This window comes from Vicia villosa, linkage group LG1 (genome assembly GCF_029867415.1).
Source record: "Vicia villosa cultivar HV-30 ecotype Madison, WI linkage group LG1, Vvil1.0, whole genome shotgun sequence".
Taxonomy (NCBI): domain Eukaryota; kingdom Viridiplantae; phylum Streptophyta; class Magnoliopsida; order Fabales; family Fabaceae; genus Vicia; species Vicia villosa.
Window position 1 is genome coordinate 141,592,251 of NC_081180.1, and position 72,089 is coordinate 141,664,339.

The 72,089-nt window shown below is 35.6% G+C and overlaps 1 protein-coding gene and 1 long non-coding RNA gene across 6 annotated transcripts; both read right to left on the reverse strand.

Annotated features, from left to right (window-relative positions):
- Window positions 1-24,725: 24,725 nt before the first annotated feature.
- LOC131618298 (uncharacterized) lies at window positions 24,726-28,100 on the reverse strand. Of its 5 annotated transcripts, none has more exons than XR_009288795.1 (7): window positions 27,957-28,100; window positions 27,502-27,573; window positions 27,095-27,385; window positions 26,328-26,414; window positions 25,981-26,140; window positions 25,279-25,741; window positions 24,733-25,181 (listed from the first exon to the last, which is right to left on the reverse strand). It is a non-coding gene; the product is annotated as an uncharacterized LOC131618298 (long non-coding RNA). The 5 variants fall into 5 exon arrangements; XR_009288797.1 differs by having other exon boundaries at window positions 24,736-25,181; window positions 27,248-27,385; XR_009288793.1 differs by having other exon boundaries at window positions 24,726-25,181; window positions 26,328-27,385.
- Window positions 28,101-41,711: 13,611 nt separating this feature from the next.
- LOC131618321 (ethylene-responsive transcription factor ERF096) lies at window positions 41,712-42,536 on the reverse strand. Its single transcript, XM_058889569.1, has one exon. The coding sequence runs from the start codon at window positions 42,479-42,481 to the stop codon at window positions 42,086-42,088; it is 396 nt and encodes a 131-aa protein (XP_058745552.1). The 5' UTR covers window positions 42,482-42,536; the 3' UTR covers window positions 41,712-42,085.
- Window positions 42,537-72,089: the final 29,553 nt, after the last annotated feature.

Here is a 72,089-nt window from a genome sequence, read left to right on the forward strand (position 1 = left end):
ACATTCTTCATCCCTTGCTAAGAACTTTTTCAAGTGATCTTCTTTAAGACAAATTTCTATCTACGCTAAGAACCTTTACAGGTGGTCTTCTCTAAAGACAAATTGCTACCATGTCGAAAAATCATTTCAGATAGTCTTCTTTAAGACAAACATTCACATCCATTCAAAAGACCTTTTCAGGTAATCTTACATAAGACATTACTTCGTTCCACTCATTACGTCAACAAAACATACGTATATGCATAAGCATTATCCACATTACAAAGCCAACATAAGCATAGTCATGGTGTAGGTGCAAGCATGGATTAAACAAGTTCAATAGGTTTAAGGAGATAAAATCTTGGGGTTGCATCGGCATTAGCATACATACATACACATTAGCATTAGCATATACAAAAAGCCCAATTTCTATTGGCAATCCAAATCATTACAAAGTCCAGTTCTCATACTGGAAAACCATCAAATCCAATTCTCGTTTGGTAGTCAGTTCCCGTCTGACTATTACATCAAAATTCAAATCACGCTACAAAAGCCTAATCTCCAACCCTCGTGTTATGATAGGTGTATTGTCCGACCACGTGTCGTGAGTTTCCAACCCTCGTGTTGTGAAAGGTGTATTTTCTCCGACCCTCGAGTCGTGAATCTCCAAACAGGTGAATCTCTTTCATGCAGGTATGTTTGCTAGAACTATAGCAAACGATTACTTTTATGCAGGTACGCTTGTCAGAACCATGGCAGGTAATTCCTTTGGTGCAGGTAAAATTTGTCCGAACCAGGGCAAATAACCCTGTTGGTGCAGGTAAATTTTGCGATAACCCTCGCAAATAACCCTATTGGTGCAGGTAAATTTTGCGATAACCCTCGCAAATAACCCTATTGGTGCAGGTAAATTTTGCGATAACCCTCGCAAATAACCATGTTGGTGCAGGTAAATTTTGCGATAACCCTCGCAAATAACCCTGTTGGTGCAGTCCTTTTCAGGAGCCTTTTCAAGCAGTCTTCTTTGAAGCGTATTCCATCCTTTCTAGGAGCTTTTTCAGGCACACAAGATTTTTAAACCGTTCTTCAATTGGGTTTATCACGTTAGTCCCTCGGCAGTGATATCTTCCAAAACATCATCAACAAACAATCAAAGGTGCTATCTTTCTTTTCAGAATTACTAACATACTTCGATTAACGTAACTAACAATCATGCATCATCCAACTAACATATCTCATTCATACATAATGCATATACATACATCGCTCTCATTTATTTTGAGAAGCTCGCTGTATCATGCATCTCATGCATCATAAACACTGCATAAAGACAAGGTTTCTTTTTTAGGCTATGCTACAATCGAAGCACCTGGTTCAAAAAAAAAGCATTTTTGCTTCACTCTGAAAAATGGTATTCACCTCAGATGGCATCTATAAGCCCATCTCCCACAGAATTCTTTCCCAACAAAGGCAAATTTCAGGGCATTTCAGTGTCCAATCATCTTCTACCTTTAGATCACGATAGGCAGACGTGCCTATCTAATTCTTCAGGTTTAAGAAGATTGAACAGGGGCAGCTGTCATACCCCAAAATTTGCCCGATCAGATCTACATCTTTTAATTCATCAAAGGTCAAAATTAGGAGTCATGGGGTTTGACATTCCTATTGTCAAACTCGCCCTCTTATAAAATATCCTGAGAAATAAATGGGGTGAAATTAACAGGAATCTTGGGTCCAAACATTTGGCCCATCTGTCTCAGGTTTGGATCATTTGTTTGGGGTATTTTTTATGAGTTTTTATTCTTCTAACAACTTAATTGGTGTGATGTTTATTATTAATTTATTAGGTTCATTGGCTGTTATCAAAATAATTAGGGGATTATTAATTATTAATTTTGGTATTATTATTAGAATTATTAATTAGTAATATTATTGATAATTGTTAAATGATGGGATAATAGGCCCATTGGGTGTATAAAACCCTAACCTAATACATTAATATAAATAGGTGCTATTTCTAACAATTAGGGGAGGCCAATTTTCCACTAACAATTTCTAACCTGCGAAATACCTACACCTTCCCTGGCCTATTTCACGTCCAAAAAAAACCTACACTGTAACTTTGTTGCAAGTTTTCACTTTAACCTTACACCATGTAAATGTCCATATGAATCAACCATCACTAAACTAGCCTTTGGTACTTGCTTCAGTATAACCACCTCCATATAACATAAACTCTCTTACCAAAATCATTAAACCACCGATAATCGCACAAAATATCACAAACCAAATTACAGAGTCAAAAAAAGGGTTGGATCGAAAGGATAAAAAGAAAGCAAATCGGAAAAGGACATCGAGAATGAATATCAACGCTTTCTAGAACAAACTCATCACCATTGCTCCTACAAACAACAACAGTCACGAGCTTACGTCGTACACCACCGAAAGAAACGCACAACAACATCGCCCCAGCCGCCGCGAACAGCCGCGCCATCCTGCTTCAGCCTGTCACCGGCTCCAATCCCGACCACCGCGAACAACCCCGTCGCGCCACCGTCAATAGACCATCGGTAACGCCTTCGCGCACCTGCCGCCGATCCACATCAAATCCGATTCACCACCATCGCCGACTCAGCCGACGTCGCGCAACATGCAAACACAACCTCCGATCCAGCTTTCATCAGTTTCGCACGCGTCTCGGATCATCATCATTATAAATCCTTTTTATTTTTGCTTGATTCAAGAGGGGAGAGTTTATTAGTGAGGTTGTTGTGGTTCTGAAAAAAACAATAGTGTGAAAACGATGATGAACAGGGTCACGCACGCTTCACTTTTGTTTTTTTAAGTTTGGTTCATTCGTTTTAATATATTTTGTGATTGAAATCATGTTTCTAACAAAAAAACAATTGTAGTGCGTTGGTTTGGGATAGAAACTGGGCATCAAAGGGACCTGGGTTCGACCCCCGGCGTCCCACATATATTTTTTAAACAAAACTGGATGCCAGATCCAGTATGCATAAGGCTGCGCATACCACCATGTACCCTTCATTCCGAGCCCTTGGATGATGCTATTTCCAAATCCGAAGGCCAGATGGCTGCCTCCCCATGGTGTACTTGCAATGGCTCCCCACACAGGAATAAAGTTAGGTTCTATTATATATATATATATATATATATATATATATATATATATATATATATATATATATATATATATATATATATATATATATATATATATATTTATACATTATTTAGATAATTAGATTAAGCTTAATATATGTGTGATATGTATATAATTTGATTTTTTTTAGAATTAGGTTAATAACATAATTAGGGTTAGGTTAATGATTAGGGTAGGACTATTTTCCCGATTATATCGATTATTTTTGATTTAATTTATTTAAGTAATTCTAATTATTATAATTACAAAATAACCTAGGAACCCTTATTAATGCATTAGGGTTCGCTCAATCCCATTGGCCCTTGGCCAAATATTAGGATTTAAATTATTATTCGTTTCGACTAAATTTATTGGTCGCGATGATTAATAATCGATTAATTTGATTAATCAAATCCTATAAAATTCAAATAAATTTATTTTGCTAAATGGTTTTAACCATCTTATTGGTTATGATGATTAGCATATTTCCCGTTATCAATTCGTTATTATTTGTAATCGAAACTATCGGTTATGAGGGGTAACGATAAATTAATAAATTAATAATTAAAATACTTTAATTTGATAAAAGTGATAATCGAATCAATCGATTAGAATTGCCAGCAATCCTTTACTAATCTGTTAACTATGGTGATCGAATCTATTGATCATTGCGGTTAATGGTGACATACTAAAATCAGGGTTGTACGCCCACTCTTAAAACACTTGTCTTTTTCAAACCACAAATTTCAAACTACGGATTTTCATCCTTATTCAAACTACAAAAGGCCATTCAAAAAGCTTCTAAAAACATTTCTAATCAAATTCAATTCTAATGGCGTACAACCCTTCCCGAACTACGTTGACTCTGATTCTCCATAAGGAGATACGTAGGCATTTGGCAACAAGGCGAGTCCCCCTTCCTCCAACTCTAATCATGTTCAATACAATTAGCCTTTTAACTCTATTTAATGTCTGTCATCTTTCTTTATCTTTTGCCACAAACCTTCATCTTTGTAATGTTAACCTTTAGGAAAGGGTTGAGGGTGCCTAACACCTTCCCTCGACCTGAATATAGTATCTTACCCTGATCTCTTAATTGCATAGGTTTCCTATTCGCCTTGGTAGAATAGGTGGCGACTCTAAATCTTTAATTTTTAGGCAGGTTGCTACAATAACATCGCATAACAGGTTCCCACCACAGGTTTCTCATCCTTCTTCGCTGTTTATTTCAGCACAAATGGATCTCGAGCAACCAGTTAAAAATCTACAGGCTCAGAATATCCGGTTCCAAGTTTTAATTCCGAACTTGGCCAAGGGGAAAGACGAGTTGAAAGACCTTGTTAAACCCATAAGAAAAAGGATCAGCGTATGCAGCAAAGTTTACTCCATTGCACATGCCATTGTCTCAAATTCTGCAACGACTGCTCAATCAGAACTTGATAACTCTATTACCTCCATATTTAGTTCCTGCCAATCCTGCTCTTGGTACAAGTACAACGCGAGATGTGCTTGTTATTCGAACAATCCTGATCATGATGTAAAGGATCGTAGACCATAGAAGCATAGGATTCAAGATTTAATTGACGACACGATCATTGATTGCAAATCACCTGAGGAATATCATATTACTGATGATGTGCACAATCAGAAAGGCCGTAATAAACAAAACCAATATGTTGGGGCAGTTCTAATCTCTACAACAGTTCCACAACAACAAAGGAAGCCAGACACTCCTAAGCGTCAAATCACTCATATCAATATGTCATTGGCTCAGGCATTACGACACTTGTTGAAGTCAGAATTGATTACTTTGAAGGACCCTCCGAGGAATCCTAGTACTTCCTCTTCTCGTTATAATCCTAATGCAAGGTGTGGATATCACTCTAATAGTCCTGGACATGACACTAATAACTGTTGGACACTAAAGAATAAGATCCAAGACATGATCGATGCTGGTGAAGTTGAGTTCAATCTTCCTAAGACTCCTGTGGTGATCACCGCTCCTATGCCTAATCACGATAAGACTGATTAATGTCTAGAAGGATGAACTTTTAATCATTAGACTTATTTTCATGCACAATTTCTATTCTGTTGGTTTAAACATTCGACTTATGATAGACATTGTCTGTTTTAATAATCATCATCAGTGCATTGCATATGTTTGTCTTGAATAAATTATTTCGCTATCACTCATTTTAAATTATGTCTTTATTTTGCATATTTTTGGTGATATTCAACTCCTGCTAAGTTGTAACCCTCTTGAGGGATGATGACGAAAACGATACCGCAACCTCATACAATATGCTTTTGAACAGACTATGCTGACGATGTACAGGCATTGTTTCGATTCCTAAACAGTGGAGATATAAGGATGTTAATCCCTCGTCAACCCCCTTTGAGCCTAAGAAGTAGAAGTTTATTTCTCATACAGATTAAAACCCTCATTCATAACCTGGGGCAGGGTAGTTACTCATGTTAACTCAATTATCTTAGATTTTGTCTACACGAATAATGATGGGCTCCCGCAACCATTAAGTCAGGCAGTCAATATCCACCAAAAAGAAAAAGCTGTTAAGTCAAAACCTATGAAGGAGACTTATCAAAAATCGAAACATCCCGCTGGCTGTAATCTCAAAATAAACAGTTCAGGCAAAAGTTAGGGATAACAAAGTCAAAAAAAAAGAGGTCACTAAAATTCCTCGACAAAAGGGAAAGAATTACAAAAACAAAAAAGGATGACTGCCTGTCCAAATAAACTCCCATTACTTAAACCATCATCAAATGTCAAATTTACGACTTCAAAGCTCTGAAATGCAAAGTTAACTGGGCATAAGATCGAAGAACATCACGAAGATTGGGATGGGTATAAATAAAATTTTGAGCCTTTATCCTTTGTTTCTTAAACCGTGAACCAAGCCACGTTACAACCCTTGAAAGTCCTAACTGAAGCATGGTTAGTTCGAAAGCATATTGCCACCAAAAGGTATCCTGACTCCTTAAGGTTTACCAAAAATGCTGAGTTGATATTTCGTCTTTTACAAACATCACGTTTTTATAAACATCACGCTTTTACATCTCCAGTTTTAATGTTTTTCAAAAACTCAAGATAGACATATGCATTGCATCTCATGAATTCATTATTAAACATATTCTGCTACATAGTTTCAAATGTTAGAAAAAGAAAGAATTTGCACAGGGTATGACTAATGACTCAAAGTTACCCCGACCGACAAAGATTACTCCAAGAAGCAATGTCTCTTACGTATACAAGGGGCATGGCACGTTTTGCCCAGTCAATCTGGGGCAATCAGGTCAAGATTCCAAGAATCTTTCAAACGCCAAACAGTCAAAGGCATACATCCCAAGTGGGTTTCAAACTATTTCCCGATCAATCTGGGGCAATCAAGTCAAGATTCCGAGAATCTCTCAAAGATGCCAAAACAATCAGGGGCATGCATCCAAGTAGATCTGAAGCTATTTCCAAATCAACATGGGACATTGTCCTAGGCCCATGATTACTAGGGGCATGTCACCCATAGTGCACATTTCACAAAGTCCTTGCGAGGCGAATCCTTCGAAAGTCCCCACTAGCAGGGGCAAATCAATGCAAGTCCAGTTTGACATCTTGTTCAATACACAGTGGTGTGTCCTAATCAATATAAGTCCAGGAATAGCAAGAGCTATAAATCACTGGGGGCAATATTCAAAGCATTCATGCCTTCCCACAGAGCCGGTTTCACAAGATCATATCCCCACAGAGTAATCATTAAGAAGATATATTCAACTGTTCTCGTCCTAACAAAGACTTAGTTCCTCAACGGAGTTTACATCTTTGACATTGTCGGTTCCCCGACACTTTTTCTCTTCCCCAAACAGGGTTATTCATCTCTCTTATCCCCGATCAGGGTACATCAAGATCAATCATTTAAATGGCTATCCCCAAGCAGAAATCATAAATCCCCAGCTGAGCATCTTCAAAACAAGATCAGACATCAAAATCACAACGATATGGAGATTTATTTTCTCAATTAAGAAAATCACTAATATACTCCATATACATCACATACCTATTCATACATTGCATACATTACTTCATGATAAACATACAGGTTTCTCATTTATTTTGAGAGACTCGTCATATAATACATGCATCATGGCATTGCATTAAGACTAGTTGTACCTATTTCAGAATACAGGTACAAACGGGTAAACAAAATCTCCAATCTTCAAAGATTTAATTCAGTTACTACGAACGGTACTGACACGGTTAACTCTCAAAGATCTAATTCTATCATCACGAACGGTGTAGACACGATCACCTCTCCAAGATCTAATTCAGTTACTACGAACGGTACTGACACAGTCAACTCTCAAAGATCTAATTCTATCATCACGAACGGTGTAGACACGATCATCCTTCCAAGATCTAATTCAGTTACTACGAACGGTGCTCACACGATCAACCTTCAAAAATCTAATTCCATCATCACGAACGATATAGACACGAACATCTCTCCAAGATCTAAGTCGTCCACCATGAACGGTGCTGACACAATCAAAGAAAGAGACAAAATTAATCATGACACTCAATTCAGAAAAGACCACGACAACTGAGTCACGATAATGGAATCACGACAACCGAGTCACGATAATGGAATCACGAAAACCGAGTCACGATAATGGAATCACGACAACTGAGTCACGATAATGGAATCACGACAACTGAGTCACGATAATGGAATCACGACAACTGAGTCCCGATAATGGAATCACGACAACTGAGTCCCGATAATGGAATCACGACAACTGAGTCACGATAATGAAATTACGACAACTGAGTCACGATAATGGAATCACGACAATTGAGTCACGATAATGGAATCACGACAACTGAGTCACGATACTGGAATCACGACAACTGAGTCATGGTAACGGAATCACGACAACTGAGTCACGATAATGGAATCATGACAACTGAGTCACGATAATGGAATCACGACAACTGAGTCACGCTAATGGAATCACGACAACTGAGTCACGGTAATGGAATCACGATAACTGAGTCACGGTAATGGAATCACGACAACTGAGTCACGATAATAGAATCAAGACAACTGAGTCACGATAAGGGAATCACGACAACTGAGTCACCATAATGGAATCACGACAGTGAAGTCACGACAATGGAGTCACGACGATTGAGTTACATATCTAATCCTGGTATTCAGTTCAGAAACGATCATGACAATTGAGTCAAGACAATGAATTTACAACAATAGAGTCACGACGATAGAGTCACGACAATCAATTCACTCATATGATCCAGACGCTCAGGGAAATCGAGCGATCAACTTAATTCTGACACCACAAATGCGGTCTAATGTACGACTCAGTCTGACGCACGTCAATACATCAACTGATGGCATCTGTAAGCCCATCTCCGACAAACGCCTTTCAATACTTCAAGCTCGGATATAGTCTGACGTACGACTTATTGTGACTTTCGTATTTATCCAGATCAGATGGCATCTTTAAGCCCGTCTCATACATCTTTTCCAACACTTGGACGGCATCTTTAAGCCCGTCTCAGGAAAAAGTCCCTGCTTCAGCCAGGGCAAATTCCTGGGTATTCTAGTGTTCAATCCTCTTCTACCTTCAGATTCCGACAGGCACACAAGTCAATCTACATCCTCAAGTATAAGAAGATTGAACAGGGGCAGCTGTCATACCCCAAAATTTACCCATCATATTTATTCATATTTCAGTCCATCTGACTTCCAAATGCTCAAAGATACACAAAAAGGAAGCATGCAGTCTCTCTCCTAAACAACAGCCTCTAAACTAGGGTTTTGTATTTCTCAAAGTGAAATCAAGTTCCAAGACCTCAAATGGATCCCGTGGCCTCTCATATGCTTCAAAGGGTCCTCATGCCAAGTTTCAAGCTCTGATTCATAAGATTGCTCAGTCAAAAGTTCAAATGGTCAACAATCGACTAGTTTGACCTAAAAGTCAACTGTGATCAAAATACAGTCAAAACTCCTGATTTTTTGTTAACAATCTTATTTATAAGTATCACTCACCATTTGATCAAGGATTGATCATGGTTCATCAAGAAAAGATTAGAAATCAACAAATTCAAGAGTTTCTAAATTAGGGTTTTTAAGGAGAAAGTCAACACAACTTTGACCAGCCATAACTTTCACATGGAGCATCAGAAATTTCCCATCCAAAGCTAATTTTTAAGGAAATTGAATTCTCTACAATTTTGTCTCTCACAAGCCAAGTCAAAAAATGCTTCATTTAAGAGATATGGATCAAAACAATATAGGTCCTTCTAAAAGTCAACAAAAACTCATCTTTTTGCAAAGAAGTGTACATGAACATGGAAACTTCAATGAAGATGAAACCAAAAGGAGTGTTTAGAGTACCCTTTGAGATTTATAAAATGGTCAAGAACATCTCCATAGGGTTAAAATGGAGAGAGATATGAAGTTCACAAGTTGGCTAAAATTCAAGAAAAGCTCGAAACCCTAATTGCATAATCTTGTGTTTTTGAACCAATGGGCTTAAGTTTTGGATTTCAAGCACATATATGATCCATAAAAGGGCCTACAAAACCATCTTTATATTTTTGGCATTTTTATTTCTATTTCTTTGAATTTTATTCATTTAAATTGCAAATAAATCAAGTAAAACACCAAAAATACAAATCAAATTGTGAGGCTTTGATTTGGATCATATAGAGGCCCAAGAAATCTATGGAGGATCAATTAATTTCGTTCTACATAATTTTTGGATTTTTTATTTTATTTGTTTTGATTATTATTCATTTAAAATCAAAATAAATTAAATAAATGCCAAAATTATGCATGGTTGTGAATTGCAAACGAGATATTCATCAAAATAATCTTAAAGGCCAAGGCATACATTATGGGAAAGATTGGAAGAGATATTTTTCAAAAAGGGAAATATTTCATGAAATATTTTCAATCAAATCTCAAAATTTCCAATCATTTGATTCTCACCTTTCTCATAGACCTAAATCCTCCTCTATATAAGGACAACAAGTCAGCAGCCGAGAGGACAAAAATTGGAAGGGAGGTGGCAAAGAAGCTAGGGTTTTTAAAGTAAAAAATTGCAAGGAAAGGTGTATGATCGTGTTTCATATTCCAGTAAGGATAAATCAAAACCAAGGCCTTGTTCGTTGTCTTTGAGGACTCAGGAGCTATTCCCATTCGTTATTCAAGCCTGCAAGTACCTGGAACGAACCATCCAAAATCTCCATTTGTTGGATCTTATGTAGGTCATACTCGACGTGGTACATGCGTGTGTTACGAACTGAATCTCCAGGTGCCATTGTTAGGGCACAAGCTTCTGGTTTCGTAAAACCCACACATACAGGTGTTATCAATCAAAACAAAATGCACCATTGAATTTTTGGACCTTGATTTAGTTGATATGGCTTGTCTTGTTATTGGTTTCTTGTTTATTTCGCAAGTTTGAATTATGGCCATGGAGAATAAAAAACTAGTGAAGAATCCGCAAGTATGGACGCAACAAAAAGCGCTGGTAATTCTGCAGGTATAGAGGTTGGAGGAGATGAATAGTATGGTTGAAACATGGACCATCACGCGTGGCGTTTTCCTGCATTGCTATTGGCCAGTCAACCAATAATCTCTCTCTCTCCAGGCGTGGCTTTCATTCATTCGCCAGTCAATACAGCGCAGGGGCCCACTTTTGACCTTTCCCTTTTAAATTCAAATCAAAATTGTTTTTACTATTTATTTATTTATGGTTAATTCAATGACAATTGAAACAACTGGCGCAGCTGGCAATGACAAGCTTTCCTCAATCCCACAAGCCTGTGTTCGAACCAGCCATGAGACATATTTTTTAAAGAAACAAACAACTTGCAGATCCCATGTCACTTGCTCATGCATCCTCACGATGTACCTTTAACGCATCACCATCAGATGTCCACCAGCGTATGATCAAACGTCCCTAAGCGTGTGTTCCACCATGGACCTCATTAGACCCTCCACATTAAATCGGCGCCAGGTTCTATTTATTCATTTATTCTAATTGTTTTCTCTTTCTTTTTTTTATTTTTCTTAAATAAGTCCTTTTTCTTTTCCCTTTTTTTAAAAACTAATATAGTTTTTTAACATAGTTTTAGTCTTATAGAATTCTTAAAAACTTTTTTTAACATTTTTAATTTAGATTTAGATTAGTGATATAATTTAATTTTAATTTAGGTTTAATTTAATCATGAATAATTTTATAGTAATTTAAATAATTTAATTTAGGATTAATTTTTAATTAGGTAAAAAAATTAGAATTGGTTTTTACTTTAATTAGGGTTAAGTTCTTATTTCAGGGTTTATAATTAGATTTAGCCTTAAAACTTGCCTTAAGGTAGGTGTTGTCCGTCAACTAGGATTTTACCCTTAGGTTTTTTTTAGCCATTAACTTTTAACGCTTAGGTTTGCCTTTTGTAATTAAACATTAATTTTCTTCAAACGCGCATTCTCTTCTCATCCCATATTCTATGATTGGCGCGTGGTTGTTTATTTAATTTCTCCTTTTTATTTAAATATGCCATTTATTTATTTAATTCTCGTCATTATTTAATTTCTGCTTTTATTTAATTTCTGCTTTTATTTAATTACGCCGTTTATTTTACTTTCTGTCATTTAAGATTCTAGAAAATGTGTATAGGTCGCTCATTCGTTTTAAATGTAATAGTAATTAGGGCCTTTTATTTTCTGCCTTTTAAATTCCGCCTTTATTTTTCTGCATTAACAGGTGTTTATTGTAATAGCGTAGGGACTTTTAATTTCTGTAAATTTAAACTGCGTGGTTAGTAATCTTAGAGAGTGCAAGCCTGTAACTAATTTAGGATCACTAATTTACAAGATAAATATCATCGAAGTTAACCACGTGATTGTTGCACCCACACACCTTTAGGGTAATCCCTCTTGTTGCCTTTGTTGCCTGTTGCCTTATGATTCTGTTGCCTCTAATTATACTAAATAATAGTCAAGTCCCTCGATTCCAAGGATACCTAACGCAATGTTGCCTTAAAGTTATCGAAACTCCCTCGAAGCTGCCTCGGTAAAATGTAATGATTGTCCCAATTGCTAAGGTATCCTCGCCGTTTGCCTAAAAAATTAATGACTATTATATCCTTCCCTTAGACTACCTGCCCTCTTTATGGCATAGGACAGTCTTATGGCGAACGATAATCTCGATGACCCTTCAACATCCAATTGAAAGACTTCCTGCCCTCTTATGGTATGGATAGACCCTTTCACCCAGAAAAGCTAAAAGAACAAATTTTAAAACTTAGGGTAGTTGCTACTAATTGCTTGCTCTAAATTCAAAATCTTTTTTCCACTTACTTTCAAAATCAAATTAAAAAAGACTACGCTTATTTACAAGCTAAAGTTCTTATTCAAATTTCTATTCGCACCTCATTTTTCAAACAATTCAAACATTTTGAAAACAAAGTGAGCTAAGCAATTAAGAGCCAATGGATAACCATGGATGCAAAGGGTGCCTTACACCTTCCCTTTGTATAACTTACCCCCTGAACTCAAAATCTTTTCAAAAGGTCTTTTTCTGTTCTTTTAGCCTTTCTATTAAATTGGATAAAATAAAAGTCGGTGGCGACTCTTGCTTACCGCGACATTTCAAATAAAGTCAATTCACCGTATTACACTGAGTATACAATACTGAAACTCTGGTAGTTGAAGAATCAATCAATATCAGATTTGATGATAAGCTTGGTCTTGAAAAGCCAAAGCAGTTTGAGAATTTTGCAGATATAGATATCTCTAACTCAGATCATGAAGAACCCAAGAGTAAAGGAGTATCAAAAGATCAAGTTGCACCTTTTTTAGAGAATCTAAGAATATCTGAAGAGCAAACACTCAGAAGATCTTCTAGACTCAACTCTTCTCATCTAAAAGATGTGATTATTGGAAAGAAAGATGATCCCATCAGAACTAGAGCATTCCTAAAGAACAATGTAGAATGTCAATTTGGTCTAGTGTCTTTGATTGAGCCAACTTCTGTTGATCAAGCTCTGGAAGATGCTGACTGGATAATTACCATGCAAGAAGAGTTAAATCAGTTTACAAGGAATGATGTTTGGGATCTGGTTCCAAGACCAAAAGGATTTAATATCATTGGAACAAAGTGGGTCTTCAGAAATAAGCTGAGTGAGAAAGGTGAAGTTGTCAGAAACAAAGCCAGACTGGTTGCTCAGGGCTATAGTCAGCAAGAAGGTATTGACTATACAGAAACCTTTGCACCAGTGGCCAGGTTAGAATCTATTTGTTTATTAATTTCATTTGCCACTCAGAACAACATCACTCTGTATCAGATGGATGTTAAGAGTGCCTTTTTAAATGGTTATATAGATGAAGAAGTATATGTCCATCAACCTCCTGGTTTTGAAGACTCTAAGTCTCCAGAACATGTTTTTTAAACTTAAGAAGTCATTATACGGACTGAAGCAAGCTCCCAGAGCTTGGTATGAAATATTAAGTTCTTTCCTTTTGGATTATGGTTTCACTAGAAGAAAAGTGGATACAACTCTCTTCTGTAAAACCTTTAAAAAGGATATTTTAATTTGTCAAATATATGTTGATGATATTATATTTGGAACATCTAATGCTACACTTGGAAAGGAGTTTGCTAGGTCTATGCAGGAAAAATTTGAGATGAGCATGATGGGAGAACTCAAGTACTTCCTAGGCATTCAGATCAATCAAACTTCTGAAGGAACTTATGTTCATCAGACTAAGTATGTGAAAGAGCTTCTAAAGAAGTTCAATCTGTCTGAAAGCAAAGAAGGCAAAGACTCCAATGCATCCAACGTGTGTATTAGGTAAGGATGAGGTAAGCAAGAAGGTAGATCAGAAGATCTACAAAGGTATTATAGGATCTCTTCTATATCTTACTGCTTCTAGGCCTGATATTTTATTCAGTGTATGCTTCTGTGCTAGATTCCAATCAGATCCTAGAGAATCTCACTTAACTGGTGTTAAGAGAATTCTGAGGTATGTGAAAGGTACTACTAATGTTGGTTTAGTCTACAGAAGATCTAAAGAATACAACTTAGTAGGATTTTGTGATGCTGATTACGCTGGAGATAGAGTTGAAAGGAAAAGTACGTTTGGAAGCTGTCAGTTTCTAGGTAGTCACCTGATCTCCTGGTATAACAAGAAGCAAGCTACAATTGCACTCTCAACTACAGAAGCAGAATATGTTGCTGCTGCTGGATGTAGTACACAGATGCTCTGGATGAAAAGTCAACTAGAAGACTATCAGATATATGAGAGTAACATTCCTATATTCTGTGATAATACTTCTGTTGTTTGTTTATCTAAGAATCCTATCTTACATTCTAAAGCTAAACATATTGAGATTAAACATCACTTCATTAGGGATTATGTTCAGAAGGGTGCTCTTTCTTTAAACTTTGTGGATACAGAACATCAGTGGGCTGATATCTTCATAAAACCCCTTGCTGAAGATAGGTTTAAGTTCATTCTGAAGAACATCAGTATGGATTTATGCCCAGAATGAAGGTATTGAGAAGATCTGATATATGGATTAGATTTGAAATGCTTATTTACTTCTTATCAGATGTTCTGGCTATGCTTGATCATTTAGATACTCTGATTCTGTTATTGCTAACGTTTCATATGTCTAAGTTGATCCAGAACTTTTGTTAGATCAAAACAGCTGTCACCAGCTATTCCAGATGACGACCACGTGTTCATTCTGAAGGGACAAGCATGTGTGCAGTTGATGAGACGCCGCCCTAGGTAACTGTGCAAATCTTTTCAAATTGCACGTTATCTCTCCTAACGTCATCAGCATTAAATGTGATTGATTCTATGCATTCTATAACTGTTCATTCTCAGAATTTCATTGCATTTTGTTTCAAATTCGTGCCTATATAAACGCATCTCACATTCATTTCATCTCTTTCCACTGATCTTCACTGTTCATCGTTTTATGCATTTTTTGCCTCTTCTTCTCTCTTTTCAAAAACCCTAAATTGAAACCCAGTAATCTCAAGTGTTCCTCAATGGCTTCTTCATCCAATTTTCAACGCAAGGCTTCATCCTCTAAACATCAAGAACAAGTTCAACAACAGAAATCTGTCTTCATTCCATTGAAGACTTGTTTGATTCCATATGATGATTTGGAAGTTCTCTGTGAATCTATGGTTGATTTTGAAAATCCGCAAGCACACGATTTCAACATCAAAACAGATATGTTGGTTCAAGGATGGGCAAACTATTTTGAACGTCTAATTGGACCGGTTTATCCTCTTTTGGTTAAGGAATTTTGGACTCATGCCATTGTTACTCCAACTGCTATCATCTCTTTCGTGCTAGGTCAAGAAGTTGTAATCTCTGAGAATCTCCAAGGTTTGGGTGGAATTATTGGTTCTCTCCCTGGAAGAACTGATTGAGACAAAGTTCATCCAGAGTTGTTTACTTCTGGAAAAGGCTCACCTCACTCTACAGATCTGAAGCCTCCGTACAGAATTTGGGCGAAGATCATTCTGGGATCCTTCAATCACAGAAAACCCACAAATTCTGCAACCTACGTCAGTCAAGATCAGCAGTTCCTTCTGTACTGCATTGGAAAGGGTATGAGAATAAACTTGCCTCAAGTTCTGTTCAATCATCTGTGTACTCATGTGACAGAATCAAGGGAGGCAGAACGTCTGAAGTATCCCAAAATTAAGAAGAATACCATTTCTATGGGAATATTGGTATCAGACATTCTGACTGAGAGTGGTCTGATTGATACTCTGAGAGCAGCTGGCTCCATTCAAGATCTGACTGTTGTTCATGAGAGTACTCTGACTGCTCAGTCTTTAAGAAGAATGCAGCTGATTAAAAAGGTGATCTCCACTCCGAAGGTGATTCTTGATATTCTGACTGGAAGAACTCTCGTTGCTGACTTCCCTGAGATGTTCAAGGAAGCACTATCAGAATCTGTTCAACTCTATCTGGAATCTTGTGTAAGAGACCAGTTAGAAGTTGACCCTGCATGGATTCGTGGAAGAACTCTTCCATCTTTGGATGAGTTAGAGAAAAATGATAAGAAGAAGAAACAGAAGAAGCTGAAGAGAAAGGTCACAGAAGAAGGTCCTGCTGTAAAGAAAGCCAAGAAGCAGCAGAAACCTTCAGGTATTGTTATCTCTGACTCTGTACCTGCTAATAGTTCTGAATACGTATCAACAGAGTCCCTCAAAGTACCTAGAACTTCTGAACATCTTCAGAAGCTCATAGATGAAATTGATAATGTAGACACCTCTAGTTTACATTCTACCTCTGACCTCCCACCTCAGAAAAGACCATCTTCTTCTGAAATTCCATCTTCTTCCACCACCTCTAAAAGAAACCGTCCACTTCATTCTGAACCAACCCTGAACCCCCAACCTCTAAATGTTATCTTTCCAACCATTCCATCTGAAAATATCTTTTCCTCTAATCAACCTCATTCAACCATCTCCATTTCTACAACAATCTCACCAATAAATGACCCTTCATCTACCTCCACAGTAGATTTATCATCCTCTATATCCTCTTCAACCACTTTTTCTTTGTTCTCTAGAGAACCTGGACCTTATTTTATTCTTAACCCAAACTCTCCTATCACCCGTCTCAAAATCAACCCTCCTAAACCATCTGTTGATATTCATTTTGAATTATTAAAGTATAAGGTACGGACAAGGTTAGATGCTCTGAAGGTTGCTCATGACTCCAAGTTGGATCATGTAGCTGCTGGAAAGCTTTGGAGAGCTTTTGGTGAGGAAATACAGGATGAATTTCTGGATCTCTAGAAAGATTGTTTGGCTGCTGCTCCTGGTCCTGCTGGACTCTTTTTGGAGTATGATGAAGGAAGTACTATCATCCAATCACCAACTGGAAGCCTCTAAAAGAGAAGCAGTTTGTTGATGAGTTACAAGAAGAAAATCCTCTGGAAATAGTTGTATGGAAGCCACATCCTTACAAGGTTATGACTGGAGATTTTCAATTATTGTTCAACTGGTTCAGGGAGAATCCTTTGGAAAAGGATCCTGATATGGTTTAACCAGAAGTTGAGTATCCTCCAGAACTTGAACCTCCTATTTTCAAAGGGCTTCCTACTGAAGAAACTCCTGCTGAGGAAAATAATGAAGATGCTCAAATGGTTGAAGCTGATGCTGCTCATCCTGTTATGGAAAACAGCTTTGATGCTTCTTCTGCTGGTCCTTCTAGCTCTGTTCTGCTGAACACTCTGAAGGAACTCCAACAGAATCATGCTACCTTGGCTAGTCGTCTGGACAAGCAAGATGACACCAATGTGGAGTTCAGAACTTGGATGAAGAACCAAGAAGAAACCTCCAAGAAGCAAGCTGAAGACACTTCTGAGATTAAGAACCTTCTGGCCGCCTTAGCTTCTAAGTTTAGCCAGTCGTAGTCTGTCTTATGTCTTAGTTGGTTTTTCTTTGTTTTTGCATCTGTTTGCTTGCATCTGCTTTTGTATTCTCTTCTTCTGATTATCAATGAAATATCTTTTTTCTTTCTTCACTCTATTGTGTCTTTCATCTGAATCTTTTATACTTTTTGATGTTATGACAAAAAGGGGGAGAAATGTGATAATTGAATTGATTTATAATATTAGTTGCTAGGCTTAAGTCTCAACATTCCTAACAATTATTTGCAAGTTTTCTGTCTTTGATAGTTTTTGCAGGAATGTGATATTCTGGACAAGCTCAATATGAGAAGCAAATACATGGGGAAAAGAAATTCTGAAGAAAAGCTCTTAAAAAATTGAAGCAAGCTTAATGCTCTGAAGCTTCAAGATCAGAAGCAAGCAATGCTTTGTTAAGCCTAAAGCTCTGATACAAGAAGTCTTAAGATCTGATAGCTCAGATACATAGAAGACTGAAGAAATAGAGCTCAGATACAAGTGATCTCAAAGAAAAATTCAAAGCTCTGAAGCTCTGAAGAGAAGCTCTGAATGTTCTAAAGTTCAAAGTTCAACGTGAAAGTCTCAACTGAAATGCAAAATACTCAGGGAAGTCTTTTATTTATAAATTCTTCTAGTATTAATTTCAGGGGGAGATTGTTAATATCAGGGGGAGACATATTCACACACTCTGAATTATATGCTTATGCTATATCTGTGTAATTTTCTTTGTTCATCTGATATTCTGGATACAAATTCATATCAATTTTGTATGTTTTTGTCATCATAAAAAAGGGGGAGATTGTTAGAACAATAAATGTTCTGATCAATATTCTTAGTTTTGATGATTACATTAAGTATAAATTTTGTATAAGACAATGTGGTACTCTAATCCTTTACGTTTTCCATTTCAGGAAAAGTATAAAAGAGTATGCACAAATCAGCATTCAGAAGCACTGACCCAGAAGTTTTGGATGGCTTCATCAGAACATGGTCTGGCAAGACATCAGAAGATGGTCCTGCAGAATCGGAACATGAACTGGAAAGCATCAGAAGATGGCAGTCAGAAGTACAAGCTCTGAAGCTCTGATAGTATCACACTCAAAGCTCTTCAAAGTCAGAAGACAGAAGATGCTCTGCACCAAAGCTGGAGACTCTGAAATTCAAACGTCTATTCAACACATTCTGAGTCCAAAAAGAAAGTTCAAGATGAAAGGCTATAACGTCAAATCTCTGACTAACAAAAGGAACGTTAGAAGCTGCAAAAGGCAAAGTCAGTAAAAGCAGCAAAAGCATGGCTCGAGGTAGTTGACAAAAGTGTTAAACATTAAATGCAGCGTTGTACTATTCACGCAAAGCATTAAATGCTCCCAACGGTCATTTCCTTTCAAGCGCCTATATATAGAAGTTCATTCAGAAGCAGCATGTGATACCCCAAAATTTTCCCATCATATTTCTCTTAATTCAAACTCATATTAAGGTACAAGGCTCAAAGACACCCCTTCTAAACAATGGTTCAAAGAACTAGGGTTTTTGTTTTTCTAAAGAAAATCAATGGATCAAAGGCTCCAATGCATTTCATATGGCTTATGATGTTTCAAACTATCTCCATGACAAAATTCAGGTTCTAATTCAAAGGATTGACCATTCAGTTGCTCAGAAAGTCAATAGTCGACTAGTTTGACCTAAAAGTCAACTGTGGTCAAAGTACAGTCAACCTTATTTTGAAGTATCATTCACCATTTGATCAAGGAATGATCATGGTTCATCAAGAAAAGATCAGAAATCAACAAATTCAAAAGTTTCTAAATTAGGGTTTTCATGGGAGAAGGTCAACTGAACTTTGACCAGCCATAACTCCTACATGGAACATCATAAATTTCCCATCCAAAGCTCTTTTTGAAGGAAATTAAATTCTCTACAACTTTGTCTCTCACATGCCAAGTCCAAAAAAGCTTCATTTGAGAGATATGACTCAAAACATTATAGGTCCTTTTGAAAATCAACCAAAAGTCATCTTTTTCAAAAGAGCATACAAGGAGCATGGAAAACTATTTTGACATGAGACCAAAGACATTGGTTAGAGGACTCTTCAAGGTTTCTAAAAAGTCCAATAACTTGAAAAAATATTGAAAGATGAGGAAATGGAAAGGTGCACAAGCTCACCTATTTTCAAGGGTATGCATGAAGAGAAAAGGTCCAAAACTCCAAATATTTCCAAATGGGCCTATATTCTTTTCAATCCTTATCTTAAGCCCATGCACGTCCAAAAAAAGTACCACCCCATATTTTATTATTTTTATTGATTATTTTATGGTTTTTATTCATTTAAATCATAATTTAATTATATAAAATAGTAAAATAAATGAGAAATATTATTTGCTTTGATTTTTAGTCAAGAAATCAATCAAATATATTCCCTTAATTGGCCAAATGATGATTGGAATAAGGAGAATCAAATATTGGACAAAAATAGAAACATTATGAACCATATTTCTCAATCAAATTTCCAAGATTACAATCAAAGATTTATGAAGATTCAATCTACTTTTGTTAACCTAAAACCTTTACTTATAAATTGAGAACAGTTACAGACCCCTAAAAAGAATTTTGGCAGCCATCATAACCCTAGGTGAACTTCAAAAAACTGTGGTATTCAAGGAAGGTGCAGACCAAGTTCCAAGCCAATTCAGATCTTACAAAGCATCTCAACGTGTTCTCTGGTGCGCATTGATCGATTCCAGCCATTCAAAAGCTATCAAAACTCTCTGAAGCGTAAAGACTCGTAATCCTGATCCCTTGCCTTTTAAATTCTTGATTTCGCATATTCATTCATCTTTAATAAGTTTTGATGATATATTCGTGATCATGATGATGTTTACAAGTTGTCTGGATTGTTTAATTTCGTTTTAGACACAGGTATACGAATCTTCCATTACTAGGGTTCGAAGCTCCCAAATTGGGGCTTCATGAAATAGGTAAAATTAATCGAAACTAGGGACATATCTGTCTTCACAGGAACGTGACGAGTCCGTCCATGGTCTTACATGTAGTTTATATTGCTTGTAAAGTATTTTTGAGTATGCAGGTGCGGTAGCTATGGACAAAATCCGTAGGAAAAAGGCTATAGCAACGTTTTGCCCGTGGGTAAAGCCTAAGGGGACGGTTGCAGCGAAGGAGATGATGGGGTGGCACCATCTGATTGGTCAGGTTCAAATGGGAAAGCGCGCGCTACTTTTCCAACAGCCAGAAGGATCTGGTGTGCCTAGTTCCACACGCGCATCATGCACCCTCAGATTCCATCCTTCAGATCGTGTTGTGTCCAGATCTAACGAGCCCAGACGCGCAGTTGTATCATGCTCCCTCAGCGCGTGCCACACAGGATCATTAGTTAAGTTTTCTATTTTTTTTCTTTTTAATTATATAACATATTGTTTATTTATTTATATTATTTATATATGGCTTTTAAAAAAATCCTTTTAATTATTTTTTTTTCTTAACAAAAATTATTCTTAAATTCTTTTTTTTATAAAAATATTAAAATAAAAAAACATTTTTTTTAATTATTATTAACCATATTGTTTAATTTAAATAGATTTAAATTATTTAAATTACTCAATTAATAATAAATGTTTTATTAATGAATAAAAAATACATATTAGGGTTAGGAGATTTAATCGAGTTTTTATTTTCGCCGATTTAATTAATTAGGTTAAAAACCAATAATTAATTAATTTGGCTTTTATTTATTTTATTAATCATAATTAACTTGTGCCCTAATCAGGGTTTACGAGGATCATTCCTACACTGAATTTTTTCCTTTTTTCTTTGTGTAGTTTTTTAGGGTTACAATCAGGGTTCGTCCGACTACGCGCCATATCAGATCAAAAAGCTAAGTCCCTGATTTTATTATTATTTTAAATATCATTTTATTTTTCCTCTTTTAATTAAAATAGGGTTAGTTTCAATCGCCAATGAATTGGTAATGCACTCACCTTTCTGTTTATTTTTCTTTTTCCAATTTTCAGGGTTAACCAACTGGTCAAAGCTTGAACATTCGGTAACCCTAAAAATCTTTCCCTTTTAATTATTCCCTTTTTATTATTACTTATGTCAAACTATTTGCTTTATTGAGGTTTTTATTTTATTGCTTTTTCTCCCCTTCCCCATGGTTTAGTATGTAACTGCTCCTGGACTGTATTGTGTGGCCTTGAAGGCACTTAACACTGCATTACATTATTACTGCGTGGTTAGTAATTTAGGGAGTGTAACCTCGAACTGAATTTAGAATAACTATTTACAAGATAATTATCTAAATTAATCACGTGATTGTGCACCCACACACCTTTTTTGGTAACCTCTCTTGTTGCCTGTTGCCTGTTGCCTTGCTGCCTTGTGTTTTTCAGTGCAGAATAGTCAAGTCCCTCGAATACGAGGACGCCTCAGCAATGTTGCCCTCAGCTCATTCAGATCATAAGTCCCAATGATGCTGCCTTCGATTCGCTAATATGATCTCGTCCCTCGAAGTTGCCTACGAAATGCTGAGGTGTCCTCTGGTTGCCTAATAATGATGGCTATTCTGATCTTTCCCTTATACTACCTGCCCTCTCTATGGCAGGGACAGTCTTATGGCAAACGATAATTGCGACGACCCTTCAACCTCCAAATAAAAGGACTTCCTACCCTCTTATGGTATGGATTGCCCTAAAAGGCTAAAAGAATCTTTTTACAAATATCAAGGTAATTTGCCCTTAATTGCTTGCTCTGGTTTAAATTCCCTTTTCTACTCTTTTTCTTAAAAAACTTCAAAAAGGCTACGCTCATTTACTAGCTAAAGTCCTTATTTTCTTCTACATTTCTAAACTTTTGAAAACTAAAGAGCAAAGCAATTAAGAGCCCATGGAAAACCATGGATGCAAAGGGTGCCTTACACCTTCCCTTTGTATAAATTACACCCATACTCAGTTTCTTTTTAAAAGGTTTTTTTGTTCTTTTAGCCTTTCATTAATTTGGATAAAATAAAAGTCGGAGGCGACTCTTGCTTACCGCAACATTTCAAATAAAGTCAATTCATCGTATTACAGAACTGGCGACTCTGCTGGGGATTTTTCGAATAAAAGAGGGGTTACCTTAAAAGCTTAGGATTCACTTAAATGTTTTCTATTGTTTGCTTTGTTTGCTTTATTTTTCAGGGCTGTTTTGGGAATTCAATGAAGGACGAATCCTACACCCGGATTCAAGTACACCTAAGATAGGAAGTGGCATAGTCATGGAGACCTCCTTCATGTATATGGAGGATTGGCCAATATGAGAGCTCACGCTTAAGTTAGGCCTCTATGGGTGTTTGCATGCTTCTCTTGTATGAGGGAGGTTCGTGCAGATATCCGTGGGTGAGTCGGAGCTTAAGGACATTTAGTTACCTTTAACCCATCTTGACTTTTAGGAACGTAGTGGGGGGACTACTCTTGATGTATGTTGAGAGCATAGTCGCTACCCGATACTACAGCTCAGATAGGTTCTTTCTCAAAGTATCATTGCATGGTATGTATGTATCATGTTCGAGGGTGCTTTAGGAGGGCTGACAATTCTGGGTAACTCGGTAGAAATCGTTGCTGATATTATCCTTATCCTTAGAAGTACCTTTGGGGAGGGGTAGTTACCTAATCAAACTCCATGCATGCTTTTAAACCTAAGGACATTTGTGTGACTTGCTTGTGTGTGCTACTAACCCTTCATTTCCTTGCAGGAACTATTTGTGGGACTTACTCGTCCTTATTACCTTATGCTTTACCTATTGCATTACATCCGCATAACATCATGACATCATGATATAGCATATTAACTAACCCTTTCAAGGATCTTAGGGATTTAGGGCGCACAATTTCAGGTGCTCTTATCAAGGACTGAATTCCTAATCAAGGGGCAAGAGGATTTACTTTCCGCTAGCCACATATCTTCCAATTCGAAGACATAGTACCTATCAAGGGGCAAGAGGATTTATTTTCCTCTGGTCGTATGCCTTCCAGTTCAGGGACACGATACCTATCAAGGAGCAAGAGGATTTATTTTCCTCTAGCCATGTACCTTCAAATTCAGAAGTATCCCGAATCAGAGGCGATGACCCACTCGATATGGTGAGCTTGATTCTTAAAGAAGGACGCTTAAAAATGAAAGCCAAGGTTCTTCAAACGAAGCTGTGACTGATTAAATTTCTAATGTTGCTAACTAAATTCCTTAAAGATCCTTGAAAACATTGCATCTGCATTCATAACATCGCATACCAGGTTTCTTACAACAGGTCTCTCATCCTTCCTCGCTGTTTATTTCAGCATCATGGATCTCGAGCAATCAGTCAAAAATCTTCAGGCTCAGAATAACCAGTTCCAAGAAATGATCCTTAACTTGGCAAAGGGGCAAGAAGAATTAAGGACACTTCTGATCAAGAAGGAGAAGAGTCAACATAAGCAGCAAGGTAGTTTAGATAATCGGACATCCAAACCTAAGCGATCATTTACTCTGTTACACATGCCGCTGTCTCAAGTTCTGCAACAACTGCTCAATCAGAACTTGATAACTCTATTGCCTCCATATTCATTTCCTACTAATCCCACTCCTGGGTATAAGTACCATGCGAGATGTGCATATCATTCGAATAGTCCTGGTCATGATACAGAAGATTGTTGGCAATTGAAGCACAAGATTCAAGACCTCATTGATGACAAGATCATTGACTTCAACTCACTTGAGAAGCCTTATATGGCTAATGCTGTGTACAATCTGAAAGGTCGTAATGAACGCAACTTACACTACAAGAAATTTGACATATACCAACGGCAAAAATCTGTTGGTAAAGGTCTAAAAACCGTTGGTAAAGATAGAAAAATCTATACCAACGGACGTTTGTTTCCGTCAACTATAATTTCCTATACCAACGGCAATTTTCCGTCCCAATATCTTATTCCAACGACAATTTTCTAGTGTTGGAAAAAATTTCGAGGCTATACCAACGGATAATTACACTTTATAATAACTTTATCTACAACGTATTTCCGTTGGTATAGAATAAAATTAGCCGTTGGTATATGTCTTTTTTATTTTACAAATATTTTTCCTTTCTAATAATCAATATTTTTTAATATTCAAATTTTGACAATACTTTCTATATGTACCACAAAATTTAAAACAATAGCAAAGAAATTTTCAATTATATTGTCAAAAAGTCTTACAAACATTAAAATAACAGTAATGTTATATAACAAATAATCACCAAAATATATGCTACGTCAAAAAAAAAACTTATCTAAGATAAAATCAATTTCTAGTCTTCCTCTCTGCCTTCTTCATCGGTGCATGGACTTCGAGAATTTGTATGGTTTGGGGAACTACAAGTAGTGCATGCATCTCCATCACACTTTCATCAGTATGCATCAAAATACCTTGTAAACAGAACCAAAGCCACCTTCGCTGATATTATTTTCTGCGTCAAAGTTTTTGGGAGCTGTTTTTTATTTTAAAGTGAACAATCCTGTTTGTAGATCTATACTCTGAAGCTCTAAAAAAAATGGAAATTTCAAAATGAATTATAAACAGAAGAATCTAAGAAACATTGCGGAACATTTGATACAATTAGAAATAGATGTAGAAGGTACCAGCATGAAGCTATCAACGACACTCTGTAACTCTGCTTCAATTTGACACTGAGATTGTAGATTGGACTCGAAAGATTGTAGATGAGATTCATCCGTGAATGCGTTGAAAATTGAGCCCGTGTCCCAGATCAAAGAGTTGGATACTTAGAGCGGAAAACCCAGATTTTTATCATATATAAGGCTGATGCTGTCGAAATTTGGTAAACCATAGTCGTCCAAGTCTCTAGTTCACCAACAGAATAAATGGACGGCACGATATGAATAGAAGACGCACTTTCTTGTGTGTAATGGAATCCAAAAATCTTTTAAGAAGCCAAAAGCTTGTTGGCACTTGATCCCTTAGTTCTCGGAGAGTAATGTGCATTAGTTAAGTGTGAATAACCTTCCATTAAGGAAGCTTCGTCTTCGAAGAGGTAAAATCGCCTTGGCTAAGTGTAGAAAGAACCGACAATTGAGCATCAGCCTGATGGAGGAAAATCAAATTTTGTAAAAATTAATAATAACTATGAATGGAATGAGAAAGTAACGGGCGATTAGAGAGATAAATGCCTTTTCAGTTTCAGACAACTTATCTACAGCGATATAATCGCATTCAGAGAGCAGTCTTGTCACTTGTCCCCTGCCATTGTGGCAGGTTTACAACCTAGAGGCAAAAAATATATACCTTCACAGGTATTTAAATACTACTAAATTAGTTCTTACAGGTCGCAACTTTGGTGGATCGAGATTGTGTAGTGTGAGAAAATCTTTAACGGTACGGATATTTTCACGACTCAAACGCCTGCAGAAAGCTCCGTCTAGCCTATCTTTACCTGTCTCCCAATTTCATCCAAAAGACTTGGAGGGTGGTGTTTCTTGTACACTGTAATGAAAAAATCAGATGTTAAAGTAAGTTTTCTTTTACTGTTTCAACAAGTGAGTTGAAAGGCTAAAAACAAAAAATACAAAATGAGATGAATAATCTGTAATTCATTCATTTGTGCCAATCGTGATAGCATCATCATGCATCTAAAAAAAGGGTAGTATAAGTTCATATTACAAATACTCACATACTCCTCTGTCTTTGCTTCTCTTATTCTACAATCCCCGTCTTTAAGATATAAAATCACTTCTCTTATTCTAAAATCCTCCTTAACCTGGAAAGATAAATGATCATATTATATACCAGTAAAAGAATTTCCATTGAGAGTTAATATGCAGTTTCAGATAAAGAAACTCATTATATATTCAAAACCTCTATGAAATGCACATAAACTAAAACCTATGAAATGCATGAAAATCTAAAACCTATAAATTATCCACGTAACCTAAAACTTATAAAGAAACTATGAAATACACATAACGTAAAACCTATAGTATATTATTCACGTGAACTGGATAGCAAACAGTGAAAACATTTAAACTTGCATAGAAACAAGAAAGTTCTTCATATATTTTCTTTCTCTTCATTTTATTTATAGAAAAGTGGCAAGCTTAGGAGTCCAGGATAATATCCCATTATTATGCAATGAAACATTTCCATACTCATATCACTATATATCTAATAATTCAACCCATTCAAAGGGTTTGATACAAATAATGAAGTAGAGTTTCATGTGTTTATCGGAATGGCATGCTTGAATCAAATTGTACGAGTGGTGTGATATTGCTTTATATGCAAACCTAGCAGATATTGATTTAATAATCTCATTATTTCTGATTTCTAACTCAGTGAAGATAACTTGAACACTGATCTAGATGTCAAAAACCAAAATATTTGAAAATATAAAAGAGCAACGAAGAACATCATTTGGAAATCTAGCCAAGAGAAATATACTCGCAGCAATTAAATCCCCAAATTGACTTGTGAATTTGGTGCCTACGCGGCTTTTGACAAGCCCTAGCATCTGACCTCCTACATTTTAATTCGTCAATAGCATTTGAATCATATGTCAATAAATCCAATGAATCATTGGTGTACTATTCTTACAAATTACTCAAGACTACTAGGAGTTAGTGAAGCAGACAGAATCACAACATTACTTCCCCAACTCAAAAATTATTTGGACAATCTATGTTAGGTTTCTCCTCCGCACAAAAAATGGACAATCTATGTTAGGTTTCTCCTCTGCACAAAAAATGGAATACAGAATTGACAGGGTTTAGTGCACTGAACGTTAGTAAATTACTGGGAGGGCATTTTAACAAAAAAGTACCAATCTTGAAATGAATAATAAAACTTACGATCTTGAACATCAATTGGCATTGCAATTTTGTCAATGGCAGCGATAGCATCCTCTAAAGCTTTGTTATCGGCTGCAAATTACAAAATTGTATAAGTTATTATACACAAATTTATACTATAAGAAAGAACCACTGATTACAACTGATATCTAGGTTTAAAAATATCCCAGGATTTTTCCAAAACAAAAACCAAATCCAGCAGTAGAGGAAATCCTTTTGAAGATACCAATAGAAATTTGAGCTTCACTGCACATTTCACAAATTTTACCAAACACAATCAAATGTAAATCCATATTCAAACTCAAAACACCGCAACAACACAGTTTCCATTAACAAACCACACCAGATTCAACAATTTCTTCAAGCATAACCCTAAATTACTAAAACCCTAAATTACACTACAGAGATGGCGATGCAGAAAACGAAACCGGATCGAAAAGAAGAACTAAGGTTACCTGAAGTTGGGGAGAGAATGTTTGGAGCGGCGACGGAAGGAGGTTAGGCTATAGGAAAAAAAATATTGTTTATCGAGAAATGAGTGAAGTGTTAAGAATGAGACTACACGTTCACTCATGTGTTAAGAATGAAGAGTTTTTTAATTTGTTATTAGAGAGGAAAAAAATTAAAAGAGTGAAAAATTGAGCGCTTTTGGTGAAATTTGGGCGCGTTTTATTTCGGACCCTATACCAACGGTAGGTTTTAATTCCGGTCTCTAATTATTATCTATTCCAACGCTATTTTTTACAGTCACTAAAAGTGTCGGTTGGTATATGGCAAATTTTTTGTAGTGTTATCTGTGGGGACAATTTTGACTCTACACCAGTTCTACAACAACGACACAAGCCAGACGCACCTAAGCGTCAGTTCACAAATATCGATATGTCACCAGCTCAGGCATTACAATACTTGCTGAAGTTAGAGTTGATTACTTTAAAGGATCCCCCTAAGAATCCCCGTACTTCCGCTCGCGGCTATAATCCCAATGCGAGATGTGCATACCACTCCGGTAGCCCTGGTCACGATACGAATAGTTGCTGGACGCTGAGGAACAAGATCCAAGACATGATCGGTGCTGGTGAAGTTGAATTCAAAAATCCAAAGATTCCTGTAGTGTTCACTACTCCCAGACCAAATCACGACAAGACTGATTAATGTCCAGAAGGATGAAATTTTTAATTATTAGACTTATTTTCATGTGCAATTTCTATTCTGTTTGTTTAAACATTCGACTTATGATAGACATTATCTATTTTAATAATCATCATCAGTGCATTGCATATGTTTGTCTTGAATAAATTACTTTGCTTTCACTTATTTAACTTGTGTCTTTACTTTTTATTTATGTTGTGATATTTAACTCTTGCTAAGCTGTAAGTATCTTGAGGGAGGATGACGAAAACGATACCGCAACCTCATACAGTATGCTTTTGAACGGACTATGTTGATGATGTACAAGCATTGTTTCAATTCCTAAATAGTGGAGATATAAGGATGTTAATCCCTCGTCAACCCCTTTGAGCCTAAGAAGTAGAAGTTTCTTTCTCATTCAAATTAAACCCTTAATCACAACCTGGGGCAGGGTAGTTACTCAGTTAACTCGATTGTACTAGCTGTCGTTTATACAAATAATGATGGGTTCCCGCAACCAGTAAGTCATGCAGTCAATATCCACTAGAAAGAAAGAAAAAAACGGTTAAGTCAAAACCTACGAAGGAGAATTGTCGAAAATCGAAATATCCCGCTGACTGTAATCCCAAAATAAATAGTTCGGGCAAAAGTTAGGGATAACAAAGTCAAAAAGAGGTCACTACAAATCCTCGACAAAAGAAAACATTTCAAAAGAGGTCACTACGAATCCTCGGCAAAAAGAAAGTATTACAACAAAGGATGACTGCCTTTCCAAATTAAGCCTCTGATACTTTAACCATCATCAAACATCAATGTTACAACTTCAAGCCTTGCTAAAAGCTTAAACACAGAATTAACTGAGCATAGGATCGAAGAACATCACGAAGATTAGGATGGGTACAAATAAATTTTGAGCCATTATCCTTTGTTTCTTAAAAACCGTGAACCAAGCCACGTTACAACCCTTGAAAGTCCTAATTGAAGCGTGGTTAGTTCGAAAGCATACTGTCACCAAAAGGGTATCCTGACTCCTTAAGATTTGCCATAAATGCTGAGTTGATATCCTGTTTTGACAAACATCATGTTTTTATAAACATCACGCTTTTACATCTCCTGTTTTAATGTTTTTCAAAAAACTCGAGACAGACATATGCATTGCATCTCATGAATTCATTATTAAACATATTCAGCTACATAATTTCAAGTGTTAGCATCAGAAAGAATCTGCACAGGGTATGACTAATGACTAAAAAGTCATCCTGACAGACGAAACCATCTCGGTAACAACATCTCTTATAACTGATTCAGTTCATTAGAAGTCAATGAATACAAGGGGCATGACATGCCTCGACCAGTCAATCTAAGGCAATCTGGTCAAGATTCAGAGAATCACTCAAACGTCAAACAATCAGGGGCATGCACCCAAGTGGGTCTGAAGCTACTTCCCGATCAGTCAGGGCAATCATACTAAGTACTAGGGGCATGTCGCCCATAGTACACATCTCATAAGGTCCTCTCGAGGCGAATCTCTTCAAATTCCCTAATAGCTGGGGCAAAGCCATGCAAGGCATGTTCAACCCTTCGATCAATACTCATTGGTGTTTTCCAATCAATACGAGTCCAGGAATGGCAAGTGCTATAATCACTGGGGGCAACGTTCAAGACATCCATATCTTCCCACAAAGCCGGTTTCACAGGATTATATCCCCACAGAGTAATCATTAAGAAGATATCTTCAAATACTCTCAACAAAAGACTTAGTCCCTCAACGGAGTTCACATCTATAACACGACTGGTTCTCCGATACCTTTCTTGTCTCCAAACAGAGTTATTCATCTCTCTTATCCCAAGTCAAGGTGCATCAAGAATCATTCATACAAATGGCTCTCATCCCCAAGCAGAAATCATAAATCCCCAAGTGTGTATCTTGGAAACAGGATCAGGCATCAGAGTCACAATGACCTGGAGATTTATTTTCTCAATCAAGATACTCCAAATAGCATAAATCATGTTCATACATCATATATCATAGTAAATTCATACATAACATACATACGCCTCATTGCATATGCATAACACTCCCATTCATGTCAAAAATAAACATTACAATACATGCATCACGACATTACATAAAATTAATACTGCTTTTTTCAGTCTATTCCTACAAACCAAATGAATAGTATCTTTTAGATATAGTGCAGAGATAATCAAGTCAACAATTTAATTCTGACGCTCATTCAAGACAGAGATTTAATTCTGACACTTAATTTTGGATATCTTCCAAAGATAGTTCAGAGATAATCAAGACCAAGATTTAATTCTGATACCTAGTTCCAGGTATTCTCCAGAGATAGTTCACAGATAATCAAGACAGAGATCTAATTCTGATACTTAGTTCCGGGTATTCTCCAGAGATAGTTCAGAAATGATCAAGACCAAGATTTAACTCTGATACTTAGTTCCGGGTATTCTCCAGAGATAGTTCAGAAATGATCAAGACCAAGATTTAATTCTGATACTTAGTTCCGGGTATTCTCCAGAGATAGTTCAGAAATGATCAAGACCAAGATTTAATTCTGATACTTAGTTCCGGGTATTCTCCATAAATAGTTCAGAGATAATCAAGCGACAAGAAATATAATTCTATCATCACGAACGGTGTAGACACGATCATCTCTCCAAAGTCTAATTCAGTTACTACGAACGGTACTGACATGACAAACTTTCAAAGTTCTAATTCAGATACTACGAACGGTGCTGACATGATCGACCTTCAAAGATCTAATTCTATCATCACGAACGGTGTAGACACGTTCATCTTTCCAAAGTCTAATTCAGTTACTACGAACAGTGCTGACACGACAAACTTTTAAAGATCTAAACCAGTTACTACGAACGGTGCTGACACGATCGACCTTCAAAGATCTAATTCCATCATCATGAACGGTGTAGTCACGATCAACTTTTCCAAAGTCTAATTCAGATACTACGAACGGAGCTGACACGACTAACATTCAACAACTACTTCTCAACACTTCAAGTTCAGGTATAGTCTGACGTATTTTCATTATGACTTTCAAAACTTATCAAGACAGATGGCATCTTAAAGCCCACTTCATGTCCCTAACATCTAGATGGCATCTTTAAGCCCATCTCCAACAAACACCTCTCAGGACTCCGAGCTCAGATAGAGTCTAACGTACGACTCATTTTGACTCTCATATCATCAAAACTAGATGGTACAAATTTTTGGGTACTTTAGTGTTCAATCCTCTTCCACCTTCAGATACCGATTGGCATACAAACCACTCTACATCTTCAGGTTTAAGAAAATTGAACAGGGGCAGCTGTCATACCCCAAAATTTTCCCATCATATTTCTCTTAATTCAAACTCATATCAAGGTTCAAGGCTCAAAGACACCCCTCTTAAACAATGGTTCAAAGAACTAGGGTTTTTGTTTTTCTGAAGAAAATCAATGGATCAAAGGCTCCAATGCATTTCATATGGCTTATGATGTTTCAAACTATCTCCATGACAAAATTCAGGTTCTAATTCAAAGGATTGACCATTCAATTGCTCAGAAAGTCAACAGTCGACTAGTTTGACCTAAAAGTCAACTATGGTCAAAGTACAGTCAAAACTCATGATTTTTGTCAACAACCTTATTTTGAAGTATCCTTCACCATTTCGTCAAGGATTGATCATGGTTCATCAAGAAAAGATCAGAAATCAACAAATTCAAAAGATCATAGGAGAAGGTCAACTGAACTTTGACCAGCCATAACTCCTACATGGAACATCAGAAATTTCCCATCCAAAGCTCATTTTGAAGGAAATTGAATTCTATACAGCTTTTTCACTCACATGCCAAGTCCAAAAATGCTTCATTTGAGAGATATGACTCAAAACATTATAGGTCCTTTTGAAAATCAACCAAAAGTCATCTTTTTCAAAAGAGCATACAAGGAGCATGGAAAACTATTTTGACATGAAACCAAAGACATTGGTTAGAGGGCTCTTCAAGGTTTCTAAAAAGTCCAAGAACTTGAAAAAATGTTGAAATATGAGGAAATGGCAAGCTGCACAAGCTCACCTATTTTCAAGGGTATGCATGAAGAGAAAAGGTCCAAAACTCCAAATATTTCCAAATGGGCCTATATTCTTTTCATCCAATCCTTATCTTAAGCCCATGCACGTCCAAAAAAAGTATCACCCCATATTTTATTATTTTTATTGATTATTTTATGGTTTTTATTCATTTAAATCATAATTTAATTATATAAAATAGTAAAATAAATGAGAAATATTATTTGCTTTGATTTTTAGTCAAGAAATCAATCAAATATATTCCCTTAATTGGCCAAATGATGATTGGAATAAGGAGAATCAAATATTGGACAAAAATAGAAACATTATGAATCATAATTCTCAATCAAATTTCCAAGATTACAATCAAAGATTCACGAAGATTCAATCTACTTTTGTTAACCAAAAACCTTTACTTATAAATTGAGAACAATTACAGACCCCTAAAAAGAATTTTGGCAGCCATCATAACCCTAGGTGAACTTCAAAAAACCGTGGTATTCAAGGAAGGTGCAGACCAAGTTCCGAGCCAATTCAGATCATACAAAGCATCTCAACGTGTTCTCTAGTGCGCATTGATCGATTCCAGCCATTCAAAAGCTATCAAAACTCTCTGAAGCGTAAAGACTCGTAATCCCGATCCCTTGCCTTTTAAATTATCGATTTTGCATATTCATGCATCTTTAATAAGTTTTGATGATATATTCGTGATCGTGATGATGTTTACAAGTTGTCTGGATTGTTTAATTTCGTTTTAGACACAGGTATACGAATCTTCCATTACTAGGGTTCGAAGCTCCCAAATTGGGGCTTCATGAAATAGGCAAAATTAATCGAAACTAGGGACATATCTGTGTTCACGGGAACGTGACGAGTCCGTCCATGGTCTTACATGTAGTTTATATTGCTTGTAGAGTATTTTTGAGTATGCAGGTGTTGTAGCTACGGACAAAATCCGTAGGTAAAGGCTATAGCAACGTTTTGCCCGTGGGTAAAGCCTAGGGGGACGGTTGCAGCGAAGGAGATGATGGGGTGGCACCATCTGATTTGTCAGGTTCAAATGGGAAAGCGCGCGCTCCTTTTCCAACAGCCAGAAGGATCCGGTGTGCCTAGTTCCACACGCGCATCATGCACCCACAGATTCCATCCTTCAGATCGTGTTGTGTCCAGATCTAACGAGCCCAGACCCGCAGGTGTATCATGCTCCCTCAGCGCGTGCCACACAAGATCATTAGCTAAGTTTTCTATTTTTTTTTCTTTTTAATTATATAACATATTGTTTTTTAATTTATATTATTTATATATGGCTTTTAAAAAAATCCTTTTAATTATTTTTTTTCTTAACAAAAATTATTCTTAAATTCTTTTTTTTATAAAAATATTAAAATAAAAAAAAACATTTATTTTAATTATTATTAACCATTTTGTTTAATTTAAATAGATTTAAATTATTTAAATTACTCAATTAATAATAAATGTTTTATTAATGAATAAAAAATACATATTAGGGTTAGGAGATTTAATCGAGTTTTTATTTTTGCCGATTTAATTAATTAGGTAAAAAACCAATAATTAATTAATTTGGCTTTTATTTATTTTATTAATCATAATTAACTTGTGCCCTAATCAGGGTTTACGAGGATCATTCCTACACTGAATTTTTTCCTTTTTTCTTTGTGCAGTTTTTCAGGGTTACCATCAGGGTTCGTCCGACTACGCGCCATATCAGATCAAAAAGCTAGGTCCCTGATTTTATTATTATTTTAAATATCATTTTATTTTGCCTCTTTTGATTAAAATAGGGTTAGTTTCAGGGTTAACCAATTGGTCAAAGCTCGAACGTTCGGTAACCCTAAAACTCGTTCCCTTTTTATTATTCCCTTTTTATTATTACTTATGTCAAACTATTTGCTTTATTGGGGTTTTAATTTTATTGCTTTTTCTCCCCTTCCCCATTGTTTATTATGTAACTGCTCCTGGACTGTATTGTGTGGCCTTGAAGGCACTTAACACTGCATTACATTATTACTGCGTGGTTAGTAATTTAGGGAGTGTAGCCTCGAACTGAATTTAGAATAACTATTTACAAGATAATTATCTGAATTAATCACGTGATTGTGCACCCACACACCTTTTTTAGTAACCTCTCTTATTGCATGTTGCCTGTTGCCTTGTTGCCTTGTGTTTTTCAGTGCAGAATAGTCAAGTCCCTCGAATACGAGGACGCCTCAGCAATGTTGCCCTCAGCTCATTCAGATCATAAGTCCCAATGATGCTGCCTTCGATTCGCTAATATGATGTCGTCCCTCGAAGTTGCCTACGAAATGCTGAGGTGTCCTCTGGTTGCCTAATAATGATGGCTATTGTGATCTTTCCCTTAGACTACCAGTCCTCTCTATGGCAGGGACAGTCTTATGGCGAATGATAATTGCGACGACCCTTCAACCTCCAAATAAAAGGACTTCCTACCCTCTTATGGTATAGATAGCCCTGAAAGGCTAAAAGAATCTTTTTACAAATATCAAGGTAATTTGCCCTTAATTGCTTGCTCTGGTTTAAATTCCTTTTTCTACTCTTTTTCTTAAAAAACTTCAAAAAGGCTACGCTCATTTACTAGCTAAAGTCCTTATTTTCTTCTTCTACATTTGTAAACTTTTGAAAACTAAAGAGCAAAGCAATTAAGAGCCCATGGAAAACCATGGATGCAAAGGGTGCCTTACACCTTCCCTTTGTATAAATTACCCCCCATACTCAGTTTCTTTTAAAAAGGTTTTTTTCTGTTCTTTTAGCCTTTCATTAATTTGGATAAAATAAAAGTCAGAGGCGACTCTTGCTTACCGCGACATTTCAAATAAAGTCAGTTCATCGTATTACACAGCATAAGAACTCTTGCGCAAACTTACAGAAACGCTGTCAAACTCAAAAGCAAAAAGAACTTCATCTTCAACCTCACAACTTTGTAATATTTTAGTGAGTGTTAAGAACTAGAACTTAAGAGAAATATCACTTTGTGTGACTATAGCTTTATTAGAAGCAATCTAAACTCTTGTAAACATTTATTTTTACATTGATTGTAAAAGGATTTCCTAGAGTGATCAAGTTGTGATCTGTACACTCTAGAAGACTTAGAGGGTATCTAAGTGGAAAACCATTGTAATCAGTCGGATTAGTGGATTAAACCCTCAGTTGAGGTAAATCACTCTAAAGGGGCGGACTAGAGTAGTTTGGTTAACAACGAACCAGGATACAAATCATTTTGTTGATTATTTTTATCTTCCAAATTTATGAGTTACACTTATTCAATCCCCTCTTTCTAAGTGTTTTTCTATCCTTCAAAGTTGAACATAATAATGTCTTTCCAATTAACTTGGTCAACAAATATTACTTTCAAAGAGGCCTCGACTGAGCGGTGGATCTTAAATTGACTTTCTTAAGATTTTTTGGGATTACTCAAATCCAAGTTTAGGATTTATCTCACCACAAGGGGGAATCAAGCCCTTTCCTTATACAACCCACAAAAGTAACAAGTATTCACATAGGCAGTTTATAATGACAATAATAGTAATAGTAATATATAACAAAGACAGGGTCAACCCTCATAGAAATAGTGAAGTTTCCCCAGCAGAGTCGCCATTTTTTTGTAGCAGTGAAATTTTGAGACTAGAGCCATTGATTGACTTAGCTTAGACATTTAGTAGAGTCACCACCGCGCTTTATTGTTTCCAAAGGAAATGAGAAAAAGAGAGAAATAAAACCCACAAAAGTTTTTAAAATCAAAACTAATAAACTTATCAGAGATCTTTGGTTCGGGGTTGGTTATGCAAGGGGAAGGTATTATCACCCCTCACATCTACGGTACTCCGTAGGAACCTCTTTGAAATATATACTATTGTTGTTATTATTATTATAAAATGCTTATCTATTTTTTTAAAATAGAGTGGGATGGTGAGAAAAGAAGATTTTAAAAGTGTGCTCGGCACGACATCGCATCATGTGCCTACATACCCCTTGGAAGTCAGAGCATTTATAGTTCCCCATAAAAGGAAAATAAAGAGCCAAGTAGAAAAATATATTTGGATGTTGAGATTTAACAATACACAACGGGTTTTTAAAATGTTAAGCTTTAACAATACTTAACAAGTTTTAAATGGTGTCAATCTTTAGCAATACAAGGCAAACGGTAACTAAAAAAGAGGTTGGTTGAGATTTAACAATAAAAAACCAATGGGTTTGAGTTTAAAAAGTTTGAGGTTTAACAATACAAAACCATTTTTAAAACAAAGGAGGAAGTGCTAAGCTTTAACAATACTAAGCACAACGTAAAAGAGTTGGAAAAGAGAGTGAGTACCTTGACAATTTTAGTCAATATCATTCCCATTCCTTTTGAGTTTATGCAACATCTTACAAAATCATACTGTGAATACAAGACTCTAAATGATTTAGTTTTGATGAAGACAAAGTTTAACACCAAGTGCTCATATCAAAAACTGTGGAGAAAAGCTTCCAAGTGCACATCACCAACTATAGGAATCAAGGAACTCATTCATGGAAGCTTGCATTATGATACTCAAGACTCTTGCCATTAAAGACCTAGCATGGATTGTGTTCACTAAAAGTAGAAACATGCATAAATATGATAAGTATAATGCTCAAAATATTCAAACTCATGCATACAAAAAATCCATGCATAACCAATACACAAATGCATTAACATAAAAAAATTTCATTTTGTGCCCAGTGTAACCGGTTACCGTAACCAGTTACGCTCATGATATTTCACTTTCTGCGCTACTGGAAAGTTGTTGGTGGAACGCTGTAATCGGTTACTGTAACCGATTACAGGCTCGTTTTTTCAATTTTTTTGGTTAACGGTACAATGTAACCAGTTACACCAATTCTCGTAACCGATTACACTGAACCAGTGGCATTGTTTGAACTTTTTAAAAGAGCCAAACGACCATATCTTTTTATACCTTGACCATTGCACCATTTCATGGTTACATACTATTTTAGAAGGGTGTTAAGATGTTATAAATACTCTCACTTTCAGATTTCATATTCACTTCTTCCATTTGCAAATATATAGACTTACTCTCTCAAATCTCATACCAAATGCTCTTTGATATTCAAACTTTCACATTGGTTTTTTCCTGCATTAATGTTCCATACATGTCCAGAAAAATTCATATCATTGATCATAAACATTGAGCACTATAATATCATTGATAATTGCTTGCTTGGAAGGGAAGATATTTCTTATAGATAGATACAATATTCATGTACTTTCTTACTTTAACAAATATTCAGATTTGTTGATTATTGTTGACTTGTCATTCAAGATTGTTGGAGACAAGGGTTGCTTAATTAAAGAGAGGATTGTTCTCTTAATCATTTGGTTTGATCAAGGAGAGGATTGTTCTCTTGATCATTTCTTAGTCAATCACAAGAGGATTGTTCTTGTGGATTGCATAGGCTTTTGTAAGTTGCTTACACTAGTAAAATCTCTTTCGTGTTTGAAAAGGGACTGGAGTACTCTCGGACTGTAAGGGGAACCAGGATATATCGCCGTGTCATTTATTTTTCTACATTTTACTCTTTCCGTAACTTCATAAACCAGAAAAATTATTCACATATCACCAAAAACCGATAATAGTTTTTAAGAACCTAATTCACCCCCTCTTAGGCGCACTTCGTACTTACAATTAGCATTAGAGCAGGTTATAGGTAACCTGTTCCTAAAAGATCCAGATGGCTTACGCAAATCAAAATCCGGTTTTTAGAGATGGTGGTAGCAACAACAAACCTCTATTGTTCTGTGGACAATACTTCGAGTTTTGGAAAATTCGTATGAGGGCTTACTTAGAAGCACAAGGAAAAGAAGTATGGGAGGCTTTCCTAGAAGGTCCTCATGTTCCTGTAAATGTCGTCAATGGTGTTGGATCATATAAACCTAAAGTTTCATGGGATGATAATGATAGAAAGAAGGTTCTCGCTGACCAAAAGGCTATCAATCTACTTCAAGGAGCACTTAGCATGGACGAGTTCTTTCGTGTTTCGGCATGTACAACAACTCTTTTCTTGTGTTTTAAACCTCGAAACCCAATTCAAACCCCTCTTTTCTTGTGTTTCACGCACCTTCACTTAGATCTCCTCTAGGTATCAATTTCACTCAACTATAAGGTTATTAGCCCATTCCTTGATCTTCTCTCGCTCTCTCTCTCTCTCTCTCTCTCTCTCTCTCTCTCTCTCTCTTGTTGGAGACGAACATGTAGGAAGGCCTTTCCTCGACTACCACCCCTGAGCATTAGAATGGCCGACGCTCGGTGAGTATGGTAGGCTGGTTTGGCCAATTCCCTTTCCTGGCCTTCCTTAGAGAGACCTAAGAAATAAGTATAATCTTCATAAAAAATTGAATACAAAAACTCAATATCCTTCCTCGAATGAGAACAAGCTAACAAGATGACATTTTACTCCACTTGAATGAAAGTCTTCCCTCTCGTAGATCTAAGCCGAGCAAAATTATGAGGAGGTATATGAACCTGAAATTCTTCTAACACCGGGGTGGAAGCTAACCCTTCCCCGTCTTCTTTCCTTAGAGATGTTAAGACTTCATCTAGCACGACCAAATCAAGGGAAACCTAGAGTTGCATTCAAGTAGGACGAATGGTAGTCTGAACAATCTGTCCGACAACCCAGAAGGCGTCCCTGCAAGCATACTCGAGGTAGAAGCTCTCCTAACTGAAGGCGTACTCTAAATGCTTATAAGAATAGAAATAGGTTGAACCTCCTTCCTTATTCGTCACGTAGCATCTTCCCTCTTAATCGCATATACACAATCAACAAAGGAATTGTCGGAGAAGATTCAAGAAATTAATATATGGAAATAAGACTCTTCTAAAACTTAGTGAATATTCTCTTCCTTTCCTCCTTTGATTTGGTGTCCATCAATCAGCAGGTTTGAATACACCTTTTCAGTACCCTTCTTTACGCCACGTCATATGGGATAACTCCTCATATTTAACCATGCTCTTTATAAAAGGCCACCAACTTATTTTTCAAGTATAACTCCTCTTGAGATAGGTCTCACTCCTTATATTCATATAACCATGCCCCTTCAATACTTATGGCAAATCAAGTTCTAAGTTGCAGAACTTTGCATGAGCTTCTTTATTAATATGAGTAACCAGGTAAAAGCGATCCTTAAAATTCTTCACGCTATCGAAATAAGTCTCTAAGTACCTAATGTGTTTCCTCAAAGAGAGAAAACCAGAACCATTCACATAGTTAGGGTTGTTGTAAGTTTTGAAAAGAAGAAAGAAAAAATTTATGGTCTGCCGCCCCCTTTATACTCACACAAATTTTGGAAAACTTAAATAAATTTCTAGCTCACTGGATGTAACTATGAAGGGGAAATAAGCAAATAGTTCAATATGTTGACTTCAAATTCATTGAAAGGAAGATGATAACCTATAAGGGAGAGTATGCATTCATGAAAAGGGATATCACATTCATCGTATTAGTTGTAAATCCTCTTATCTTCATCTGAGGGGAACACTCCCCTGTAAGTTGTGGGAGCTACGTCATTCAAAGCTTGATAAAAAACATCATCACAAAAAAAAAAAGAGAAAACAATCATGATAATGTTTGGATTCACCCAGTCACCTGAAATATCCTTATCAGCCTTTTTGGTTGAGGTTGACATAATCAGCATGATTAAAATATGTTGTTAAAGAAAATAAATGCAGCTGCAGTGTAGCAAGCAAGCTCGAACGCTCACTATCTTAGAAACTCTGAAAAAGGGGAACAAGGAAAAAAGGAAAACGTTGGACTTCAAGTCGCATAAGAAATAACAATCATGCTTGCAAGACTAGTGCCAACGAACAAAGTCGTATGAATCAGATCCAATGTTGAAACAAGAACACATAAGAGAATAACGGTAAAGGAAACATAAATACCTTTTACATAGTTCGTTAATAGAAGAAGAGGTAAAATGATACTTCAAAAATATTTTATATCCCACTTGAGCATTGAGGATTGTGCAATTACCCTACATTACTAATAGTAGAGATCTTTTTGAAAACGATTCAAAAAGCACTCGAGTACTCTAAAGAAGGAGAAACATCATTACTGACTAGTCTTGAAAGATGTGTTAACTATTCTTAGCATTACATTACATCTTACAAGGGACACATTTGATGTGCATATTCCCAAGAACGACAACGTACCGTCTAGAACTTCCATGCCCACCGACTTCATGATAAGGTAAGAATACACATCACAAACCTTCATCCTGCAAAAGAGAAACAAGGGTTTGGTGGACAATTACTATGGGCCGTCCGCGAGGCAAAAAAAAAAGCCTAATTGTAAAACACTGAAGTACTGGATGCAGAATAGGTAGACCTTTTCTTTCAAGTGAACACGAAAACCTTCAAGCGAATGTCGTTCTAACAGCTAACTGCATCCCACGTTGATCACACACGTTTAGTTGCTAACCATTTCTCCTATTTAAAGAGAAAAGTGTGTCACTTCAAAGATATTCAAATCATTTATCATTCAAACACCGATTTTCACTTTCATACTCACTTGAGCGTTTGAGCGCTAACTTTACATACCAACCCCATCTCTTGTATCAAAAACTCTAAACCACTGCAACAACAGGCTCTAAGTCTGCACTTTCCAATTAACCCATTTAACATATTTTTTAAAAAATATCTATTTAAAATATCATTAGAAAATATAAACTATATTTTTATTTTATAATACTAATAAATATAGAGATAAATATATAGAAAAAACAACAACAACAACAACAAAACAAGTGATTACTACAACCCTTTTTAAAGATCGGTAAATTATTTTAAAGTCTTTAACAAGAGACAAGAGAAATATAATTGGTCCCCTTTGTTGTCTAGATTTTGTGGCCCCGTCCATAAAATTGAGACACATCACGCATACAATAATAATACGGAATGAATGAGGAAGTAATAAGTACTGAATTTTGTATTATCTGCGGATTCTACAGTACATGGAAACAGAGTCTAACATCAAAGTTACAAGTTACAAACTCAAAACAACAAGAGATCAGTGTTTGATCCATTAACTCCTTCAATCAATAATGCACTCTTATTACTTAAAAATTACATGAATATTAATTTCCACCAATATTCAGAAACTTAGTTATGATTTAGACTTTAATAAATCACCATATAAACTCACTGGGGAATTACACACATGTGCATAGTTACTAGCTATAGTAGCAAGGTTTTAAAAAACGTCCACGACTGAGAAAACGGCCGCGACAAATGTGATCACCACCTTTTTTTTAAACCTTAGCCAGTAACATTACAATAATAGCTTTTCAAGTTCCTTTATTTTTTCTTCTCTTCAAAATCAAGAAGCTCCTCCAGCAACTTATCATCTAAGTACTCAAATTCAAACACTTGTCTTCCTCTGCCATCCACATTTGCATTCCTTGAAGAGGAAGAAGAAGCGGCACCGGAACCTGATCCCGAACCGGCACCCATATTGTATTCATGTGGGAAATTAAGGATTGCAAATGAACCTCTCATATCATAAGCAGCTCTATCATAAGCTCTAGCAGCTTCCTCAGCAGTGTTGAATGTTCCTAGCCACACCCTCTGACCCTGCCTGTTCGAGTCGCGAATCTCGGCCGCAAACTTCCCCCACGGTCGACAGCGGACGCCTCGGTATCGGACATTTCCGCCATCATTGTTGGTCCTTCCCTTTGATTCATCTTTATTCATGGCAGCACTAGCAGCTTAATTTGCTTTGGTTTGATTTTTGTTATGTGTTGTTTGTTTTGCATGCATGGTTTAAGGTTAGGACTCAATTTGAGTTTATTTATATATGGTTGAAAAAATGGAATCATGGTCCTAAAGTTTGATAGCGCACGTGACGTGAGCATCTAAGACACGTGCTGGTCATGAGAAGGTTCTAAGGAAAGACCTATTGACCAAATTGAAAATTAATTGAAAAAGTTTCAATGTTCATTGTATTTGGTTGGTCAAAGTGGTGGCTTTGCAAAGGTTTGAAATTCAGTTAATTGACCATTTTAGCCTTACTTTGGAATTTATCTTTTCCACGTCATTATTATTTTCGAATAATTTCACTGATAACTATAGAAATTAAAAAAGAGTACTTAATTTGTGGTCCAGAAAAAATATAAATATTAATAAAATATTATAACAAAACTAGAGAAAATATTTCATCAGTTTTAGTGAGGGTTGAAAAGGTCAAAACAACCCTGATCATAGTGTGAAGTAAGATTGGCTACACTACTTTTTACATAGGTAGTAAAAAGTCCTATGTCCTATGATACCACTTAGTATAAAATCGTATATTTAATTTGATACAATTGAGCACTAAGATTTATGATTATTTTTTTTTCGTTTTCTAGAACGAGTTTACATTTGTTACTTCTAGAAGGAATCTGGTTCTTGCCAATGACCTGATTATTAAATATTAAAATGCTAATGTGGAAAAGGAAAGGAAAGGGAACATAAAAAGAGTGAGGGAGGTTAAGGTTTTTTTCTCTTCATGAATCCCCTATGGAAGAGAATAGGATTCTAGTTAAATGGTGCAAGAATCAGAATGAGATTTGCAAAATATTAATTTGCAATGAGCGAAAAACATGACCCTGGAATGTAAAGAAGAGTACAGACTAATGAAACAAGATACACAAATTAAGACCAGTTGCTGAGTATCCGGAAATAAAATCTAGCACTGGCATATGGCAGATAACATATCTATTTGCGGAGATTGCCTCGGGGCCCAAAAACATAAGAATCCTTTCTAATAGGAGTATATGTCAAATATTAATGTTAATATTTTTCCAAAAATCTGAAATGTTATCTGAAGTTTTAATTTCTAATAGCAAAATTAATTTCTAAAGGGACGGTGTAGAAGTGGACAAGTAAGTAATGTTAGTACTTCAATGCATAAGTAAATAAGAGAATAATGAGTAATGAATTATGGTTTAGAGTATCCCGGATTTCACGTGGGATGAATTATATGTAAGAAACGGTTATAGATATTATTTGCTTTTAAACGTGGAACGTGAAAGGTTGTCTGATGACATCTAGCGTTAGAGTATCTCCAACGCTGGGTTTCTTATGTAGTTTTTCAGCTGGCAATGCGTTGCAGTATTATTTGTTTATGTTGGAAATGACCAGCATGGCAAACGTTGCTTCACACTGCAATCGTAGCATTGAATATAAAATAATAAAAGTTGGTATTATTTGTTTATGTTGGAAATGACCAGCATGGCAAACGTTGCTTCACACTGCAATCGTAGCATTGAATATAAAATAATAAAAGTACATACATAAATTAAAGTATTTTAAGCTAAAATAAAATTAAAATGAATAAATTTTTAATATAAGAGATAAAATTATGGGATCTAATATGGATTATTTAGAATTGTACTATTGGAGTGAAAAATTAGTTGAATTACTTGAAGCTAATGTGGCTTAATGGGTTTCAAAAAGAACCAAAATATTGATTATTTAGAATTGTACTATTGGAGTGAAAAATTAGTTGAGTTACTTCAAGCTAATGTGGCTTAATGGATTTTAAAAAGAACCAAAAGTGGGTAGCACTATTGGAGATGCTCTTATGTGACAATCTATAGCGTGGATCTAATGTGGGGCTCCAAAGTAGGGTTACATTATACCTTCAATGTCTTATTCGAGTGACTTTGGACTGATGAATGGTCCTTCCCCTTTTGGATTTGTGGCCGACCCTAAACAATTACACTCAAGGCTTGTCGTGGTGCAACAATGAAAAGTATTCTAAAAAACTAGGTTAGGCTTATCGTGTTGGGTTCATTGCTTGGAGAAGTGAGAAAGATTTGGAAGTCAACGTGAGTGATCTTGGAAACAAGCACATTAAATGTTAGTCTCATCATTGAAACGTCTCAGAAGATTGTTCTTACACGTGGCCCCAGTTGCTTAGCCTAAGGCGTGATGTTTCCTTGTAGGTTGCTCAAGTGTACTCAAGTGTCGTTACAATCTCGAGGCAAATCCAATAGTTTTTTTCATCCGCACATTTCTTTTTATTTAGGACTATTAACTTACTTGTCTCACTTCAATGTTTATTTTTTCACATATTACAAACTTGTATTTTTATCATAATTAACATGTATACAAAATATCAGATATATTATAACCAATACACAAAATATATAACCTGTATATTATACATATATTAGCAAAATATTCCTAAAATATCAAATTAAGCAACAAAAATAGATTTACAACCATCAAATGCAAAGTCATATAGGACCACCCCCCCTTTCAACCAATGCATTGAAACTAAACGGCCAACGTTTATAGAGGTCTCCTAAGTCATCGAGAGAAATGTGTCCTGACGTTGAATGTCTATATAAACAAGTGAAAAAAATTGAATATCACGTGATTTGAATTATAATAGCAAATTACTTAATATTAATATGTTATTGTAAACAGATTTCATGACATAAAATAAATCCCACAAATCAACAATGCCGACAGTGACAATGTTAAACATGTGTTTCATTACATAGTATCCACACTCGTATCCCCTATCTTGTTTCCTAGTCTATAAATTTAAACATTTCATGAATATATATATATATATATATATATATATATATATATATATATATATATATATATATATATATATATATATATATATATATATATATATATATGAGAACATATCTAGTAAGAATGAGTAAGTTATATGAGAATGTGAGAATGAATAAAAGTCATTAGATTTAAAAAGGAAAGGTTGAGATTAAATCGTTGTTTTCACTAAATCATTTTTTATTAAGAGGAAAGAGAAATCATTAATCAAATTTTAAAAATATCTTTTAATCTCAACCATTAAATATAAATCCAATGGTTGTTATTAAATTCTCACATTCTCATATAACTTAATCATACTCATTTGATATGTTTTCTATATACATATAACTTACTTTAGACTCACAAAATGCGAGCTATTTTTCTAGAGTTATTCATAAATAGTGTCGCTCCACACCTATGTAGATTGAAAATAATATAAAAATATTACATGCTAAGATAATTGCAAATTCAAAGAGAAAATTAATAAAAGTCTCATAAATAAAGTTACCTAGTGATGATACTTTTCATCTTAGGTACGAGTGGTATGTCTAACGAACACAATGTAGTTACCATATTCGTCCGAAAAGATATGATAATAAATTGAAAATGATCTCTGAATGAATAATACAAGCATATGTAATTGGTATTTGGGAAAACATGAAAACTAACCATAATTGATAAACCATAATTTTAAAATTACTCACTTATCGAGGAATGGTGCTAAGTAAGATTCCCCTTATCCGCGATGCTAATAAGTCTTCATTGTTTTTTGGATTATTACTTGTAAATCGTAAATTTGGTCCAACAATCCATAAGTATCTAATTTATTTAATTCCATAAAAATACGGTGAATGTACCTAAATTGTCAAACGAAACACAAAAAAAACATGTGAGGAATTATTTCTATACAAACCAATGAATGTACCATAATGAGATATACTTGTGTGCACCAAACTTGTAGTAACCTTATGTTAAGCCATTGATTTCCAACGATCATATCCTTTATATCTTTAGGAAAGATGATGAAACTATATAACCCCTCTATATCTGGATCATGTTCTAGCGCAAGAGTAAACATCTCATCTTCGTGGCGCATAATGGTAGATAACATTTTGGAATATGATCCTTCAGAGGGATTCAACAACTCATTATCGATCTAGTTACTGGTGGGGTCAGCTATTGTTGCAGAAATCAGCAAGAAAAAGTAAGTATTTTTGTTTTATCGTCTCCACATGGATTAGTGTGATATCAATGTTGTTCAATAGTCACTACATTTTAAAGCTTGGGTGTGTGCAAATTGTTTAATGTTTTAAAGTAAAAAACGTCTTCACTATATCATTTATGTCTAAACATCTATTAAGAGTTGGACCTTTTAATCGACGATGTCTCAACTCATTAAACGAATCCTACCTTATTTTTTTAATCGAAGTTGTCTTAACCTATTGCAGCGGAAAAATTGAGATGAAGCTATTGATTAACTTAACTCAAAAAAGCAAGAGTTTCCACCGAACTTTATTGTTTCCAAAGGAAAGGGAAAAGATCGAATAAAATCCATAGAAGTTTAAAAAAAACAAAGAGAAAAGGGTATGGGGGTTGGTTATTGTAGCGGGGAAAATCTTAGATCAAAGCCATGAGATTGACTTGACTCATTATTTTAGTGAAAGTCGCCACCGCGCTTTATTATTTCCAAAGGAAAAGGGAAAAGAATGAATAAAACCCAAATTTTGTTTTTAAAACAAAAACAAATCTTAGGTACGGGTGTTGATTATACAAGGGGGAGATTTTAAGCACCCCTCATATCTGTGGTACTCCACAGGAACCTTTTTGAAAATTTGTGTTGTGTGTGCAAAGAAAAGGTTTGTTTAATTTTTTAAAATAAGCTCGGCAAGAAATTATATCTTGTGCCTACATACCTCCTCGGTGCTATGGAGAAGTCAGAGCTAATGTAGTTCCACTTAAAAGGGGATAAGGTTTAAAAAGGAATAGACACTTTATCGTCGTCGGAGAGAATACTCAGCCATTGACCTTGAGCATGAGAATAAATGGATTCTTTGCATCACAAATGAGAGAAGGGCTCCAACTTGGATAAAATCGACAAGTATGCCACTAGCTCTCTCACGTGGAAAAGATCCCATCATATCTGTTAATTTCAAAATCGTGGGGTATCGCAACTCACTACAATAATTAATCGTGTATAAACTTTTAAAGAAAAGGCCACTAAGGGCAAAAGCTATTTTTAAAGAAAGATTTTTAAAAGAGGTTTTGCAAACATAAGAAGGTTTTAGAAAAAGGGAGAAGATTTTGAAAATCTAAGAAGGGGAGGAGATGAAGAGGCTATCCTAGAGAATAAAATAAAATCTAAGGAAAGAACGATCTAACCAAAATAAGAAGCCAACACTTGACATTAAGAGTCAAGGTAGATTTCCCATCCTTTGGACTACCAACACTAAACCGACGCATTACCACTTGGGGATCCAGATGAACTCATTATTTTTAGCACGACTTGAACGCATCATACAATTCTAACAAAAATCAGGCAGAGTAATGGCTATATATGGGCAAAATCCTTACCACGATACCTTGGAATTAACCATCAAGGGCTTTCGAGGGAATATCTGCACACACAAACAGACAACAATCCAATGCCAGACAGAATAACGGACAAAATAACAGCAGCATAACGGGGTCCAAAGGTACTAAGTCCAACAAGTCCAGGTCTCCAAAATGTTCGAGATAGTAACCAATAGTCCAGAGAGAGCCTTAGGTGTTTTTTATCGTTTTTAAGTTGTTTATTAATGTTTTAGCACAAAAATAGAGTATGGTCCAAGTGGACAAAAGGAAAATGGCAGAAATAAAATGTTCAAATGGATAATGAGAAAATAGCGGAAACATAAACAAAACGTCCAAATAGACAAAAAGAAAATAGTGGAAACATAAACATGACGAATGATAAAATAAGCATAAGCAAGAAATATAAAGAACAATATAATAAAATGCGGAAATTAAAGTCAATTGTTAGTTGTTAAAGATGACCATCTTGAAACTTGTCAAGTATATCATCAAAGTGTTAGTAATGAAGATCGATGGTGAGTGAAGGATGTTCTCGGATTTAAATTTGATGGAAGTTTATCAGAAGCTTGATAAGATCATAGCGACTACACGACAAACTTCTATAAGTCTTAAATCAACCGCATACAATTCTCTGTCATATTGGATCTTTTTATTCGGGACACGAAATGTTGCGCTATGTTAAGCAGATCGCCAAGTGACTTATGTAGAAGTCACCCTACAAAGAGGCCGGTCAACAATTTATGTGTTAATGCATGCGAGAGAAACGATATATAGATCGCTCTCCAAAAGCAATACCGCACGAAAAGAAAATAGGTAACGATCTCATTTTCATCAAGAATCCATAAGAACTCTCAAAATATTGAAAACTTTCATCGATCAAAATAAAAAGAAATAAAAGAAGGAACCACATTCAAAAGTTCCTTCCATCTTCAAGTTCAATCACTTAATATTGCGGATTCGGATTTTCATCCTATCAACGCCCTAAGTCCATTGACATTGGAGAGGAATTAGACCTTTAAGCTTATGATTCAAAGAAAATAACAAAAGAAGGGAGTAGAAGAAGAGTTAGAACCAAAACAAGCTCAAAAAAGGAAAAAAACACATATCTGTCAGCAAGCAATCGATTGCTCTAATGGTGCAATCGATTGCTCCTTCTTCAGTTTTCAAAAAAACAGCACATTTTTACAACTGTGCAATCAATTGCACACAGAGAGCAATCGATTTCACTATGCATTTTTTTCAAAAAAAAACAGCAATCAAAAGGAGTAAAACTTGTTTAAGCATAAAACCAAACACCTTGTAATCTTGGATCAACTTGAGCACGAAAATACATCAAATAAGCAAGCAAATAGCATCAATGTAGCACCAAAGGTGCATCACACACAAGCAACAAAGAATCACATCTTTGATTATGGAATGGATCAAGAGAATTACCACTTATTTCACAAATTTGGAGTCTACTTGAAGAGCATAACCACAAATGCTTTGATCTTCCACAACTGATGATGTACAACAAAATAAAAGAGTGAAAGGATGAAGGTTTAGTTCAAAATTAGTAGGATTCAAGGTGAATCTTACTAGTTTAATGAAAATGAACTTTGGGTGAGGTGTTTCGAAAGGATGGGAAGAGAAAATGCAAGAGTTTCTTTGTCTTTTCACACTTGTGAAATGAAGAGGTGAAAGCCTCTATTTATAGGATTTAGGCTTGGGATTAATGGTGACTTGGAGTTAGGCTTCGGAAATGAAATTAGGTTTGGTAAATGAATTTGGAGCCAAAAATATGACCCAATGGTGTTTATGTCATCAAATGAAGGTATATGATAAGATTGATCCAAATTATGTAGGGAATTGATTGTGCAATCTAGAGCCTTCACCCCACACATGAAAGTGGTGACATACTCCTCAAAAGCTGAAAATTGCCTTCATTTTTTCAATTTCGCATTGGTGTAATCAATTGCTCTCTTGGTGCAATTGATTGCTTGCTGCAAATCTGGCCCAAAAACAGTTGGTGCAATTGATTGCTCTATTTGTGCAATCGATTGCACAGAAGTCAGAAGGCAAATCTGGTGCAAAACAAGTTGGTGCAATTGATTGCTCCTTTTGTGCAATCGATTGCTTGCTGAAGAATGTTGAAAAATACCTTTTTTTATGGATATTTTGACTTGGTACCTACAAAACACAAACATACAAAAGCACAAGGCAATACTTTTGGTATTTTGGTTAGTATAACATTTACAAACTAAATAAACATTGGTGCTCGATGATCCCTCCTATAGATGAGGTTAGCACAGAGCCACAAGTGAAGCTTTAAGATGGAGCTCTTGATTAATGATTGTGATGCAAATGATGTATGATCTTAGGGTCAAAAATAGGGGTATGACAGTTATGCAAGGGGAAGGTTTTAATACCCTTCACATTTGTGGTACTCCACAAAAATCTTTTGTAAATTTGTGTATTAAAACTTAAAAGAGATGTGTGCAAAAAATTGATGGGATGAGAAAATAATGTTTTTTTATTATGCTCACTAAGACGTCGCATCTTGTTCCTACACATACCTCCTATGTGCAATGGAGAAATCTGAGCATTTATAGTTCCGCTTACAAAGAAATAACAGAAGTTTGTTGATTGATTTTAAATGAAAAGACACTTTGTCATCTTAAAAGATAAAACTCAACTGATCACCCACAAGTATGAGACAATGGACTTTTGCATCATCGTGAGGAAGATCTCCAACTTGGATAGAGATCAACAAGCATGCCACTAACTCTCTCAAGTGGAAAAAGTATACATTTTCAAATCAATACTATGGGGATATGATAATTACATCTCAACTATGATGATTACTCATGTCTAATCTTTTGAGAAAAGGTTTAAAGTGAAAAGCCAAGTGGCAAAAGATTAAGATGAGGTTTTGTGTTTTTTATAATTTTTTAAAGAGCTTTGATATGCTTAAGTGTCTTGAAGCATTTATTGAGTAAAGGTTTGACGATCACTTGACAAGGTAAAGGTTTATTACAAAAAGGTTTTAAGTTTGAAAAAACAAGAAGATTTTGAAAAAGGGAGAAGATTTTGAAAATTGAAGAAGATTGGTAAGAGATTACGGGACTATCCTAAACCATAAAGTAAAAGCTTAGGACAAGAAAGATCTAAGCTACAAAGAAGCCAACACTTGACATAAAGTCAACATAAGCATTCCTTTCCTTTGGATTAAGCTCACAAGTACCAGATAACCAAGAAATAACAGATAAACTAAGCCAAGTATCAGATAAGATCAAACAAAATTCCAAGTCAAAGTGCCTCAGATGGATCATAATGTATCAGATAACTTTGTGTCAGATGAACTTATATCAGATAAACTTGCATCATAGAATTTACTTCATGGTATCATATAACATAAACATGCATCAAATGAAAACAAACAGACAAACAACCAAAGACTATAGAGGAATCCTAGAGTGTCAAGTACAATGAACCATATGGAATCATAGGTATCATATGAAAACTACAAGCTAAGGATCTATCCTAGGTCTAAAAGTCCAACTCTTTAAGCAAGGGATAGTAACCAATAGTCCAAGGATCAATTAAGTCTTTTTTTAGGGTTTTTCCTTTATTAATGTTTAAAAACAAAAATAAAATGTCCAAATGGACAAAAGGAAAATAAGCATAAATATAAACATAACCATAAACAAATAGTATGAAATGTAATGCTTAAAGTAAATTGCAAGAGTTAAAGGAAAAAATTAAAGTGCATAAAGTAAAGTTAGCACAATATTATTGTTAGTGTTAGTAATGATGATTAATCAACCATTTCAGAACAATTTAGTGCTATGTTAAGAAACCATAGATGTACTTATATAAAAGTAGCATCTATGCGGCCGGTTAATAACAATTTATATACCCAAAAAAGTAAGAGAAATGACACAAAGTCATTCTCCTAAAACTTGTAGTACAAAAACAAACATGGGTGATCAAGACATAAGTCAAGGAGTATGAGATCATTACACTAATCAAGTCCTTCTTAGTACTTTAGGACAAACTTATCATCAACCCAAATTACTTCACATGATCTTTTGATCAAGTGGAAAGTATATTTGAATCGATGAAATTTCATCAAATACTAATTCAAACCTAACTGAACTAGATGAAACATCATAATCCAATTGATTCAAAAATAAAAAGAAAGAGAAGGAGATGGAGATATAAGATGAGATAAAGTAAGAAAGAAAAACCCAAATTGGATCATGAATTAGGTCAAACTTTATCAAAATCAATCATCCATTTTTGTGGATTTGGTCTTTCAACCTATCAACACTTAAGTTCCATTGATGTTAATGAAATTTATGACCTAATAACCCATGATCCAAGGCAAACAACAACTAACAAACAATCAAATATTAATATTAAATAATATAGCATAAAATGAATTTTAAATGGATTTTTAAATGGGAAATAAAGTGTAAAATGCAAATAATGAAGCATTCAATCATAAAAAAACAAATAAAATTACCATAGGTCAGAAATGACCTTAGGATCATATATGAATTTTTTTCATATTTAAATGCATGAAAAATATTTTAATCTAATTAAAATACATGCAAAAAAGAGAAAAATAATGAAAAATAACAAAACTGAAAATAAAATTTCCAAAATTTAACACAGTGTAAAATATTAAAAGGGATTTTTCTGAATTTTTTGGAATTTTTTGGAGTTAAAATGAATTTTGAAACAATTTTAGAAAGAAAAAAAAAAGAGTAAAACAAAAATAAGAAAATAAAATGAAAATCAAAGATTATGAGCGTTAGATCTAGATTCATTAGTTGACGTGGCAAATCATGTGGCTCAGAGGCGCACTCATGGTGGAAATTACTTGAGAAATACACACAGGATATGAAAAAAGGTTGTCAATAGAAACATTTTAAGTGGCGTTCTATGATTGGCAAAAGCATTTAACAAACTCAAATTAACATCCTGGCCTCTCTGATCATCTTCTCTAGTGATCTCTCAACGGAGCTTGGTGTTTTATTACCCTAAAACATTAGACTAACACCATCATGATCGTTTCATCGAGACAAATCCAACCATGGTCTCCAATGGAGTTTATTCAAAATGAATAAAGCCAATTTTAAAAAATACGATAAAATTTCAGAAACCTGAAAGTAAAATTAAATAATAAACATCAAAGATAAATGAAAGCTGAGTTAGGGGAAACGTTCAGTGCTTCAAGGTCTACATTATGGTATCTCAAATGAGTAAAATAAACGCCTAGAACTACCTCTACGAAGTGGTGATCGGAATCGATGACAGGCCCACTTGGTTAACAAGCTTCATAGTGTCTTAGAACTTGGAAATGGTTGCAATAGTTTTAGAATGGACCGATGAAGCTAAAGGAATCAATAGAATATAGGTGGATGAACTTTAAAATAAAAAACGATTTTTACAAAATTGGAAGAAATTTGGAATTCTTGAAGAGGTTTAGGAGGTTGTCAAAGCTTGGTTTTTAGAGCACTATGATCCTCTATTTATAGCTGTCAAGCATGTAAAATCCAAGTCACATGGACTATTTGATTTTCCTTCTGGCGAAGTCACTAAACGTGAGTTTTCCTTCAAAATTAGAGGTCATTTTAAGCATAAAACCAAACAACTTGTAATCTTGGATCACCTTGAGCACGAAAATACATCAAATAAGCAAGCAAATAGCATCATTGTAGCACCAAAGGTGCATCACACACAAGCAACAAAGGATCACATCTTTGATTATGGAATGGATCAACAGAATTACCACTTATTTCACAAATTTTGAGTCTACTTGAAGAACATAACCACAAATGCTTTGATCTTCCACAAATCATGATGTACAACAAAAGAAAAGAGTGAAAGGATGAAGGTTTAGTTCGAAATTAGTAGGATTCAAGGTGAATCTTACTAATTCTATGAAAATGAACTTTGGGTGAGAGGTTTGGAAAGGATGGGAAGATAAAATGCAAGAGTTTCTTTGTCTTTTCAAACTTGTGAAATGAAGAGGTGAAAGCCTCTATTTATAGGATTTGGGCTTGGGATTAGTGGTGACTTGGAGTTAGGCTTGGGAAATGAAATTAGGTTTGGTAAATGAATTTGGAGCCAAAATTATGACCCAATGGTGTTTATGTCATCAAATGAAGGTATATGATAAGATTGATCCAAATGATGTAGGCAATTGATTATGCAATCTAGAACCTTCACCACACATGAAAGTGGTGACACACTCCTCAAAAGATGAAAATTTCCTTCATTTTTTCAATTTCGCATTGGTGCAATCAATTGTTCTCTTGGTAAATTTTCCTAGATTGAGCCACATGTTGTATTGTCAAGCTCTTTTTAATATGCTATTGAGGTGCTCATCATTCAGCTCTTCTTCAATAGCATTTAGGATATTGTCACCCATATAAACTTCTAGAATTTTTCCTATTTCTTCCTTGTAGAATTTGTTCATCATACTCATGTATGTTTCCCCTAATTCTTTAGGCTCAAAGGCCTCATGTTGTATTTATAATTAGTTCCCTCAATCATGAAAGTAGTTTTCTCTTTGTTTGGCTCATGCATTGGTATCTAGTTGTAGCCGGAGTACAAATCCACGAACAATGTAACTGGATGAACTATCTACTAACTTATCTAATTTTGGAATTGAATACAAATCTTTGGGGCATGCACGACTTAGGTCAGTGTAATCAACACACATTCTCCACTTTCTTGAGGACCTTTTAGTACAGTAGTAAATAGTCATTCAGTGTATCTCACTTTGGAGATAAAGTTAGCATCAAGTAAACCCTAGACTTTCTTTATGTAAGGATGGCAACAGGTCTGTGTGGGGAAGGGTTTACCTATCCCATACCCAAACTCGAATCACATTTCAATACTCGTTCCCCACCCCAAACCCAAACATGGATAAATATTTAAACCCAAAATCCACCCCAAATGGATTCAAGTATCCCCGCCCCATCCCATCCTCGCATATGAATGAATATTTTAAATTTGAAATAGTTCATTTCCACAAACTCATAATATATTTGCAACTCTAACAAACACTAGAAATAATAAATTAAAACAATCTTGAAAATTTTTAAAATATATATTTAAAATATTTTAATTAATAAAGTACAAACTAAATATAAATGTATTAAACAAAAAATTAATATTATAAATGCTTAATTACTCTTTTATCCCCTTAACTAAATTTATGGTTTCTAATTGGTCCCTGAAGTAAAAAAAATGTATCATTATACGTTCTAAAGGCAATTATGTAAGCCTTTTAAAACCCTACTGTTAAGTTTTTTATAAAAATGTTAAAATCCCTATACGTGGCATTGTAATATCTAACATGGCTTTATGTTTTATTTTATAATAATAAATATTAAAATTTTGGCACTTTTTTAATTTATCTGTGAAACATAAAATCAAAAGTTAGAAAAACAATTTTGTGATGCTTCATTTGTTGATACACGTTTCTAAAACATCTAACATTAGAAACCTTATGGCAGTGTTCATCTCAAAACCCATTCATCTTCAAGTTGTGATACTTGGAGACGACGAGTGTTCACCTTAATTATTCATCAAGTTTTCTTCCAAGCTACGTACGAGTGCTCATCTTTGTTCTTCAATTAGTTTTCTTCTAAGGTACAACTAACTCATTTCTTCTTAACCTACTTTCAAAACAAACATTCAATCTCTGATATATTTATTATTTCGTCTGTTTAGGTCATGGCTGATTGGTTTAACTGTATGGTCCATCGTGGGGATGTGTTTGTTTAGTTTAAGAAATTAGGTTACGAGGGGTTAGAAGAGTTTAAGAAATAATGGATATTACTACTGTGGGGACCACTGATATTATAGTCACTAAGAAAGAAGTTGAGATAGTGGATGGAACACCTTATATGGTAAGTGTTATCGTAGAAAATAAGCTTTGGTATCTGAGCAAGAGCAAGGAGCTTTGGTAACTGAGGTAGAAATTGAGGGACTAATTTGTAACAAGAAAAAATGTGAGGGACTCGATGAAGGTGAAAGTGTAAACGAAAGTGAAGATGATGCCTTAAATATAGACATTGGTGATCCAGATGATGATGATGATTTAGGTATTGGTGAAGAGTTTTCAGTTGATAATGAGGCTGGCAATGTGGAAGATGCATCATGTGAAGGGAATGGAAAGGACAAAGGTAAAGCAAAAGGTAAAGGAAAAGGAAAAGGGAAGGGAAAATCCAAGGGTAAAGCAAAAGGTAAAGGGAAGGGAAAAGCAAAGGTTGGGAGACCAAGGAAGCAAAGGGTAGTGGGAGAATCAGGTGAAGGCAATGGTTTATTTAATGATTACACTGATGGTGAGGTTCGAAAAGAAATTTTTCAAGGATGTAGTGACATTGAGGAATGTGATAGTGATGACTTACCTCAAGATATTGATAATGAAGATGATAATATTTTTAGGAATGATTTTCAAACATTCAAGCTTCCAAAAAAATAGGAGGATTACAAGTGGGAATTAGGGATGTATTTTTCTACAAAGGATGATCTTAAAGAGGCAATTAGAACATATGTTGTTCATTGTGGTAGAGACCTTGAATTTAAGAAAAATGATAACAAGAGGATGAGAGTGAGATGTGACACCCTTCTAACTCGTAAGGAATATTCTCAATATAATACGAATTAAATCAAAACGAAATCACCAACAAGGGTGTCACATCGTCATAAAAACTTCACAATTAAATGTCATGCTCTGTAGCACGGGTTCTCAAAAGTTATTTTTAAAAATATACTTCATTAACATCACAAAACAAGCCAATATATCTCGCAGCGGAATTCACAATTTAAAACATCTTTAATAAACTTCGTAAAACATCAATCAAACTTCGTAGTTCATGAATCATAACTCAAACATCATAATACCATGAAAGGTAATTCATTAAAATCAAAATCAAATTCAATTAACTGAAACTAAACATAATAGTTCCAAACACAACGATCCCGACCATGATATTACGTATCAGAGCAAGACTCCCTTATTCTAAACAAACGGTAAAAAAGACTCCACGAAGCTATCCTCTAACTTCGACAGACTTCTCCTGAATACCTGCGCATTACCCATGAGGAGGCAACATTCAAACAGAAAGGGTGAGTATTTCATAATTATCATATAAGACATAAGGAAATAATATAGTAGTTGTATACAAATAATTAATTTCACAGATACTGATACAACGTATTCCCATTCTCCACATACTTACCCACACCTGTACATCATCTGTAACATCCGTATTTTTCCTTAAATTAGTCTAATTAGAATTTAAATTATTATTTGGAATTAATTGGCATTTCTCTGAAAATTATGGAAAATAACAGAATTGGGCCGAGGTAGTGTTTAGTAAAAGGAGGGGTGTTAGTCATGAGGCCTTTTACTAAAATTAAGTTGTATTTTTCATAAAAGAAGGAAAATAGGAAAATTGGAAATAGAAGGAGAAAAGAGCAAAAGAGGAGAAGAGAGCAAGAACGTGAAAGTGCAAAAGCAGAGAAAGAGGAAGAATTCAAGAATTTGGCTAAGGTAAGGGGGGACTCTCCGGTTAGTATCTATTATCGCATTTTTAGATGATAATATTGATTAGGGATGTCGTTTGGGTCAATTGATTTGTATGTTAGGTTAGGGATGTTATGAGTGATGAAAATTCATGAATTGTTGGATTAAAATGTGTTGTTTTGATGTATGATGATGTATAATGATGTAATTTGCGGTTGTATGACTGTATCTGGTGCTTAGAGTCGATTTTGGGGCTTGAATGTGTGAAATCGCAGGGTCTGTCACAGACTTGAGATTTGGTGAAATCGCAGGTCCGCTAAGCGGAGGACCCGACTTAGTTAGCTTCTGTATAACGTCGCTAGAGGTCCGCTGAGCGGAGGTCTGAAGGAATTCGCTTCTGCCTCGCGTCGCTGAGCGAACCTTTCTTTGTAGAAAATTGTCCAAACTTGAAAATGATGTATCTTTTGAACCATTGGCCTGTTTTGAGCGCCGTTTTGAGTATGATAGACCTCTTAACATACCCTATGCGTTTAAATGAAGAAATGAGTGTAACTTTCGATTATTGATAAATCATGAATTATTGCTTGGTGAATAAAGTATTATGTATATATGTGATGATCTGTGATAACACATGCTATGTTGAAGCAATAATCATGTGACAATTTATTGGATGTTTGACGATAATGATTGGATAGTATTTGAATGACGTTAACATATGTAAACATGCTCTGATGATGATGATGATTAAATGAGTATTTTGATGATGTTACTCATAGACATGACGATGGTATAAGTATGTTCATACATGTTTGCATTCATTCATATTCATTGATGATGCTGTATCCATGATGATGTGTTGGATCAGTAAAGGACATGATTCCCATTGTGTGGAATATGTGCTGGCAGGGCCGCATCTGGATGATGTTGGATCGGTCATGGGTTGTTCCCATTTGATGATGTTGGTACCACATGCATAGTGTCAGTTCATACATACACATACTTCTATAACATGATTGGATGTATTCCAGTGTTATAGTTATTGATGATGTGTTGGTTGGTTGCTTATGATGATAAAACTTGTCTGAATGTCTGTTTATGAATACAATTGGGTGAATGATATAACTATGACGTGTTATTTGTAACACCCCAATTCTACCCACAAACTTTAAATAAAATCAAAGTATAAAAATTCACAAAATAAGCAATTGAGGTATCACATATTCATTCTCAAAGACAAATCACCTCGTCGCATAAAGCGGATACATAGCATTCACCAAATACGGAAGAACCGACAACATCGAATGATAGACTTTAACATGAATCAACTTCCATAGAAGTGCAACGGAAACTCAACAATTAGTTCAAGGATTCATAGCATCTTAATTCAATAATTAACACAATTAAAGTGACAATCTCAAATAAATAACTCAAGTATTTGCCAAAACATGATAAATCAATAGCAAGTAAATTAACGCATTCGTCCCCCCGAGTGCTACGTATCAGAGCGACAATGACTCAAGACCAACTCGGCTAACCTCCTCTCAATGCGAATCACCTGCACGTTACCAATATAAAGGCAACGGCGAAACAAAGAAAGGGTGAGATATCAATTCATATAATCGAGCGCATGATAAATTATATATTAGAAATTAGACATATTCGGTTAATCGCATTCACATGTATTAATATAGTCATTCTATCATTAAGTCACAAATTCACATCTTCACATAATCCCATCATTTAATAAGTCACAAAAATACAAATTACAACAAAGTCACAAACGTCACGCTATGAATCACATAGAACTATATGGGACATGACTCATGTACATGCATGTGGTACCAATCGGAGCTTCAGCCCCCGTCACCAATTGCCCAATTCAGAGGCACAAGGCATAAGCCTTCGTCACTAATTTGCCAATCCAGGCCGTCACAATATATATGCAAATGTATGCGACTCAATGAACCGAACATCACACAACATCATCATCATTATTTACTTCACAAAATATTCGTCACAAGGCACACGCCCATATCACAATTATTACCGATTATTAAAGGTAATAACACTTCACACATAATACAACAACGGGACAATTCCGACAATTCATCAAATCAACGGACGAAGCCATTAACAAAAGATTCACAAAGATATTCACAACAATCACATTCACGGTCAAATTCACAAGATACCGTAATTTACCGCTAAACTGAATAGTTAATCTAAGTTCAAGTTTATTCCAATTAAATAGGCTTATAAAAATAATTAATTTAACTATTAATTTAATTGACCGATTAATATCCCAATTTCAAAAAAAGAACATCACCACGTTAATGTACTAATTAAACTTAGCTACCACGTAATTTTTCACCAAATTCCGGACAACTAAATATACCGCTTAATTCGGCTATTTCGATCAAACGGGACTGTTTTATATTTATTAGTGCTATCCTCCCGTTTCACTTACATCCCATTTCATAGTCATAGTTATAATACTATTATATAACTATATCTAAGTACAATAGTTATGGTTATTATACTAATATATAACTATATCTAAGTACAGGAAATATGTGAAGCATAATTAAAATCAACTAGCACAATGGAACAACATAGTAAGAAAGACAATATCACGTGATATAATGGGTGTCGGACGGAAACCCTCTCTCACCAGTGCTGCCGACGGTCGCGGCTTTCATTGCTAGCAGCCATTTCTCACACATATATTACATATATTCTATTCTATTTTCATTTAATAACACAAGCTCAACACTCTACCTTTGTTAACATAACAACAACAACAAACAGCAACTGCAATAGTAAATAATTTCAGCACAACAAATCAAATAACCTAAATCCCTAATCTCCAACATGCAATTAATCATAAACCCCATTATAGGAAGAGAACCCCACCCTTACCTTGTTTGGATTGAAGAAAACTCTACAACCCTAGCACTTGGATTGAGATTTCTCTAAGCTTGCTCTCCTCTTCAAGACCTAGCCTCCTCCAAATGCCTTCTATTTTTCTGGTTTTCTCTCCACTCCTCTTCCTCTTACTAACACTAAAAACCTAATTTTATCATAATATTGGGCTTAGTAATTAACACCCCCTTCTCTATTCTTTACTAAATCAAAAATAGGCCCAATAAACTCATTAACTCAAAAAAATAAAATAAAATACTATTTATAATAATATTCCACTTTTTATTCTATTAAAATAAAATTTGACTATTTAATATACCGACTTATTACTCAATAACTCATTTTTACGGTCTAATCTTAATTACTCGAAAAATTCCCAAAGCGCTACATATTAGCTTATTAATATTTCTAATACTAAAAATATTAAAATTTTCGATTAAATGTCGATTCGCTATCCCGAACTAATACCGACTAAATCGCTTCAAAACGCAAAAATTCAATAAACATCACAAACGTCTAAATTAAGCGAATAAATAAATTTCCGGGCGTTACATTATTATTTATGATGCAATAATATTTGTTAATTGCGATGAGACTCACCCTTACATGTTGTCATTTTCAGATTGAGGATAGCGGTTGTTTGACTTGATGAGGATTAGCTCATGAGTAAGTTGTTTAGTTAGCGTCAGGTGTCATGCTCTGATATTTGTAACACTGGGGACGCGATATTTAGAGTTTATGGTTTATAACTCTGGTTATGTTTTGATGTTTTGAAGGATAAGTTTTAAAGATGTTAAACTTAATCCGTATGATTTAATTTCCGTTGTGTTAACATGAAATGTTTTAATTAATGATGATTGCCCCAGTGAACGCATGACATAACTGAACGATGTTTGATTTATTTTGAATTGTGACACTCTTATTTTCATGTACTCTGAATAATTTTATTTAATTGCCGCGGGGTTTAGAAGGGTGTTACATCATCACCTATTCACAACCTCATCATACAATACAATCACAATCATCATCCCAACCATGCACATCACAATTAGTCAAATATCATTCAATCATGCAATATCGCAATCAATGTAATGTAACATTAACGGACTCATGCATGTGGTACCAATACTTCACTGATGACTTAGTTAATATTCTCCAAAGATCCCCACCATATGATCGGTTCCCGCTTGGAACCGGAGCACATCACAAAATTGCACTCAATCCGCACAATGGTATTAAAGGCCGTCACTGGACCAAGGGTCCTACACCATCATTGGACCAACGTCCTACAATTAGGCTATGAATGCACGATGCTCAACGTCACAAAATCAACGACCATGGCTAGTCAAAATGGTATCATCATTCATTTATTCATCAAAATCATATCATTATTCAAACACACAAGCTTCATAAACATCTTGGTCAACTAAACACATAATTATCAATTATCATGTTATCCATCATCACAACAACATTCATCACAATCGAGTATAGAAACACATGAATTCACAATATCAAGTTCCATACAAATTGCCCTCTAAACATATGCAAACTTACACCGTAAATTCCTGAAAATTCTCAGAAATTAGAGTAAAATATAAGCTTCCATATTCTGAAATCATTTTTCCAAAAATCATGAATTTCGGCTCAGTAACCCACGCTACGCACGTTCCCCTTTGCGCTAAGAGCGGTCTGCAAATTCTGCAGAAAACTTGTGTGATCTACATAAATCCAGTCCCAAACTTTTGCCCAAAAATTGAAGGATAGAAAAACACTTAGAAAGGGGGGATTGAATAAGTGTGACTTTAAATCTTGGACGATAAAGATAAAATGCACAATTATTTTTATCCTGGTTCGCTGTTAACGAAGCTACTCCAGTCCACCCCCGCAGAGATGATTTACCTCAACTGAGGATTTAATCCACTAATCGCACGGATTACAAATGGTTTTCCACTTAGCCGCAACTAAGTCTTCCAGAGTCTTCTGATCACAACTTGATCACTCCAGGAACAACTGCTTAGTTCACTCCTAAGACTTTTTCTAGAGTCTACTGATCAACACGGTCACTCTAGGCTTAGTTCACTCCTAAGACTTTCTGCTCAGCCAACTGCCAAGACTTCCTCTAGAGTATACTGATCAACCGATCACTCTAGTTACAAACTGCTCAGCCAACTGCCAAGACTTCCTAGAGTATACTGATCACACGATCACTCTAGTTCCTTACAACTTAATGTAATCAATTCAAGAGTTTACAAATGCTTCTTAAAAGCGATAATCACAACTGTGATATTTCTCTTACAGTTTAAGCTTAATCTCACTAAAATATTACAACAGCAATGTAGTGAGCTTTGATGAAGATGAAGATTCTGAGTTTTGACTTGAACAGCGTTTCAGCAAGTTAATTTGAATTATCTTTGTTCAGGATCGTTAACCTTGCTTCTCATCAGAACTTCATATTTATAGGCGTTGAGAAGATGACCGTTGAATGCATTTAATGCTTTGCGTGTTCCGTACAGCTTCGCATTTAATGTTATACGCTTTTGTCAACTACCTCGAGCCTTGTTCACGCTGTGTCTACTGACGTAGCCTTTAGTAGCTTTTAACGTTCCTTTTGTCAGTCAGCGTAGTCTGCCACGTGTACTTCCTTCTGATCTGATGTTTGTGAATACGACGTTTGAATATCATCAGAGTCAAACAGCTTGGTGCATAGCATCTTCTGATCTTCTGACCTTGAAGTGCTTCTTAGCGTGATACCATCTTCTGATCTTCAGTGCTTCTGATCTCATGTTCTTCTGATGCTTTCATAGACCCATGTTCTGATTCTGCTTCGACCATCTTCTGATGTCTTGCCAGACCATGTTCTGATGTTGCATGCTGAACCATTTGAGACACATCTTCTGAGCGCTGAATTATGCGTACTCTTTATATATTTCCTGAAAGGGAAATTGCATAGGATTAGAGTACCATATTATCTTAAGCAAAATTCATATTATTGTTATCATCAAAACTAAGATAATTGATAAGAACAAATCTTGTTCTAACAATCTCCCCCTTTTTGATGATGACAAAAAACATATATAAATGATATGAATTTGCGATCAGAAAGAGTAGACGGCAAAAGACAAATTACACAGCTATAGCATAAGCATATGAATAAGTCTCCCCCTGAGATTAACAATCTCCCCCTGAGATAAATAATCTCCCCCTGAAATAAATACTCGAAGAACTTTAATAAAAGACTTCCCTGATTATTTCGGTAGAGACGATCATATAAGCTTTTGTCTTCAGAGAATTCATAGCTTCTGACTTCTGCTTCCATAGGACAGCTTCAGAACTTGAATTTCTTTGATCTTCAGAACATTCACAGCTTCTGACTTCTGCTTCCATTCAGGACAGCTTCAGAACTTGAATTTCTTTGATCTTCAGAACATTCACAGCTTCTGACTTCTGCTTCCATTCAGGACAGCTTCAGAACTTGAATTACTGGATCTTTTAGAACATTCACATCTTCTGATTTCTGCTTCCCTCGGATAGCTTCAGATCTTTGAATGTCTACCAACATCACTTCATGCTAGATTTGTATCAGAACATTGTTGAATGTACCAGAGCATCATCAGAGCATCTCTACATCCTGAAATGTTACAGAACAAAAACTAAACGACAAAAGTCAGCATGAACGAGTTAGAACATAAAATGTATATTCAAATACATTATATGTATCAGAGCCATATAGGCTGAAATAATGTATCAGAGCAAATAATGTATCAGAGCCATAACATTATATGTATCAGAGCAAATAGAATTTTGTCAGAACAGGATAGACAATGATATTCAAATTCTATTATCAATGCTTCTGATTCATTCTTCTTTCTTGCTTCTGATCTCTGAAGCTTGACAGCACTCAGCTTGCTTCAGTTTCCATGGTTTTGCTTCTAGTGTTTGCTTCTTGAAGATTTTCTTCACTTCTCTGTACCTGCAAAACACTTAAACCATATAGAACTTGCAGTTCTTGTTAGTGAATGTGTGGGAGCCTTTACCGGCAACTGATAGATTTAATCAAATCATTTATCATTTATCTTTCTCCCCCTTTTTGTCATAACATCAAAAAGAAATATTTCAAAAGATTCAGATGCATAAGACAAATAGAAAACATTGGAATGGAAAACACAAAGAAACTTTCTGCTCAGCCAAAGATAGGAAACCAAAAACCATTTTGAAGAGTATTTAAAAGAAAATAAAGTGAAACGAATGATGAAAAGCATTTAATGTTACGTGACGTGAGGAGAGATAATGAAGACAAATGAGGTGACTAGCACAGTTACCTATGGTCGGCGTCCCTTCAACTGCACGCGCGCTTATCCATGAATAGTAACGACAGGTTTACCATCCCGAGATAAAACGTAACAGCTGTTTTGCTTTAAAAGAGGTTCTGAATCAACTTAGACAATGAAACGTTAGTAATAACCGAATCATAATTTCTAAAAGAATTCAATCAGAACTTCTGATTAAAAAAATGTTCCACATTCATTTCAGAAGATACTCATACATGAGAACTTCTCATCTTCTCATTCTGGGCATAAATCCATACTGATGTTCTTCAGAATGAACTTAAACCTATCTTCAGCCAGGGGTTTTGTAAAGATATCAGCCCATTGATGGTCTGTATCCACAAAGTTTAAAGAAATAACACCCTTCTGAACATAGTCCCTTATGAAATGATGTTTAATCTCAATATGTTTAGCTTTTGAATGAAGAATGGGATTCTTAGATAAACATATAGCAGAAGTATTATCACAGAATATAGGAATGTTACTCTCAAATATCTGATAATCTTCTAACTGACTCTTCATCCAGAGCATCTGTGTACTACAACCAGCAGCAGCGACATATTCTGCTTCTGTTGTTGATAGAGCAATAGTTGCTTGCTTCTTGCTGTACCAGGAGATCAAATGACTTCCAAGAAATTGGCAACTTCCTGAAGTACTTTTTCTTTCAATTCTGTCTCCAGCATAGTCAGCATCGCAGAATCCTACTAAGTTGTATTCTTTAGATTTTCTGTAAACTAAACCAACATTAGTAGTACCTTTCAGATACCTTAGAATTCTCTTAACAGCAGTTAAATGAGATTCTCTAGGATCTGATTGGAATCTAGCACACAAACAAACACTGAACAGAATGTCAGGTCTAGAAGCAGTCAGATATAGAAGAGATCCAATCATACCTCTGTATAACTTCTGATCTACCTTCTTACTTACCTCATCCTTACCTAGGATGCATGTTGGATGCATAGGAGTTTTGGCTTCTTTGCAGTCCAGAAGATTAAACTTCTTCAGAAGTTCCTTCACATACTTGGTTTGGTGAACATACGTTCCTTCTGATGTTTGATTTATTTTTATTCCGAGGAAATACTTGAGTTCTCCCATCATGCTCATTTCAAACTCAGCCTGCATAGACTTAGCAAACTCCTTTCCAAGTGTAGCATTAGATGTTCCAAAAATAATATCATCTACATATATTTGACAAATTAAAATATCCTTTTTAAAGGTTTTACAAAAGAGAGTAGTGTCCACTTTCCCTCTAGTGAAACCATTATCCAGAAGGAAAGAACTTAAGCGTTCATACCAAGCTCTGGGAGCCTGTTTCAATCCATATAATGATTTCTTAAGTTTAAAAACATGATTAGGAGACATAGAGTCTTCAAAACCAGGAGGTTGATGGACATACACTTCTTCATCTATATAACCATTTAAGAAGGCACTCTTAACATCCATCTGATAGAGAGTGATGTTATGTTGAGTGGCAAAAGAAATTAATAGACGAATAGATTCTAACCTGGCCACTGGTGCAAAGGTTTCTGTGTAGTCAATCCCTTCTTGCTGACTATAACCCTGAGCCACCAGTCTGGCTTTGTTCCTTACCACTTCACCTTTCTCACTGAGCTTGTTTCTGAAGACCCATTTTGTACCGATTATATTGAATCCATCTGGTCTAGGAACAAGATCCCAAACATCATTCCTTGTGAACTGATTTAGTTCTTCTTGCATAGCAATTATCCAGTCTGGATCTTCTAGAGCATGATCAACAGAAGTTGGCTCGATCAAAGATACAAGACCTAATTGACAGTCTGCATTGTTCCTAAGGAATGCTCTTGTTCTGATTGGATCATCCTTCTTTCCAAGAATGACATCTTCTGAATGACCAGAGATGAGTCTGGACGATCTTCTGACAGATGGTTCTTCAGATATGCTTAGATCCTCCAGAGAAGCTGATACTTGGTCTTCAGATTCTTTGCTTCTGAGAAGCTCTGCTTCTGATGCGTTGCTTCTTGGCTCAACAACTTCTGATATGACAATATCATAACCTGCAAAATTATCAAACTGCTTTGGTTTTTCAGAACCAAGCTTATCATCAAACCTGATATTGATTGATTCTTCTACAACCAATGTTTCAGTATTGTATACTCTGTAGCCTTTTGAGCGTTCAGAATATCCAAGAAGGAAACACTTTTGAGCTTTGGAATCAAACTTACCAAGATGATCTTTAGTGTTCAGAATAAAGCATACACATCCAAAAGGATGGAAATATGAAATGTTGGGCTTTCTATTCTTCCACAATTCATAGGGAGTCTTATTTAGAATAGGTCTGATAGAGATTCTATTCTGAATATAGCATGCAGTGTTTATTGCTTCTGCCCAGAAGTGCTTAGCCATATTGGTTTCATTGATCATGGTTCTGGCCATTTCTTGCAGAGTCCTATTCTTTCGTTCTACAACCCCATTTTGCTGTGGAGTTTTAGGACAAGAGAAATCATGGGCAATACCATTTTCTTTGAAGAATTCTTCAAAGGATCTGTTCTCAAATTCACCACCATGATCACTTCTGACCTTTATGATTTTACACTCTTTTTCAGATTGAATCTGAATGCAGAAATCAAAGAACACTGAATGAGTCTCATCCTTGTGTTTCAAGAATTTTACCCATGTCCAGCGACTATAATCATCTACGATGACTAATCCATATTTCTTTCCTCTGACAGATGCTGTTTTGACTGGGCCAAACAGATCAATGTGCAAGAGTTCTAATGGCCTTGAGGTAGAAACAACATTCTTAGACTTGAATGCAGGTTTGGAGAACTTGCCCTTCTGACATGCTTCACAAAGAGCATCTGATTGGAATTTCAGATTAGGGAGTCCTCTGACCAGATTCAGTTTGTTAATCTGAGAAATCTTTCTCAAACTAGCATGACCTAATCTTCTGTGCCAGACCCACTGCTCTTCAGAAACAGACATAAGACAAGTCACCTTCTGACTCATAAGATCTTGCAGATCTGTCTTATAAATGTTGTTCTTCCTCTTGCCTGTAAATAGGATTGAGCCATCCTTCTGATTTACAGCCTTGCAAGACTCTTGTTTAAAGATTATATCATAACCGTTGTCACTTAATTGACTGATAGATAAGAGGTTATGAGTTAATCCTTCTACAAGAAGTACATTGGAGATGGAAGGAGAGTTACCATACTTTATAGTTCCAGAGCCAATTATCTTGCCCTTCTGACCTCCTCCGAACTTGACTTCTCCTCCAGACTTAAGCACCAGGTCTTGGAACATAGACCTTCTTCCTGTCATGTGTCGCGAGCATCCAGAGTCCAGGTACCATGACATGTTGTGCTTTGTCCTTCTTGCAGCCAAGGATATCTGCAATAGGAATAATCTTATCCTTAGGTACCCACATCTTTTTGGGTCCTTTCTTGTTAGATTTTCTCAAGTTCTGATTGAACTTGGATTTAACATTGTAAGTAATAGGAGGAACAGCATGATAATTCTTAATGTGAGTTTCATGATATTTCCTAGGTTGTGTCACATGCTTCTTAGTGTGTGTTATGTGAAAACTTTGTGCATGTGAGGTGTGCCTAATATCATGAGAGTGGCCATACTTGAACTGATCATACAATGGCTTGTATGTAATTTTCATTTCATCAACAGGTTCAAGTTTGTATGGGGTTTCACCCTCATAACCAATGCCAACTCTTTTGTTTCCAGATACGGCATATATCATAGAAGCTAGCTGACTTCTGCCAATACTTCTAGATAAGAACTTCCTGAAACTTAAATCATATTCTTTCAGAATATGGTTTAGACTAGGAGTGGATTTTTCTGAATTAGAAGGAGATCCAACATCATTGGATAATTTTAAAAGTTTATCTTTCAATTCAGAATTTTCCAATTCAAGCCTCTTTGTTTCAAATTCAAATAGCTTTTTCAGCTTTTTGTATTTAATGCAAATCTGAGACTTGGATTCCAGAAGTTCAGTTAATCCGGAAACTAACTCATCTCTAGTAAGTTCAGAAAATACCTCTTCAGAATCTGATTCTGATGTAGATTCTGATCCGTCATCTTCTGTCGCCATCAGCGCACAGTTGGCCTGCTCATCTTCTGAATCATCTTCTGACTCATCCCAGGTTGCCATAAGACCTTTCTTCTTATGAAATTTTTTCTTGGGACTTTCCTTCTGAAGATTTGGACATTCATTCTTGTAGTGTCCAGGCTCATTGCATTCATAGCACATGACCTTCTTCTTGTCAAATCTTCTTTCATCAGAAGATTCTCCACGTTCAAATTTCCTTGAACTTCTGAAGCCTCTGAACTTCCTTTGCTTGGTCTTCCAGAGTTGATTTAGCCTTCTGGAGATCAGGGACAGTTCATCTTCTTCTTCAGATTCTGATTCTTCAGGATCTTCTTCTTTGGCCTGAAAAGCGTTAGTGCATTTCTTGATATTTGATTTTAATGCAATAGACTTACCTTTCTTTTGAGGCTCATTTGCGTCCAGCTCAATCTCATGACTTCTCAAGGCACTGATAAGCTCTTCCAGAGAAACTTCATTCAGATTCTTTGCAATCTTGAATGCAGTCACCATAGGACCCCATCTTCTGGGTAAGCTTCTGATGATCTTCTTCACATGATCCGCCTTGGTGTATCCTTTGTCAAGAACTCTCAATCCAGCAGTCAGAGTTTGAAATCTTGAAAACATCTTTTCAATGTCTTCATCATCCTCCATCTTGAAGGCTTCATACTTCTGGATTAACGCTAGAGCTTTGGTCTCCTTGACTTGAGCGTTTCCTTCATGAGTCATTTTCAAGGACTCATATATGTCATAGGCCGTTTCCCTGTTAGATATCTTCTCATACTCAGCATGAGAGATAGCATTCAGCAAAACAGTTCTACATTTATGATGATTCCCGAAAAGCTTCTTTTGATCATCATTCATTTCTTGCCTTGACAGCTTTACGCCTCTGGCATTCACAGGATGTTTGTAACCATCCATCAGAAGATCCCATAGATCACCATCTAGACCCAGAAAGTAACTTTCCAGTTTATCTTTCCAGTATTCAAAGTTTTCACCATCAAATACCGGCGGTCTAGTATAACCATTGTTACCGTTGTATTGCTCAGCAGAGCCAGATGTAGATGCAGGTGTAGGTGTAGTCCTTTCACTTTCATCAACCATCTTTTAAATGAAGCGTTTTTCTCTTCCTGAATCTTTTCTAAACACGGTTAAGTGCTTGCACCTTAGAACCGGCGCTCTGATGCCAATTGAAGGATAGAAAAACACTTAGAAAGGGGGGGATTGAATAAGTGTGACTTTAAATCTTGGACGATAAAGATAAAATGCACAATTATTTTTATCCTGGTTCGCTGTTAACGAAGCTACTCCAGTCCACCCCCGCAGAGATGATTTACCTCAACTGAGGATTTAATCCACTAATCGCACGGATTACAAATGGTTTTCCACTTAGCCGCAACTAAGTCTTCCAGAGTCTTCTGATCACAACTTGATCACTCCAGGAACAACTGCTTAGTTCACTCCTAAGACTTTTTCTAGAGTCTACTGATCAACACGATCACTCTAGGCTTAGTTCACTCCTAAGACTTTCTGCTCAGCCAACTGCCAAGACTTCCTCTAGAGTATACTGATCAACCGATCACTCTAGTTACAAACTGCTCAGCCAACTGCCAAGACTTCCTAGAGTATACTGATCACACGATCACTCTAGTTCCTTACAACTTAATGTAATCAATTCAAGAGTTTACAAATGCTTCTTAAAAGCGATAATCACAACTGTGATATTTCTCTTACAGTTTAAGCTTAATCTCACTAAAATATTACAACAGCAATGTAGTGAGCTTTGATGAAGATGAAGATTCTGAGTTTTGACTTGAACAGCGTTTCAGCAAGTTAATTTGAATTATCTTTGTTCAGGATCGTTAACCTTGCTTCTCATCAGAACTTCATATTTATAGGCGTTGAGAAGATGACCGTTGAATGCATTTAATGCTTTGCGTGTTCCGTACAGCTTCGCATTTAATGTTATACGCTTTTGTCAACTACCTCGAGCCTTGTTCACGCTGTGTCTACTGACGTAGCCTTTAGTAGCTTTTAACGTTCCTTTTGTCAGTCAGCGTAGTCTGCCACGTGTACTTCCTTCTGATCTGATGTTTGTGAATACGACGTTTGAATATCATCAGAGTCAAACAGCTTGGTGCATAGCATCTTCTGATCTTCTGACCTTGAAGTGCTTCTTAGCGTGATACCATCTTCTGATCTTCAGTGCTTCTGATCTCATGTTCTTCTGATGCTTTCATAGACCCATGTTCTGATTCTGCTTCGACCATCTTCTGATGTCTTGCCAGACCATGTTCTGATGTTGCATGCTGAACCATTTGAGACACATCTTCTGAGCGCTGAATTATGCGTACTCTTTATATATTTCCTGAAAGGGAAATTGCATAGGATTAGAGTACCATATTATCTTAAGCAAAATTCATATTATTGTTATCATCAAAACTAAGATAATTGATAAGAACAAATCTTGTTCTAACAAAAATATGTTCTAATCAATATTTTTCTGCGATTTAAGGTCTATAATCCTAGTTTTAACATAGATTAATTATCTTAAACACCTAATTACAAAAATTTATTATACCTCCAACAATCTTCATAAAACCCTAAACCTTCAAATTATTATCCATCAATACAAACACCATCACCATCATACATCATATAAATAATACAATCCACATAGACCATTATCATAACCCCCCTTACCTTAGGTTATTAGCTTGATTGATTGTCCCGTCGATTCTACGGTTGTTCTTCTTCTCCTCTCCTTGCCCTAGCTCTCTCTCTCTCTCTCTCTCTCTCTCTCTCTCTCTCTCTCTCTCTCTCTCTCTCTCTCTCTCTCTCTCTCTCTCTCTCCCTTTTACGTTTTCTCCTAAACTCTACGATAATGAGAATTCTCTCCTTTTTTTCCTCTTTTTACCTAGTTAGCCTTAGGACTCTTATTATGAAATTCCTAATATGCCCTTACTAACTCCACCTCACAATATCTCTTATTTTATTTTATTTTATTTTATTTTAACAATAATGCTAATTAGAAATATTTTTTTATTATTATTCTAACACTTTAATTCCACTACCCCACACACATCATTATAAACATCACATGTCATATATTCTCATCGGTAATTCATTGCGATTCATATAATCACATCACAACAAAAAATAATAAATTACAAATTATATCTAATTATCGAGGTGTTACAACTCTCCCCCACTTAAATGCGTGCATGTGAATTTGACTATGAGGTTAGACACATTTCATTAAATGGGGAAAAGTTTGATGTCAATTTTTCAAAACATGAATGTTCATGTAGATAATGG

What these genes read in the sequence shown, in the direction of transcription:
- LOC131618321 (XM_058889569.1), bottom strand. Translation starts at nt 42,481, where the DNA reads ATGAATAAAGATGAATCAAAGGGAAGGACCAACAATGATGGCGGAAAT.